Source organism: Astatotilapia calliptera, chromosome 14 (assembly GCF_964374335.1).
Source record: "Astatotilapia calliptera chromosome 14, fAstCal68.1, whole genome shotgun sequence".
Lineage (NCBI taxonomy): Eukaryota > Metazoa > Chordata > Actinopteri > Cichliformes > Cichlidae > Astatotilapia > Astatotilapia calliptera.
In genome coordinates this window covers 27,377,749-27,438,696 of record NC_137435.1, presented here as the reverse complement: position 1 = coordinate 27,438,696, position 60,948 = coordinate 27,377,749, and the positions used below count along the sequence as shown (strand labels likewise).

The window sequence follows — 60,948 nt, the reverse complement described above, 5'->3', positions numbered from 1 at the left end:
ACAGTAAACTTGTCGGCCAATATTCTAAAAGTTATTTTTCAATAACCCTGACGTGGCTAAAAAGGTGTTAAACAGTTGCAGCAGTGTTGAGATGAGCATTGACAGAGCTTCCCGCAGTTCTGGCCAGCGTGGAGGGGACCAAACAGAGACACACAGAAATGTTCCTGTATTATGGTGTAATATATAATCTTATACGAAGCTATATAAAATGTGCACATGCTCAAAATGCATTGGTTATTAGTCAGAAGCAGCATGATTAAGTTCATTCCTTTCAATAGGGAGCTGGGTCTGGGGATTGTCTTTGATGGTGGTTAGGGTTCTTCTTTTTTTTATGTAAGTTCTTCTCACCAGCCAAGGGAGCAGAAGCAGAACAGGCACCTGTGTTTATCTAAAGCAAAACAATAAAACCTGTGCAGAACTGGATCTTTTATTCACCTAAGGTAAGCCCATTTGTTAGTCCCTGCTAACCAGCATTTCACAGAAAATCTTTGGCCCAAACAAACCAGCAGTGTGTCTAATCTGAACCCAGAAGTCACATGAAAATTGGCATTTCAGAGGTTAATGTCAGAAAGATCCTTTGGAAACAGTTGGGATTTACTCGTTACCTTTCAAACACAGTTAATCAGTAAAACAGCGCCCAGTGTTTAAAATGGCAAAATACAAATTTTACAGTCAGTGTTTAAAATGTAAAACTTCCTATTTTATTTATAAACAATTTATGTGATTGGGACTAAAAAATTTTATCTTTTCTTTATAACCAAACTTCTAGTCAGTTACCACCTGGCTTATTTTCATCCAGGTGCGTTTATATCATTTGAGAGCTAAGGGAAAGAATTTGAGCAGTGTTGTGCTGTTCTTCGACTGACATCCTGGCAGTTTTTCATTATGGCAGTTCAACATGGCATCAAAGATATTTGTTCCCACTGGTTGAGTATATCTAAGTCCAAGTTTCACTTGGAGTTGTAGAGTTCCAGACTAAGAATCCAACATATTGTAGCTTCTCAGCTGATACTGTAAAGCATGTTTTGGACTGGAAACTGAATACTGACATTGGGTGTATAAAAAAGATTTCGGCCTTGTGATGCGTTTTTGCTTTAACGTAGTGTGAATGTTATTAGATAGTAAGAAAGTACATAGAAAAAAATAACACATCAACTGCATAAATTGGAGATTGCAATGTGAAGAAAGTGGAGCAGAAGCTGTACAGTGGAACAAATGGGCTACCATGGTAAGTGAGAGAGATCCAGGCCTATGCACACTTCACACTTCCCAAATCTCAAGCATGATTTAAAATAGACATTTTTACAAGTTGTTTTTGTTAGCCGCTAGTAAGATAATTGATTTTTCGCTGAGTGTGTACATTTGTCTAACATATATACAAACATGTAGGCATACTTAACATTTTGTTCAAGCCTTTGGTGTCCCTTTGTTTTCAGTTTTGGCTCCTGAAAGACCATTTTCTGTGTTGTCATTCCCTGAGGAGCTCACTAGGCACTCTTTACTGTAGAGATAAGAGAAACAAAGGTTATATTGAACACCTATAAAAGGAGACAAATACAAGCGATAAGGGCCATGTGCCATATAAATTGCAGGGGTTTTAAAAAAACTTAACCCAATGAGCTTCAAATAATAATTTTGTTTTGGAAACATAGAATATGGGTGACATTATTTCGTTATTATATAATATAACAGATTCATAATAATTGCCCACTTTGTTCTGAGACAATTTGACCTATATTGTCAGCATAAAACCATTACTGATTACATCAGATATTTTAATTAGAAAAATACAAAAAAATCTATTAACATGGCCAAATGAGTGCCTGGGTCAGCCACAGTCAAACAACAGGGTAAATCTTTGTGACACAAAATTATTTTTCAGTAAATAATGTAGTTTTATATGAACTGGTGTTGATGATATGACATTAGACCTAGTGATAAAGGTTACAATGATTTTAGTTGTATTCATCGAATATAAATTGTTCATTTGTTATATGAAAGCAAATACTCTTGAAATTATGATGTAACACATTTGAATTTCCTCTAATATCAGATTTTCACTGCTAGATGCACTTTTTATGTCAATAAAAAAGATAACAGAAAGCTAATAATTCTACTTCTTTTGCAAACTGGAGTATGACAAGCAATTTCTTTCATTTTTATTTCCAACATTCAAACTTTTTGTTATACTTTTTAGAAATCAAATAAGACTTGCACATTTTAAAAATATTTGTAGTACATAAAAATATTATTTACGACATGTATGTATAAAGATCACTTGACTTATTCTTCATGTCAGTATGTCTTGTCTGAAAAATTGTGTTGCCGTAACAGTGCATTACTTGTGTGATTAAACAGGAAATATAAACAGTACTTCACCACACTTAATTATTCATAACTTCTGTACATTTCGTTTTGAGCTGCGTGTTGCAGGCTATAGTATCTGCAAAAGTCAATGACATCATAGGACTTGTAACATATGTATATGAATAAAAATATATGAATAAAAACCATATCAGGAAAAAAAATTCAATGGTTCCTTAAAAGCTGGAATTTTTTTTCATTAATGGTGAAAACTTCACAAATGTTTACACCCTATTTCACAAGATGTTAAATTTGTAGAAACAGTTATAAAACTAGCATATAATAGACCAAATTTCTTTTTGCCAGCAATACACAGTTTTTGGCTGTTTGACTGTAGCTGACCCAAATATATATGATAAAAAGATTATCTATAATCAGTATTGTTGATTTGTTCTAAATGTCCTTATAAGATAGTCAATGATCTACTCACTTTTTCTCATCATCCTTCTGCAGGAAGTGAACAACAACAGCCTTTATCACCATGACAATGATAACTAAGCCTATGACTCCACCCAACGCTGAGACAATAATGATTGTCAAAGTGTTGTCAACTTCCTTCACTGAAAAGGTAGAGAGAGAAAGAGAGAGAGAGAGAGAGAGAGTGACTTTGTGAGGACAAACAAGTATACAGAGTATGTAAAAACTGACTTAGAGCTCTAACAAGATTGAAACTAGATGCTAGTAGCATATATGTACTTGTATATGTACTTTATAAACACTTTCAGTCAGCAAGTCAGATAAAGCTCTATTTTTGTATGCCAGGTGTTTGTGCAACTTTTACATACTTTGATCCACCACTATAAGAGTGAAGATAGCACTGTGGTTGCGGTTCTTCTCTTTTGGATTCCTGGCAAAACAGATGTACTCTCCTTCATCTTCAAAGGTGATATTCCATAGCAAGATCGAAATGTTGTTACTCTTTGAGGAGCCGACAAACTCAACACGCTCATGGGACACACGGACCTTCGGCTCCACACCCTCCATAGGGATCAACGCTTCACATAACTACACACAAGATATTTCCTTAGATACACAGTATTGGGTGTCAGCTACACAGCATTGGGATGATGACACACTGTGTTGTAATTTTGCCTTTGTACACCACCACATCACACTGAAAACCAAAGACTTTAATTCAAGGGGTTTAACAAAAGTGTTTTATTACCTGTTTGGGCATTTTTATATATAGTTCCCCATTTTTAGAGACTCAAAAATAATTGACAAGCAGTTTTATGGCCAGGTAAAGGGTCCCTTGACACTTTCTTAAATATTAAGGAAATTGTGATCTGGACTTGAACTTGTATTTGGTAGCTGTCTGAAAGAACATGTAGTTATGCCATAATCAAGCTAAAAAAAAAAAACGTGGCCAAATCAGCTATTTGGCACATTGATCAAAAGATGGAATGAACCGGGCAGCTCAGCAAGACTTAAAGGCCAGGGAAACCTGTGGAGACACCTGTGAAGTGAATGATCATAGAATTCTTTCTTTGGTCAAGAAAAAAGTTCCTTCACAACTTCTAACAAAGTCAGCAACACTGTGGAGGTAGCTACATCATTGTCAAAGTCTACAATCAACAGATGTCTTGATTAATGGAAATACAGAGCATTTACAACAAGATGCAAACCAATGGTTAAAGATAGAAAAAAAAAAAGAAAAAATAATGATCTGAAGCGTGGTGAAGCCAATATAATGGCATAGGTATGTATGGTTTGCAACAGAACTCATTCACTTGTGTTTACGGATCACGTGACTGCTGTCAGTGGCTGGATGAATTCTGAAATGTACAGGGCTACAATTGCTCCTCAGATCCTGACAAATGTTGAAAAATTTATTGGGCAGCACAAAGTGCAAATCGTTAATCACCCAATGTATGCTGCACAAGCAACCAAAGAGCCTCTCAAGACAAAGAAACAGGATTTAATTAAATGACCAAGTGAGTCACATGATATCAGAACATGCTTTCCACCAGAGCATTCTTTTCAGTAGAGTTTAGAAGTCCAGTGTTGGGGAGTAACGGAATACATGAACTGGTGTTACGTATTTAAAATACAAAATATGAGCAACTGTATTCCCTTGCAGTTACCGTTTAAAACGGTGATAATTAGAATATAGTTACTTTGTTGAAATAACTGGATTACACAACGGTCTTTTCTTAGACTATCACCTCTCCAATTTTGGTAACTCCACACATAGCCAGAAACCCAAACAAGACACGAAATAAGAGGCTCCAATGTAAGCGTCCCATTAACATTGGTGGTGTCAGTTACACAATGGACCCAGCGACAGCACAACAGAGCCAGCAGAGTACGAGCAGGAATGGATTTCTTACTTTGAAATTCCGACACCACTTCATATTTAAAGAAGAAAGGGATGGGTGAATTTGACCATGCCATGCAAACACTGTTTGCCAGCAACCAAGCTGCTCGCAGCGTCAAAAGACTCCAACCTAAACAAACATCTGGAAATAAGTTCTTTTTTAACAATGAATGTTAGCCTACTGCAGCTACCTTGTTTTAGTTGTGGTAGCTACCTGGGTTATGTGCCACTTCAGTATCTCTGATGTACTATTGCTGAGTGATTTGTTACTATTACTGGATGCTACTCGCCACCGAACTAACATTGTTAGCTGGCGTTAGCCTAAGTTAGTTCATAGACTGCAGATTGTTAGACCTGCTTAAACATTAACAACCTGCGAGCTGCAAATAATCATGTGCAATTCTGAAAGCAGTCTATGAACTAACCTCAGCTAACGCAAGCTAACAATGTGATTTTGGTGGCAGGAAGCCTTCAGTAATAGTAATAAATCACACAGCAATAGTACATTCACGTAGTTGTAAAAAAACACGACAATATATTAAGTAATCCAAAGTATTCAGAATATGTTACTCACACTGAGTAGCTTAACGGAATACGTTAAAAACTACATTTTGGGGCATGTATTCTGTAATTTGTAGTGGAATACATTTTAAAAGTAACCTTTCCAACACTGCGGAAGGCAGACCTCTAGGCAGAGAGACCCACAAACAAGCAGCAGCTGAAGGTGACTGCAGTAAAGGCCTGGCATCTCAAGGGAGGAAACACAGCATTTGGTGATGTTCGTGAATTTTAGACTTCAGGCCGTCATAACCTACAGAGGCTTTTCAAATAATACAAGCAGATCCTGTGTATTAAAAAATGGCTGCATTTCCTAAACAGTTAATACAGGCTGTACTAAAAAAAAAAAAAAACAATCACATGTGATAGTTAACAAAGGCAAAATTACAAGAACTATCTGTTCATCAAAATACTTATGAACAAAACTGTATCCCCATGCCTTCAGAAATACAACAGCATACACTCACTGACTGTTTATGCGATGAGACACGAAACATATGAAAATGTCAGGAATCACTATTTTTATGCTTTTTTGTATCCCTGTTGGTGTTGTGGTTGTGTGCACGTACCTTTATGAGAGTTCCATTGTCATTATATTGCCAGTTGAAGTAGAGATTTTCGATGCCAATACATGAAGAGTAAGTGCAGGGCAACAAAACCGTGGAGCCATTCATTGCTTCGATTGAAGACACTTTACCTGTGGAAACTTCCAGTCCACCAACAGTCCATACGCCTAAACCAAGGGAGAAAGGAAAAGTTAAAAAGTTTTTAGAAAAGGATAGAAAACGGTTTTTGAAAAGCAATAAAAACACAATTATATAAGGCAAAATGAAAATAAAAAAGTAAAAGATAGTACAGAGTTTTGTGTTTGTTTGATATTTGCAATATTTGTTGTGGCATCAGTTTATTGAGACTTAATTATGTATGAATTCATTATGATATAACTTAAGTAAAAGTAGAATGTGGCCAAGTAGGCAACACTATTCTGTCTCTCTTCTTTTAAAATTAAATTGTGAATAAAAATCTTAATATGGAGTCTAAACCTAATATATTTAAAATTGCTGTCACAGGGAAAAAAATGACCACATGCTCCCTGATTACTTTTTTTGTGTACTTTATGGACTTTATGGCGAACTTTAGGCTTTGAAAAATTAGGTTAGGTTCTAAATGCAACTTTGCAGAAGCAACTGACAATTTTACCAAATGACATTTATACTGTATGATGTCCTCTATGTAAAACCTCTCTCTTTTATTGGTCTTAATGTTAAAAAAAAAAATGTAAAAAAAAAAAAAAAGAAACATAGAATTTTGGTACCATTTCTAAAGAGAAAAGATTTGTTCTCTAGTTCATCAGGTCAAACTAATTAAGCAATCAAAACCTTTGATTTTTTCAAGACCCAACTAATCCAATTTATGAATAGAGTATAAGAGTCATGCGACTTAAATTCACATGGCCAGGCATGTTATGTGGGTTTTGCAATGACAGCTGGTGTAATTCTCAGATTGTTGCTCTGGTTTCTCTCTCACACACTTGGGGTCTATTTATAAATACTCTCTTCCCCATTGACCTGCTCAGGATCACATTTCACTTGGACAAGGTACAGACAAGGTTAGAGTACATGTATGCCTCTGCTGAGGACACATAGACATAGACATGTATGTATACTTGCTTAAAAGAATTTTGCATCACCTGCTCTGGAATGCTTTGAATAAATCTGCGTTAGCACAAGAATCTCAAACACTTGAGTCCTCATATTACTGGATATGGATGAAATCATTTTACTACTTGAAATCACGTGTTCTAGGCACACATTGTCATTTACCATTTTTCAATTCAAATGTTAAAGAAATCAGAAAATGTATTAATGTGATTTGGAGGAAAAAAATTCAACAGCAGAAATATTGATACAAAGTTGCTTTTCAGCTGTATTGTTACCATCACAACACTGGCACTGGGGCTGGTTAATGAAACAAAAAAATACAATTAATGTGAAATAACCTTTTCTTAATATACATAGAAAAAGTTACTTGGATAGAACTCATTCAACAGACAGCACAACTTATTTTGTATTATATTAACTCATTCACTGCCATTGACGTCTATAGCCGTCAATTGCAGTGTATGAGTCAATGGGTTTAACTCATTCACTGCCAATGGCTGGCAGTGAATGAGTTAAGTATATTAATGGTGATTTGCTGTGTATGGCTAGAACTAATAAAACATTTTCAGAAAAAAAGTAATAGTGTTGTAAGAAGATTGTTTCAAGTAAGACTTACTGGAGCTGAAACTTTTAATTCGTACTGGGAAAAACACTCAGTATTTGAATTGTCATTCTTTCTGTTTTTTTATCAGCTGCTTTTGTAAAATGATATAAATAAAAAGAAAGATATTGCTGAAGTAAGCGTTTAGGGTTAATGATACAAGCAAGGGATTGTAAGTGTGGGTGGAACTCCCACTGAAGAGTATTGGGTTCCAGTAGTGCAAATACATAGACAAAAATAAACCTCTGTCTGTGGTCAAAAGAGCTTGCAAAGAAAAGCGCCTGGACTTCTTTAAGTTGCTTGAAGACGTTTCACCTCTCATCCGAGAAGCTTCTTCAGTTCTAAGGTCAAATGGTGGAGAGTCCCAGATATAAACCTAGTGGGAGTAACCCCCCACAGAGGGACAAAAGGACCCCCTGATGATCCTCTAATCGCCTGAGCCAAGGTGTGAAACTGGGTGTGGGTCCCAATCAGCCAGAGTTTCGGGTGTGTTCATTGTGAAACCTGGCCCCACCTTATCATGCGAATTCCTGAGGTCAGATGGCCCAGGATGTGAGTGGGCGTTAAGGCGTCTGGGAAGGGATCTCAAAACTGGATTATAGATGGCAGAGAGTTGGTGTCGTAAACCCCCGCCTCTGTTCAAAGATGGTCGCTCACAGTGGACATAGATGGCTTCTTTCACTCCTCTTTCAAACCAAAGAGGAGTGAGTGAAAGAGGAGTGAAAGAAGCCATCTATGTCCACTGTGAGCGACCATCTTTGAACAGAGGCGGGGGTTTACGACACCAACTCTCTGCCATCTATAATCCAGTTTTGAGATCCCTTCCCAGACGCCTTAACGCCCACTCACATCCTGGGGCATCTGACCTCAGGAATTCGCATGATAAAGTGGGGCCAGGTTTCACAATGAACACACCTGAAACTCTGGCTGATTGGGACCCACACCCAGTTTCACACCTTGGCTCAGGCGATTAGAGGATCATCAGGGGGTCCTTTTGTCCCTCTGTGGGGGGATACTCCCACTAGGTTTATATCTGGGACTCTCCACCATTTGACCTTAGAACTGAAGAAGCTTCTCGGATGAGAGGTGAAACGTCTTCAAGCAACTTAAAGAAGTCCAGACGCTTTTCTTTGCAAGCTCCTTTGACTACGATGACCTGGATGACTGAGAACCTTCACAGACACAAACCTCTGTCTGTATTTTATTTATTTATTTATTTTTTCAGATGAAATTAACTAAAAGAGTTCCTTCTGCAAGTCACATATTGGTTATAATAAATATGTGCACTACCTTACAAATAAATATTTATACATCAAGGAAGCATCAGTTTGTTTGGCTTTGCTTTTTTGGTCATCTATATGCTTTTGTCCTACCCGCTCTTCTTGATTTTTTTTGTAACACCTGGTATTTAACTCTTCAGTTATGCTGACTCATCCACTTTCAGCTCAAGCATTTTTAGTTTTGAACTTGTTTGTTTTCTGATTCCACTTTTGCTCTGTTTTAATAGCCTGACTTACTTTTTTATAGCACTGGACAGTCTGGACAATTCTGCTTTCACTCCTTTTATCCCTCAATCTTTCTGTCTTAGTTGCTTTCAGAAGTTGCTCCTGGGGGAGACAATCCCTAAATAAGAACATGGAAACATATGTGTGTGTGTGTGTTCCTGTCTAGCTATCTTTGTGAGGACCGAAATCTGCATTCTATTATACTAGTGAGAACCAACAGTCACTTGTGAGGACACACAACCCGGTCCTCACAAATTTGAAGGCATTTAAAGGTAATTTTGAGGCTCAAAATGTGGTTTTAGTGTCAGTTTTACAATTAGGTTATGATTAGGTTTAGGGTAAGGGTTTGGGTTAGGCATTCATTTTTAATGGTTAGGGTTAGGGTAAGGGGCTAGGGAAAGCATTATGTCAATGAAGGTCCTCAGTAAAATAGCTGAACGGGGTTGTGTTTGTGTGTGTGTGTGTGTGTGTGTGTGTGTGTGTGTTTGTATTTTCTACTTTAAGAGGCTTAGAGGTTTTGAACATTGAACTATCTTTTAAACTCTTTGGTAATTGCAACAATGAAAACAAACATTTATCTCTATCAGTAATTAGTTGCACATTTTCAGTGAATAGTCTGTGAAACAAAATGCTCTAGTGGAGAAAAAAAAAGATGTTATCCATTTCCAAAAACGTTTCCAAATGGATTATATGGTGCCCCCTCCTCATGCTTAGAAATAAACTTGACACCTCCTTGGCTTTACTGCTCTCTACTATCATGGTTTTGTACATCACTTTTCTCTTCACTATCCTCTTTTTTTGTCTAAACAGTTTGTCCTGAAACCGCCCACAGATTCACATCCTGAAGTAGTGTACAATTCACTTATGTAATGTATGCAGTTATCTTTTTATGTGACGTGTGTGTCTGTGTATGTGTGTGCATGTGCATGTATGTGAACTGTATATATGCACTTACTTTAAGTGTTTGTGTACATATCAGTAATACTGAAGGTCTGAAAAGCAACTGAGTGTGTGCATGTATGTGCATATGTGTCTGTGTGCATGTATGTGTGTGTGTGTCCTTGCCTGACTGTCAAGGTGACTGTTTTTTTTCTTCTTCTTTTTTTAAGTAGGCCAGTAATTGAAAAGTTAATGTATTTCTAAGAGAACCCATAGAGAACTGACTGAGGACACTATTCTGCAATATATACAGGGAAGTGATGGGAAATGTGGGAGAGGGGGGTACTATGAACAAGGAAGCGTAGGTAATGCAGGAGTTACAATGTGTAGGAAGTGATGGAAAGGGGTCACAAGGAAAGAACAGGGGAATGGATATGAGAGAGGTGAGGCATGTGAGATGTCCTTTTCAAGGTGAATGGGCAAAGAATTACACCAGCAGCTGAGTTACTTAATAGGCAGAGCTGCTGGTATTGTGGGACAAGATAGTTTCAGTTTTTCACTTCAGGTAATATATGCAATGTGATATTCATACAAACAATGCTGCAGTAACTGCATTTTCAGGCACAGTACTGGAGAAATGTTAACATGATTACTATGTTACTCCATGATCACTCTATCATTTTGCTTTTTACTGTATCTTTTGTTTATTCGTCACAAAAAAGGATGATGAATAATTTTGCGTGAATGAAAATGGAAAAAATGAAAGTAGTTGGCATGACAGTTGTTCCAACCTTTTGCATCTTCCATGCTGAAAAGTTACAGATATCTGAAGATTGTCTTTATTCTGCAAAAAAGTCATTATTCCAAGTTTTGTCTGTGGTCCTGCTGCAATAACAGCTTCTGTCTGTTAATACTGAATGACACTTTCATATAGATCCGGAGATGTTAATGAGAACAACCTACTGTTAAACATTTTTCCTTAATTTCACACCTGACTTTTATTGGGACCTTTGCTTCACTGCCTTCATTCTCTTCATTCTCTGTTGCCAAAAGGTTTTGTTGTGACATATTGCTGTAATACTTTGCACATTACTTGATTTAGGTATTACTTGATTACATAAGAGAAACAGTTGAGCATTCCAATACAGACACAATTTAGATAAATAACCATATCCTGAATATATAAGATGTTAACAATGATAAAATGCATTTAAGGTGGACATTTTCATAACAGATGAACCGGATCTCTTAAATAGAGGTGAGAATATCCTCCAGAGAACCAGCCCATCCATTTATGTCCATTGTAATGGACATTTGTTTTTGGTCTCTATCTTGTGACTTATTTGAGCTATCATAATAAGTCCTAATGTACTAAATAGAGGACATCCTGGGCTTTCCATTGATATCTTGTGCATTTCGGTGCTCTCTTTTAGCTCCAAAGAGGAAGGAAATCCCAAAAATAGTTCAATGGGAAGATTCTTTCCTCAGTTCTCAGGAGGATATAGTCAAATGAAAGTATTTATTCATAAGTGTAGACCTTGAATTGAAATTTAAGTGTTCTTCTAACTTGGAATATGGACTGTCGGGCTGTTGTTGAGTCATGATGTTAAGTTAAAATTTAAGTTATAATCTATTCATTTGTGAAAATGAAGGTATTTTGGGGATATTGAGTTACATATTTTAATGTTTAAGAACCTACGGTGACACCTCTTATATAATCTATTTTGTTGATTGAACTTGATGTTGCTGTTTTACTGCTCCCATAATTTTCCTGAGTGTGGAAATGGGTCGGGCTCTTATGGGTTAAAAGATATTTGAACTTATTTTATTTAAATTTACAGGTACTTAATGTAAACCAATCTCGCACCACCACTTGAGTCAGACTGTTAATGCTCTATAATGCTGTGGCTATCCTTTAAGAATTTGCTGATAAAAAATATAATTTGTTATACAGTTTATGCTTCTTTCTTATTTGTGTTAGCCTTGCCTGTACTTATCTGTTGGTGTATCTAATGTCTGCTGGGACAGTGGGATTCAGTCTGAGAATATGTACTTATGAGAAAATGATTTCAGAGAAATTCCACTGAACTTAGCTGGTAATTTAGACAAAACAACCAGATCAATGCTGTTTTAGCAAGATTTTTGGGAAAATATTTTACTAAGAAAGTGTTATTTGGTGCAGTATGACTTTCCACAACACTCAACAATTTCATTTGGAAATATGTGTACTGACAATGAAATACAACAAGAAACAAATGAATATGAATAAGATGTATAAGATGAATAATTGTAAAATTGTGCTTTACAACTATTTTTTGTGTATGCGAACTATGATGTAAATGAAGTGTGTATATTGCCTGTATTTGTTCCTCTTTCTTAAATGAATATTTTGTTAAAAGTTTCTGGTACATATATTTATCATATCTATTCAAAAGAACTAAACTATTGTTTAATCCCTTTAAAGTGAACTAATGTTGCATTGTGTTAGCTAGTCAGAAGTGTGTTCGCATGTTTTCAGTATGGGACATGCTATGACCAAATTTGACCCTACTGGGACAAGTGATGATTTGGTCTTGGTGCTGCCGCTAACCTGGACTCATGGACTCTTGAATAATTTAGTCAATAACTTTACCAAAATGCAAAATTACATGTGTTATTGAACTAAAGTTATTTGTTTTAATATTTACCCCTGATGTTTGGTTGGAAAACATAAAAAGCCCAAATATTTGCCAAAAAATAAAACAAAACAAAATTGAAACAACAAAGTGCTGTTTGTTTTTTTAGTTTTTTTATCTAAAACACATTTTAAAAAGCGGAAAGATAAGATGCATTCTAATCTTACTTGTCGGTTATCTAAAGACGACACTAATATTGCGATACTGGACACATACTAGTTCCATTTTTCTTTCATAAAACTCAATGGTGCTCAACTTTCCAAACAACTGAGAGCCAGGGGGGGATTTTTGGATGTGGGGGCACTATTGGGCACTACAACAAAATCAGGGAGGGTACGAGCAAAAGCACAGATCATCACTGCACCACTACGTCATTACCAGTAATGCTATGTTCACACAGGCATGCATGTAGATAAACTATAGCTTGTTTTTCTTTACTTTGAAAACCAAAAGTTAATTATTTGTTTTAGTTTCTCCTATATGAAGGCTATGTTTAAAGTAGAATTTCAAAGTGCGAAGTGTCAGTTACTCAAACAGTCCAGCAGCAACCCTACAACATGAAACTGATCTAAGTCAAAGGTTTGTATTGTTGGCCTGATTGTTTAACAATTAAACATCACCTGTGACAGCACCATACATTGTAGTGTTTGGGTATGGAAAGATAATGATTAAACATGAGTGCTGAAGCAGATGCGACAGAGCAGCAGATGTAGATATAGCAGATATAGAATAACCAAAAAAAGGTATTGATTTACTGTAAGAGGGCTGTACCACCCACTCAGACATAATAAATAAGAAAAAGCGAGCAAAAGGAGCAAATGAAGAAGGTCTAAAGGGCACAGAAACAAGTTAAAATGTATAGGCAATTAAAGGGATAGCCCCATCCAGAGACATGTTTGAAAAGAGTGGAATGACATGGCACTTAAAGGTACAGAGATAAGTGTAACTCACCAAGCAGCAGTGCAACTGCCAGACCAGCGTGAAGTAGATCCCCTGATCTCAGTCGACCAGAGACACTTGAACCAGTGCTGTCCACTGACGCCATGACACCTACGCCACCTGTCTGTCTCTGTTCTTCTCTGCCTGTCTATATGTATACAATGTGTGTCTCTGTCAGTCTGTCTCCTTGTCTGCCAGTCACTGTGAGTGTTTGACTTATGTGCCTCTGGACCAAGGTGGGACACTGAGCTGTGCAGCTGAAGGCAGAGTCTTGCTCTCAGTCCCTCCCTCTTCTCTCCTCCTCTGCACTCTGTCCCAGTAATGAACAGAATGAGGAAGCGCAAAAGAGAGAAGGATAAAATTTCTTTAGGGAGCTTTCTCACATCAAGTTGTTCCTTGCACTGCTCTCCTGCAGCCCGGGGAAGCAGAGGAAAGGAAAGACTGAAGAATGCAGCAGTTGAACAAAGAGTGCAGCCTCTCTGTTTCTTTGCCTCCCTCCTCTCCTGTCCTCTGTCGCTGTCTCTGGCAGACACAGTGGTAATTATCCAGCAAAGCAGAGTGTGAGGCGAAAGGCATAGAGGAGTAGCGAGGCAGAGCGGCACCAGGGTAGCAGCGTTGTGTCAGACCGCTCCACTCCTTTAACAGCAGCAGGAATAGTCAGGTAACCAGGCTGGCCAACAAACCCCATGGGTGGGAGGGAGACATAGGCTGGAGGGGGAGGAGAACACACAAGAGGCACAGAAGGATGCTGGAGGAGAGCCAGCAGGCAGAAAAGCAGAAAGTATGCGTGTTTCCCGTGCCGGCACAGGGAGAAATGAGGTACTGCAGAGGTAGAGGTGAAGAGAGAGCGAGCGAGAGAAGGAGGGGATAGCGAGTGGGGGTGAGGGGTACTGGGTGATGTCTGCTGCCACATAGATGCACACACACACATGCGCCCAGCACAGAACGGCTGAGTCAGCCTTTGCTCAAGAAGGTCTCCGAGTCAGTCACGGGGTGGGTGTTTCACCCATACCACATACTTCACTACATCATTTGCTCATGTCTCCACTTTCATGCTTCTCTCATTTCATGGTTCAACTTTATATCTGTGTTGGCAATCGCATTTTGCTTCCAGTGGCTCTCTTCCCTATACTTGAGTTTCACAGCAGCAGTGTTGAGTTTGTCATCAAAATATCACTACAGTGGAATTTTTTGTAAAGAGTTTTCAGGTTTTTATCCCCCAATAAAATCAGTATGTGCGAGCATAGTGTCCACAGTTCACATGGTAGCAATTCACTTGAAGATAGCAACAACGACTGACAAGCTTTTGGTATTAGCACTTTTTTCGATTTTTAGATCATCTCAAGAATTTGATTCAAAGTTTTAGGTGATCTATTGGAATGGTTCCTAAGCAAGATCTTCAATTTGAACAAGACTTTTTCTCGTACAAATTTGGACAAAACCCATATTGCCTGTTTGTTGCCTGACAAAGACAAAACTCCACCAAGCTTACTGATGGTGGCTTTGGCTAGAAAAGTTCAGAAGGACCCCCCAGATACTTGCGTGCAAAATGCCAGAAAGAAGTGAGAACATGATCTTTGTGCAAAATGGACCCATTTAAAATGTCAAACAAAAATAGGTTTATGGGCATACAATAATTATGCAGCGCTTCCATATGTGTGTGACCTGTGTCTCCTTTAGATTTGCTTGACATATCACTTATAGCTGCAGGCCTCCTCATTAAAGTTCAACCAATACAGCTGTTTCCAAAAAAGAAGCCTTCATTTACTGCACTTTAGCTTTCATAGTTTTATTATTACGGAAGACAAAAATCTGTATCTGACATACATTTGTATAATGTTTATTAATTAATTAGCTTTTCTTTATGCAACAAGAAATATATATTTTTGGAGATTTAACAGTAAGTTAGTTAGTAAATCAAATAGTTTAAAACTTGCAATATTTTATATGTATATTTGATTTATCACAGTTGATTAATGAACATACTAGGCTATTTGATACTTGTTCATGTGCGACACATCATGTGTTCTGACTCAAACAGAGTGATGCAAAGTGGTGTCTCATCTGTAAAAAATAGGCGATCATAACATTGCAAAATAAAGTTTTAACCTTCGAGTTTGTGATTTTGTTTTCTTTTGTTTGCCATAAAAGTTTGGAACAAACTACCTATTGATATAAAAAAATATTCAGGTGAGCAAAGTGAGTAAATATGTGTGTTAAAATGTAAAAGAATTCTGTTAAATAAAGTGTTGCAGAAAATGACTTTGCATAATTTTGAGTGTGTATTGTGGTTAAATGTGTTAATGTCATGGTTTAATAAAAATATTTATTCTAATTCCCTCTAATTGAATTGTGGTGTTATTGGACTTTATTTGAGTGTAGCAATACTGACAGTCAACTACAGAAAGGGTGGAGCCTATCATAGGATTGTTTTTATGCCTGATTGTTTGCTTGCAATGTATAAAGGGTCTTCTTAACACCATGTTACAAAACATGGATGCACCAAGGCATTACCTGACCATAGCATACCTTTCAATAATCTAAGCCTGGCCTTCAACCCAACTCAGCGAAGGACCACTGCGACAAGTTGTAGTTGAAATGTACAGCCTGGCCTCATTCACAAGATTCATGTCTTCCCTACCAATCAACAAACACATTAATAATATTGTCACTAACGTCAGAGCCACACAGGGCCATTTCTCATAACAATTTCTACACCCAGTATAATTTCCCATTTCACTTAGTGATGTAAGTAAAACGTAAGCAAGCAACAAATTTTGCCTCTGCCTCATGTCAAGTCTACTGGCCTTTACCTGCCATCATAACATTAAGCTGAAAGAGCGAGACTACTTTTTTGCGGCACTGCAGCCTTGCAAATGGAACTGTTCGTCATCTGTAAATTGCTAGCACTCCTTGTGTACCCCACAATCACATCTAACATCCTGAAGAAAATTATAAATGAATCAGATTAGTCATACACAAAATAAGCTACAGTCATAACAGACTCATCCCGCCCACTGTACTCTTTGGCTGCAAGTGAATATCCACAGACAAAACACCACAACATGTTGACATGTTTAAGAACATCTTCAAATGTCTGTGTATTTGTTCTTCTTTACTTTGATTTTGATTATTTAAATTGTTGTTATTGCTCGGGAAAACTGATATAAGGTTGAGGAAGGCAACATTCTGCACATTTAAATGTAAGCAAAAACACTATAAAGTCTGCTGATACATGATTTTATCTTCACTACATTAAAGAATTCCATTTTCTAGAGTCTGACACATTTTCACAGATTAATATTTAATTATCACACAATGATAATGATCATTGGTGTTAATTACACCATTCAGTCTTATAAAAAACAAACAAACAAAAAATGCAAACACATTTGATGTTTGACCCAAGAAAAAAATAAAAGATGAATAAACATAAATAAAACACTGATGATGTGTATTATGCATGCTCCTTACCACTTTCGAGATTTTATTTCCTGTTTTTTCTCCTTTTTTTCAGAACTATCCAAACAGACGCGATGGATCCTTGACCTCCCCAGCTTGCACACACCCACATGTTGTCAGATGATACATCGTTTGGAATTTAATGTCATTTCCAAGTTCGAGTATGTGTGGGTTGCACTGATACATAGTGAGAGACATCCTCTGCCTTTACACAGCAAGGTATGTGTAGGCAAATATGTAGATGAATTCTTAGTAAATCCATGATATATGCACACGGCAAAAGAGGCAGAATGAGATGCATACACATATACAGTGATAAATCAACACATCCATCTTTGCATATGCACACTGCCACACAGTCACATGTGAGCACATGCTCACACACCTGCCACTGGACAGGGTGACCTTGGATGTGTGTAAAGAAGGAAGGCAAAGCAAGAGAGGATGTTGCACTAAAGAGAGAAGAAGAGAACATTTAGGATCAGGAGTGGAGGATGTGGGTCAGCGGAAGAGAAGTTAAAGGAAAGGAAAGACAGGATGGGTACAGGAGGAAAGAAGGGATGAGCGGTCAGGGGAGCAGGTGGGGGGATGACAGGAGCTAGGGGAGGAGAGATGACAGGAGGCAAAGGAGGGAGGTGAGATGAGAGGCGGAGAGAGGGAGGGAGTGGAGGATCTGTTTCTGGGACGGCCAAGCCAGTGAAATGCTGCAGTGGTGCCATACTGCTCTGAATACAGCTACAGAGAAACACTGAGCTCTTAGTCCCTTCCCTCTCCTTTTTTCTATTTCCATACCTCCATCCTCTCATAGCCATCCACCCAGCCACCCACCACTTTCACCTCTCTGGTTAACCTTCATCTCACCCCATACTTCGACCCCCCCCCCCCCCCCAACCCCGCCCCCCACCCCCCCCTCTCTCTCTCTGCACCAGCCGGTGAGTGAGCAGATTTCACAACGCATCTGAGTGGAGGAAGACAAGGTGTGGGCCTCTCTCCACCTCTCCTTTTCATCTGTCCTTCCTCCTTTTCTTTACCTGAGCAGGTCAATCTGTCTCTGCTTCTCCAGCACCCATTCTCTTTGTCGCCCTTTTCAGATGTTGCTGCATGCTTGACTTTTTGTCTTTCATTGTCTTTGCTTTCTTTTTCAAATTTGTGTTGTTCCTGCAGTTTGTGCTCCCGTTATTTATATGTCTATCCATCCATCTGTCTGTCGGTGCGGATCCGCATTCATCAAAAGGTGAGTCATGTCTAAAAGTTAAGAGCAAATGTGCTGTCCATTTTGATTCGCACACTCACACACCTACCAGTAAAGTTAGAGATGTTAAGTACCAGATGGCAAAGCCGATATTTTATGAACCTCAGCTGGCCTCTTGCTGAAAATTAGTTTTGGAGGTTTATTGTGCAGTATTATATTGTCTCATTGTTAAAAGTCAGATATCAAGTTGTGTATAATTGGCTCAGTACTCTTTAACAAGATGGTAGCTTGGTGTCTAAAAGGTTTAAGTATAAAAACTGTTTGCAGAAATAAGTTTTGTGCAGTAGCACTGTAGCCAGACCCTTTAAACTCATCATTTTGTTGTCTTTAAGTTTTTATTTTTGTTTGGGTTTATATGTCCCACATGTTGTGTGATTAACTTCACAAGAACATTTAAATCTCCTATTATACATGATAGGAATGTTTGTCAAACTACACACAGCTGTTATTAGCTGTTTCTCTGTAGACTTGTGCTTTTGGTTTCTCGACCATGGTTTTTAATCTGACATTTCTGTATCACCTTTGTAGTTTGAAGTGTCAGATTTGTTGCACTGTTGTCATTATGAAAGCTCTTCCAGAGCTGAAAACATTATTTCAAAATCGAAGTATTACTGAAACTGCCTTCTGGGTCTAAGATAGATCAAAACAATCTGTGCATGGTTTGATGTAGGTTTGCTTCTTGTCTGCGTTGTAGTAAAGACACTGAATGCATCCTTTAATCTTCATTAACAAAGTCACCTCTGATTCATTCTCAGTGGAGCAGCTCCAACTTTTCCTCTTGGATGAGATCAGAGTACAGCTTGGCTTTCTAGCTTTGAGACTAATTACTGCTCGTATAATGTGTACTTGAGCTATCATAGTGTAAAGAACAGATCCTTGGAACAGTTGAAAGATACTCACTTGGTGGCATAGCATAGTAGTAAAAGAAAATATGCTGCGCAATACTGTCAAAGACAGAGGTGAATGATGGGATGCTATAAGTCGCAACATGGTTACAGCTGTTAGCGGTGTTAATGGATGAAGGATTTGATAGCACAGGTTAGCTTTGACTCTGAAAAAGGGGTTCCTACTGTGGCAATTGCATGGAGGTCTGAATCCTTGCCAGTTTTCTTTGGTGACTTTGTTTTCCACTCAGTGCAAAGACATGAGGCGATGCCAGGACTCTAAATAGACTGCAGCATAAAGCGAGAGTTATGTTATCATGCTTGTGACAACTGGTGCTATATTGATTTTTACTTGTTCCTGTAATCACACAACATTTTTGATAATGCATAATGCGCTTCCCCATCTTGGTGTTGATCCTGCATTGTCATAATAATGTTCCAAGATCAACATTGCACCTGACCAATCACTTTGTTGTGATGTCCTAGCTTTGCAATGTGGGAAGAAAAGAAACAAATACCTTTGTTAGTATAACATTTCACAAAGTGTTTTCTTTATTAATACACAGAAAACAATAAATTGAAAAACAATAAATATATATAAAATTAGGTTAGCTATTAGCCAAATTTATGCTACTCATGTTATTGTGCTAGTGGTAGCCTTGAATAGAATTAGCCAATTTTTGCTAATGATAAAAGAATCCCACATACCACAACATACTAAGAGGAAGCTATCAAAGCAGATTTAATGTATGCCAACCTCAGCCCAGCAGTCAGAGCCTGATCTTTATCAGGTAACAAAAGCAGTGATGAGCAGCCAGGCTTGTAGCACATTGGCTTACATTTCTCCCTGTACATGGTTCTACAGTGTAGAATTGTAGTTGATTGCTTTAAAGTGTCTTCGCGCTGGTTTTCAGCTTTGCTTTGTATTTTCAGCTCTGTACAGAAGACGATTCGGGCTACTGGAATAAAAAAGTGGGGGCCTCTTTTTTCAGAATTCTGAGAAAAAAGTCAGAATTCTGACTTTCTTTCTGTGTGGTCAAACAAACACTAGAAGACAAATTGTTGGGATTTGTGCCAGAGAGTCAATAAGTAGCTCAAGCTTAACACTATCCGGTTGTTCAGTGATGACGCGACGAATCTTACTTCCAGGTCTAAAGTAGTCTGCGTTTAATATGGCTTTTGTGTTGTTAACATGTTTAATGTTATGTATTTTCTTCTATTTGATCTCAAAAAGCTCCTAAAACAGTCAGTGATCCCTGTTGAGCTCCCTCGGCTTTTATTACCACTAATCATTTATTTAAGCTCAGTTTTAAAACCTTAGGATGTAACTACAGCCCAGCCCATGCAGCAGTATATGAATGACTAACCTCGTATTGTGGATGGATTATCTCAGTTGTTCTCCTGGCTGAAATTTGGTCCTTTTACAGCATCCTGCCATGCGATTACATTTGTTCCTGACCACCGAGAACACTCACGTTAACTTTTATCGAGTGGAAAAAAAGTTAGCTTGTTTATATTATGCTAACATAGCTGTGTCGCTAGCGGTCACGTAGCACATCATTAGCTATAGCTAGCCCAACTTCAGTAACCCTACAAACGTCACTGCTGTTTAGTTTTCTGTCTTCATTTATACTGGAAGTGATAACAGAGCTGTACGTTTTAATTTGTTTCCTAAACCCCGCAGTCAGGACATGCTATATTTTATTTAGATAGAAGCTAGCGAGCTAACTCCCTGCTAACTTCTAACTCCGTTAAATGTCATAAATTCCGTTTTCATGGATGCCTGGATGTTAAACTCAATTGTTACACCTGGTAGAGCAGAACGCTGATCATTTTATTAAAGATGAAAGACTTTAGACAGTTTTTCAACTCTCAGTAATGCCATAGTGATCGTTTGATATATGGACCTGCAGCGGAATTTAGACCCAGACATGGCTAGTGACGTCAGACTGAACAATCGGCTTGACTGGTAATAATGTGACAGTGCATTTCATGTTATGGACTAACAGGAAAGTAACATATCAATCAGTGTAACAAATAATTTTCTCTGGTGTGTAAATAAGTAAGACAATGAAATATGAAATGAAGAAAAAAAAAACCCCAAAAGGTACCAAGTGATGTGTAACATATTGCATTTTTGCAATGATCAGAACAAACATGTATATCTAATGGATGGATGGTTAAAAAAGGACAAAAACCTGATATTTTCATATATATTTATTTGAAATACATTGCCACTTGTTTAGAGGCAGCGCAGTGCAAGCATAACTTGATGTCCACTAACATGTAAAGTGATATAACAGAAACTATTCAGGGCAAATTCATAGCTTGAGGTGGAAAACAGCAGTGCACAATATCTAGCACATTATATTTTTTTTTAACTGTAAACTGTTTTGAATAATAAGTATACTACACCACAATATATACTATATTGCTGATAAAACCTGTCTGGTGATAACTGCAGTAAATTTGCCCTAAATGTTAATCTGCCATCATCTTATGGGTCAACAAACCCTGTAACTTAAACATGCATGATTACACACAGACAGCAGTGTACCAGGAAATGTGTGTGTGAATGGGTGGATGACTGGATATGTAAAGCGCTTTGGGGTCCTTAGGGACTAGTAAAGCGCTATATAAATACAGGCCATTTACCATGTGAAAAAGCTAATGAAAAAACTCAAAATTTTGTAATCACTTTATTATTCTTTAGCACATGATTGTACGAAGTGACAATTCTAGCTTTTATTGACCAGCACAGAGCAATACAAGGTTGTGAACATATTACAGTGACTAGATGTGCCATTAATATTTGATGAAATTATGCAGTGCATCATCCATAATAATGGACAACAAATGATAAAATCATAGATCTTAACAGACCTAAATATAGACCTGTACACAACTTTTTTAAAAAAAAATTTTTTAACAGAGCCAAAACCCAGGTCAGGCCAAGCCACCAGATTTGGAACCCTCCCGTTTAACAGTTACTGAGACATCACCTTGTGACACTGCTGTCTCATTATCGTAGTAAACTGAAGTTGAATCATCATGGGACATTCTGACAATAACAAAGTGTACATGCTGGACTGATATTAAAGAGTGATCAAGTATTTTACTAGGAGAATATATATTTTAAAAACATTCAAGATTCTCTAGTCAACTTAATAGTGAAATACACAATCACACATTCCCTATAACAGTTTTAATATCATTACAATATCTGCACTATATATGTTTTTTTCCCCATTTCCATTATATTCACATGATCTCCACTACATTAACATTAGAATATGTATCACTGTTTTGAGGTGCAAACAGTTTTGCACACCGTTGTTGAGGTAAAGTCATTACTTTGGAGACTTAGCTAGAATAGAATATGTAAAGCTTTACAACTATTTAATAGACATTTTTTCTTAAGCTTTTATATACACTCTAAAAAGTGTATAAATTGGGAAGCAGTGATTCAGTTTGTCCATTTTTATGTTTCTATAAAACAGGATTTCTGTCAGTTAGGAATGTAAACATTCAAATATTTGCTTTCAGCTGTGACTTATACCAGCTCGTGATATAGGAGATGGAGATTAGTACAATATATTGCTGTTGTCTGTGTGTAGGTCACTGTTGTGACAACCTTTAATAGATTCTATCAATAAAAGTTGGCACATAAATTATAAGACTCAATATTCTTCAATGTTGTGGCCGTCATTTTAAACTTTCTTTCGTATGTTTTTGTTCTTTGACAAAGTGTTAGTTGTGTTTATATTGTGTGGATTTCTGAGAATCCTGAGTGGAATATGCAAATGACTGTATAATGCAGTGCAGTCACAGATATCATCAAGACTAAAACGTTTTAATTGTATGTAAAACAGAGAATGAATGAAATCTGTGCTTATCACTGCAACTTCTCTATTCAGGCACTCCAAGTCATTCCTATACAGTATCAGGCTTAATGGAAAGGTTCCTGTTATGGGGGTGGACGGTATGACATACAGTAGAATTATTTTAAAAAGAAATAGAAAAAAAGAATAAAGAATGCTATTTTGTTTGCATTAGTATAGAATCTAAACTACATAACATATTCTGAAAAGCAATTCATGTAATCAGGTTATTCATTTAAGTTATTCAATTTATTAATAACAAACTGCTAAGACATAGGACAGAGGCAGCTCAAAAATGTGTAGATACTAAAAAACATTTTGTTATTTTGAAATATTTGCAATAATGAAATGGTTTGAAGTATTTGCAGTATTCTAGTGTAAAGACAAATATTAATGGGGCACTTGTTTTTCTGGTTTCTGAGAGAAGTTGACTGAATAAAAAATCTGTAGAGTGCACAGACCAACTGCTTTGTCAAAATTCACCAGATATTAGGAATGTTTGAGAATGCTTTCTGACTCAGACACAAGTAGATTTCGAGCTCCGTGTAAACATAATTTGGCTTACTCACTGAAAACTGGTCATATTTATATAATAGCAAAATCCAGCTGTGCATCTAATGTATGTTAAGACATGGTGTCCATACAGGCAGTTAAAAGACTTTAAGGCAATGTTTAAAAATACCCCACTAGATTCACAGTATGTATGTTAAAAAACAACAAAAAACCCCATTCAAAACAAAACCCCAACATTGGACGTGTTAGACATTGGAGTTATCAGCAATTTACTGCCACAACAGATATACATGCTGCATATGATAGTTGAAATAGCTTCAGCTTTCATTATGTATGAAGCGTTATCTCCACAACCGCTGTTATATTTATCAATAGCTCATTGCAGGCAGTTAAAGGTTTTTCTCCCAAAGCATGGGATTGAATATAAAACATTACAGCTATACAAACAGTAACAGCAAAAATATTACACTGTCATTCAGTTTTTCAGTTAAAGTTCTATATTCAAAATATACCCTCATATAATTTTTTAAGTCATACCGCCCAGCCCCATAGCCCACCATATATTATGCTATGAAAATGGCATTCTGTGTCATAAGAAAAACCTCTAATGTTATTAACAGTGAGTTAAAGCTATGAATAAAACAATATGCATTTACTGGGTAAGTTACCAGATATTTTCGAGGAAATAGACACATTTGATTCAGACGTACAAAAATATCCTCAACACACACACACACACACACACACACACACACACACACACACACACACACACACACACACACACACACACACACACACACAAAGAAACAGATATATGTGCATTAGACATCCGCGCACACACAAACATGCAAACGGGATGGAAGCATAAAGAGGTGTGATTACTATAGATCCTCAAGAAGGGATGGATATGTCTGAAAGACAAGAGAAAGTAACATTTTTTACTTAAATGCAATAGGTATAGTGTCTTCTGTTCATTACAAGTCCCTTTAAATTTCTTGCTAATGACATTCTTAAGTAGCAAGTAAGATGGAAAGCTAATATTACTAAGGTTTAAGTTAACTGTATTTCCTTTTTTTTCTTCAGGTCAAGTTACACTCCATAGCAGACAATGGGCTTCCAGTGGATAAATAACTGTTTAGCTGAGGAGATATTTACCAGGGTTTTGGGAGCTCCACAGGCTTCTGGTTTAACCACATGATCCATTATGGTTGCCTGTAGCAAAAAGAGATGCAACATTATGACAGCAGGTTGGCTTTGAAGTAGAATGACACATAGATAAATAGCTACGTACTTTATTCACAACCAAGGGGAAATTCAAACATCCAGCATCTCAATTTAAAAGCACACATCCATACATTTATAACCATAAATAAATACATAAATAAAATATTTAACTCATTTCAAAAATGGGGATAAAAGAGGGTGTTAAAAAGACTTAGGAGCCGTCTGCCCAGCCAGTGTGGAGAGGGTGTCTGCTGTTGTCCATTATAGCTTTCAATGTTTTCAATGATGATAAAGTGAATAAGTCAAAGACATAGTTCTGTCAGGGCTATTTTATTTCTTTTGTGCCAGCAAAACTCTTTCCATTCCTGGCCATTGTTAACAATTAAACCTGCACTATAACCAACACCTGGCACAAACTCACTGGTGTTTTTGGGTCAAAACAGCTTCTGTACTATTTATATTATAATAAAGTTAAACTTGGATATTGCATAGTTCACTACTCCAGCACTTCTTTCTTTCTTTTTTCTTTTAAATAAAAGCACTTGCTACATTTCTGCCCAAGAAGAGCCAAGCATGGGGCGTTTTGTTTTTTTCCTTTATAAGTTGAACTTAACTGGGAAAAAATGGCAGTAACAATAATAATAACAACAGAAAAAAAGTACCAGACATTTTTCCTAAGTGTGCTATGTGATATTTGCCATGGCAGAATACTCTTTTTATACGTAGCCTATGTTGTAGGAAAACAGCTGCTGTAAGAGAAGTGGCATCCAACTTCTTTACTTTTCTGTGTTTGTGCTGCTCGTAGTTTTCAAGTGATGGTTAATGCTTTTATGCCAAGATCTCTTACTTGGTTCCTTCTTCCGCAACACCTTCAGCCTCCAGTTTCCCCTCCTCCTCCATTTTCTCCTCTGAAATGAGTTCCTGTTTCCTGTGTCGACGGAGACATTTCACAACTACCATGGAAAGGATCAGCAGTGCTAATGCTCCTCCCACAGAAGCCCCAATGGCAACCGCAATGGTTGAATCCCTTGGAGGTGGGACTGAGGAAAGGAGAGGAAAGGAGAGGAAAGGGTTAAGCATTTTGTAGACAAGTGAAGTGCTGACTAAAAGCTCTGTAGGGTTGATTAAACAGAGTGGAAAGTAAGAAAGTGCTGCTGAGTTGGTCCATGTGAGTGTATATGTGTGTGTGAGAGATGCTGATGGACTAAGTTCAACCTCTTGTTGGTCATTAATAAGTAAAAAAGCTGAATCATCATCATCAGGAGATCGTCATGCTCGAGAAACAAACATATACAAATTTTGGCGATAACGATAACAAAATAACGCTGAAAACCAATAAAAACCCTGAAAACTATACATTTAACACCTGAGCCTCAACTCTCGCGGCCCGGTACCAAACGACTCACGGACCGGTACCGGTCCGAGGCCCGGGGGTTGGGGACCGCTGGTGTATTATACGTGGGTTAACGAGAAGCGATTAACACCTCACGACCAGCTCCCGATCATCAATCGCTTGGTCGTGAGGATTTCAAACAAGTTTGACTGAGGGTGTCACCGCAGCTTGTCACACTGCGTACGCGCAAATACAAATGTCAGCGAAAAAGACAGCGTAGCACGGCAGTGCAGCGTGTGATCTGGACACAAGCGATGGAGGCACAACTTGTAGAACTATTTCAAGCTCACCCGAGCCTTTTCGATGTGGCCTCACAAAATTATCATGACCACAACAACCGTGAAAATAGTTGGATCTACACTGCTACTCAATCACAGCTGCCTGATCAATGTTTTTCATTAGCAATTTAGCAAAGTTGATGGTGGTGGTGTGCGTGTCTGTGTGAGTGAAAGACAGAGAGAGAGAGCGAGCGACAGAATTTCTGTTATAACCTTCATTTTATGGAGGCACAGTGTGAGCACTCAGGTCGCATCAGAGCATCGGGCGGTATAGTGTGAGACCCAGCATCGTGACCTACGAACTTCTAACCCCTGCGAGTCAATAGTACAGTTTGAGCAGGAGCTGAATCGCGCGACTGAAAAAATCGCAGTGTCTGCCCAGCATAAGAGAGGAGCAAAGCTGCAGATCATCCTACACAGGATAATCAAAGCAGTCAAAGCAGTGCAAACAGCCCCAGTATGATCAATGTTATGATAAAGTTAAACTCGCATGTGGTATAGTTCACTATCTGCTACTACTAGTAGTGAGATACTATTTTTTGTCTTACTGACAAGTGGAATTTTTTAGGAATCTGGTGTAGTTGAATATTTGTTTTATTTTCCAAACTGACAACATTTTGTGCTGTGGTTATTGTAACTTGTTGTTCTGAGATGATTTCATATTGCATGACGTTAAATGGCACCAAATGATGCTTAGTGAAATGGGAATGTAATTCTGACGCACATGCATTTGTTTCACAAGTTGATCAGTGGGATAAGGTTACCCACTTTGTGTGTGCAGAAGTTAAAATAAGAATCTTACGTTCTGTGACAACATTAAGCTGTATGATACCATGTCCCTGGATGCGGTCTGGGGGGTTTCTCACATAGCAGTTGTAAATACCCTCATCCTCCAGTTGAACATTTGATAGAGTGATTGACAGGTCATTCTTATCCAGGTTCCCAGCAAACGTGACCCTTTCTCCGAACCGTTCTGATCGAAGAGGCACCATTCCCCTTTTCTTATAGTATGTCATAAACTATGAAAAGAGAGCAAGCTTTTGTAACAGGCTCAGAGATTTAAAATGTAAGTACTTTGCTAAAAATTAATGAAGTATCCATTTTACCAGTTCCTGTGTATCGTTGAGTGTTTCTTGGTAGGTCCAATTCATGGCAAACTTGGTAACATCCATCTTATAGCAGGAAGTGAAGACACAAGAGATTTTTACCGTTGTTCCATTTAGTGCATTAATGCTACTGGCCACAATTACGTCCATGCTTGAACAACCTGTGAATACAAATAAACAGCATTAGTGATGATAGTACTAAGATTAATACATTACATTTAAACCATTAAGGAGGCCCCAGGGCAGACCCAGGACACGCTGGAGAGATTACATCTCTCACTTGGCCTGGAAATGTCTTGGTGCTCCCAGGCCAAGCGAGAGACATCATCTCTCGCTTGGTCTGGGAATTTGAGGTGTGGGTTTCTCTGCTTAGGCTGCTGCCCCCGCGACCTGGCCCCAGATAAGCGGAAGAAAATGGATGGATGGACATTTAAACCAATTTATATCCATTTAAAGTTTGAAAAAAATACAAAAATTTATGAGAATGATCAACATAATTTAACATAAAATGTCTATCAACTGGTTTAGCGTTATTAAAAGCTGAGAACTATGTTTGTATATGTACAGGGTTGGCCATTTATATGGATACTGTCACAGGATACTGTCCTCATGTCTGTATTTAAGCCTTTTGTTTTCTTCATGCCATTGTCGGTTCGTCTGTTTATCTCACCAGGGTCACAGTTTTAGTCATGGTCTTAGCCTGTTTACCTCACCTCAGTCATAGTTCTAGTTTTCATCTGTTATGTATTATTAGTCTTAGTCATGGTCTTTGTTTATTATTTTTCCACCACAGTCATAGTTTAGGTTTTGGTCTCAGTACCATTTAGTATTTTGTTTCTTAGTGTTTTGCCTGTTTGTTTTTGGTCTCTTGGTTCATTTCCCTGCCGTCATCGCATTAAAGGTTCACCTTTCTGTTAATCATTACAATTCCTCGTCATCATCTGCTTTTGGGTCCTGTTTCCACACACATCGGCGCACCCCGCCGTGACAGATACACCGTAATAACATGGGAAGGGTTGGTGATATCAAAGTCCTGTTTGTGGCACAGTAGTATATGTGAGGGGGCAAACTCCTCAAGATGGGTGGTGACCATGGTGGCCATTTAGAAGTCGGCCATCTTGGATACAACTTTTGTTTTTTCAATAGGAAGAGGGCCATGTGACACATCAAACTTATTGGTAATGTCCAAGCACGGGGCGATCCGTGGTAACTTGTTAACGGAGATTTGCCGCGTTATGGCGTTAATGTCATTTTAATGAGATTAACGCTGACAGCACTAGTGGGAACAAAATGAATATGACTGAACATTTACGCCAACATCATCCTAGTGCAAAGACAAGTGGAAGCAGACAAAAACAACAAGCACACATGCTACAAACTTTACGAGAGTCATTTAGACAGCCGTTAACACATGATTCTCCTTATGGAGACCTGATATGCTGAGAATATAGCCCAGAAGAAGCGTATAGTATAGCTTTTATTTTCTCTGTAATAAACTCTCTTTTCCAAAGATGAGTGATTTCTCGATCAGAGATGTATATGCATACATATATATATATATATATATATATATATATATATATATATATATATATATATTAGGGGTGCAACGATACACAAAATTCACGGTTCGGTTCGGTTCGATACTTTGGTGTCACGGTTCGATATTTTTTCGATACAAAAAAAATGTTCATGCCTTTTTAATTTGTCATTTATTAAAATTATAAATATATATTTTAACTCAAAAGTACAGTTTTTAAATTTAACCCTAACCCTTGTGCGCGTTTTTTATTTTGACAGCGAATACGCACCTGCGGACCACTTATGTGCAGCCCTGGTTATTTAGCTCATCATATTGCAGCCACAGAAATTATTTTGTCCATGAAACCATAAAGCTGCACTTTCTTTTTGCCTTATAGTCTGATTTGTCATAACTTCTCCGTTTTGTGGTAAGCTTTTCTTTGGCTGTCACTTCTTCACCCTGACCTGTCTTATTTGGCTCAGCAGAACTGAAATGCTTTTACACGCACTCACATAAGCTCAGCGATTCTCTGCGCGATCAACCTCTCACATGTTTAAGCTTGCTGCGGGAGATTTCACTTGTCATGTTTGCATAGTAAGCTAACGATTAATAAGACGATGTCAGAGGAATTGGTGCACAAATTATCATCACTCACAGATCAGTGCTGTCGCTCTCTATACACAGTTCGCACGATTGCAAAGTGAAAGCAAAAAAACAAGCGCAAATTCAAACGCGACTTCAATATGTCACATATTGACAGTGGCTCACCGATGCCAATGACATAATTACCCAGCTACATTTCTGAAAGAATGCAAAAGCATTGACATATATTTTTCCTACAATAGCCCGATGGGCAGGGAAGAGATAGATTTTGGTAGCTCGACTGAAAAAATCGCTAGCTCCGGGACGTCGGGCTAGCGATATTGCAAGCCCTGTATCTGATTGAGGAATCACTCATCTTTGGAAAAGAGAGTTTATTACAGAGAAATGGCTCTTTCCAAAATAAAAGCTATACTATCCGCTTCTTCTGGGCTATATTCTCAGCAGCATAAGGAGAATCATGTGCTAACAGCTGTCTAAATGACTCGGCTAAAGTTAGTAGCATGCTTGCTTTTTTTTGTCTGCTTCCACTTGTCTTTGCACTAGGATGATGTCGGCGTAAATGTGCAGTCATATTCATTGTGTTCCCACTAGTGCTTTCAGGTTAATCTCGTTGAAATGACCTTAACGCCACAACACGGCAAATCTCCATTAACGAGCTACCGCCGATCGCTCCGTGCATGGGGCTAGACGGCCAACACGTTAACGAGCTAACTGCGCTAACACACTAGTTCCCACCCATGTAATTGAGCATTGCATGGCACATTCAACATACTGTTTTACTTTAGTCCATGACTCGCTTACCTTCAGGGTCATACGTCACATGAAAACCAAAATAATTCCAAACGCCAGATCTGAATGAGAGTGGGGGAGGTCCATGTTAAAAGGACAGCTTAACTTCTGTCTCGCTAGCTTGCCCTGCGCTCTTCCTTCTGACTATGCTGTCTGTGTTGAGCGCTCAGTGGATCTGCGCTGGACAGTGCAGCCTAGGCGGAGTAGTCGAACGCAGATTCACGGAGCGCTCAACACAGACAGCATCGTCAGAAGGAAAATTGATAAAATAAATTACAAATGTTGTATTGTTCGATACATATGCGTAGCGAACCGAAAGCACTGTATCGAACGGTTCAATATCGATACGAATATCGTTGCACCCCTAATATATATATATATGCCATTTAAGCAACTATTCTTTTATGTTTATGTTCCCCCCTCTGCTAACCCCACAGCTGCATGTGACACTATCCACTCTGCCATAGCTCGGCTACAGACTCAGCACCCGAGTGCCTTTATTGTGATCTCGGGTGACTTCAACCATGTATCACTGGACAATACACTACCAACATTCAAACAATATGTGGACTGTCCCACCAGGGGAGAGAAAACTTTAGACTTACTGTATGCTAACGTCAAGGATGCATACAGCTCCTCCTCCCTCCCCCCACTTGGTAGGTCAGATCATAACCTGATTCACCTCACCCCCCGCTATGTGCCAATTGTGAGGAGGGAACCTGTGACCACCAGGACTGTTAGGAGGTGGTCAGAGGAGGCAATAGCGGAACTACAGGGCTGTTTCGAGGTGACCGACTGGGAAACACTCTGTGAGCCTCACGCCGAGGACATCAATGGGCTTACTGAGTATATCACAGACTACATAACTTTCTGCACCGACTCCATTGTTCCAGCTCAGACTGTTCATTGTTACCCAAATAACAAGCCGTGGGTGACTAAGGACATCAAAGCCCTCCTCAACAACAAGAAGAGGGCTTTCAGAGGGGGCAACAAAGAGGAGGTGAGGAAGGTCCAGGTGTTACTAAAGGACAAGATCAGAGAGGCTAAGGACAATTACAGGAGGAAGCTGGAGTGGAAACTCCAGCAGAACAGCATGAGAGAGGTGTGGAGGGGCATGAAGACCATCACTGGATTCAGGCCAACCAACAGCAGGGGAGCTGAGGGAGGTGAGAATAGAGCCGATGAGTTGAATCTGTTTTTCAATAGATTCGACACCACAGTGTCTGCTCCCACCCCCACAACCTCACCTGCAGTCAGCCTGGAATCCAGAGCCACACCACTGTGCCAGCCTCTCTCTTCACATGTTGCCTCCTGTGAGATTCCTGACACCCCTCCCCCACCCATCACCTTCACTCAATACCAGGTTGAGATGCAAATGAGGAGACTTCAGTCAGGCAAGTTTGCTGGACCAGACGGAGTGAGTCCCCTTGTCCTCAAGGCCTGTGCCCCCCAGCTGTGTGGAGTCTTTCATAAACTGTTTATGCTGAGTCTGAGTCTGCAGAGGGTCCCGGTGATGTGGAAGACATCATGCCTCGTCCCTGTACCAAAGACGCCTCGTCCCAGTGGCCCCCAGGATTACAGGCCCGTGGCACTGACCTCCCACATCATGAAGACCCTGGAAAGGCTCATCCTGGACCAGCTGCGACCCATAGTAAGACCACATCTGGATCCCCTTCAGTTCGCTTATCAGCCTCGTCTCGGAACAGAGGACGCCATCATCTACCTGCTCAATCGTGTCTACACCCATCTGGACCAGCCGGCGAGCACTGTGAGGGTCATGTTTTTTGACTTTTCCAGTGCTTTCAACACCATCAGACCGACCCTCCTGGGTGATAAGTTAGCAGCGATGCAGGTGGATGCTTCTCTGGTGTCCTGGATTGTTGATTACCTGACAGGAAGACCACAATATGTACGTCTCCCACAGTGTGTGTCTGACAAGGTGATTAGCAACACAGGGGCACCACAGGGGACTGTCCTCTCCCCCTTCCTCTTCACCCTCTACACCACAGACTTCAGCCACTGCACAGAGACCTGCCATCTTCAGAAGTTTTCTGATGACTCTGCGGTGGTTGGATGCATCAGCAGGGATGATGAGACAGAGTACCGGGCTGTGGTCGACTCCTTTGTCACGTGGTGTGAGCAGAATCATCTGCAGCTCAACGTGGCAAAGACCAAGGAACTGATCGTGGACTTCAGGAAGACCAGGAAACACTTGACCCCTGTTTCAATCCAGGGGGTCAGTGTTGACATTGTGGAGGACTATAAATACCTTGGAGTACACATTGACAATAAACTGGACTGGGCTAAAAACACCACAGCACTTTACAGGAAGGGCCAGAGTCGTCTCTATTTTTTGAGGCGACTGAGGTCCTTCAACATCTGCCAGAAAATGCTGAGGATTTTCTATGAGTCTGTGGTGGCCAGTGCGATCCTCTATGCTGTTGCATGCTGGGGGAGCAGGCTGAGGGTCGCAGATGCCAACAGACTTAATAAACTGATCCGTAAGGCCAGCAATGTTGTGGGGATGGAGCTGGACTCCCTCAAGGTGGTGTCGGAGAGGCGGATGCTGTCCAAGATAAAGACAATGTTGGATAACACCTCCCACCCACTCCATGACATGTTGGTCAGTCACAGGAGCTCGTTCAGTGAGAGACTGAGATTACCGAAAAGCACCACTGAACGACACAGGAAATCATTCCTGCCTGTGGCCATCTCCCTGTACAACGCATCCACTTAACACACTGTTTGCTGCTACAACTACACATGTTTCTTTTCCAAATATTTATTTATAAGTGACTTATGTATGTATGTATGTATGTATATGTATATATTGTACTATTCTTAGTTAGCGTATTGTCTGTCTTGTCTTAATGTTGGTTTAAAATGGAGCACTGTAACAAAAAATAATTTCCCCCAGGGATCAATAAAGTATTCTGATTCTGATTCTGATATTCTCAAATGAAAGCCAAATGCTTTTAAATGTACATAATATAAAATGAAATGAAACAGAAGTATCGTTTAGGTTCCTCAAGTTTCCTCCTCCCCTCTAACATCCTGTCTCAGCATGGGCTCACACTCCCCAGACAGAATCTGTGCCTCTCTCTCAGTAAGTATGTGTGTGTTTGTGCGTGCGTGTGTGATGGGACTCTGCACCATTCTCTCCTCTGCAGTCGAGTGTTTCTGGCTCCCTTCCCACTGCTGCTGCACCACTCCACCGGCCTGCCTCTCTGCACCACACGCGCACACACACACACACACACACACACACACACACACACACACACACACACACACACACACACACACACACACACACACACACACAATTTTCTATGTGCACAGTCCACCATAGTCAGGTGTGCTGTGAAGCAGCACTGCACCTGCTTTAACCCCTATCTCCCTAATAAGCACACACATGCATGCATACACATCCTCCAAGAAAGTGTTAGCAGTGAGCCCACCCCACTAGCAGTGCTGTTTCAATGTCATCCCTTCGTAGTGACCTATCTTTACACTGCTAACAGCAATGCACTCAAACAGCCTTTGCTGTCCTTGCCGCACATACACACGCATACAAGGACTACCGTCATACATGTGTCTTTGGTAGTGGAAGCTGTAAACATTCAGATATAAAACAAGGGAAACTGTTTGACATAGGCTCCTGCTGACTCAGCAGTCCTGTGGAGAGTCGGAAAAAAAGAGGCAGATGCAGAGACTTGCTAACAGATGAAATACTGCAGTGAAGAACCCTCATGTGACTCCTCCCTCTCACTGCCCCTCCCAATTTCCCTCTCCCCCATCTTTGTCCACCTCTCTTCCCTCCTTCCTTGTACCGCTTTCCAACCCCTAACACAGCCCCCCACCCCCTTTTTTTCTCTTTTTGTCTCAATTGCTTCTTTGTAATGCAAGGTCAGTGCAGAAGAAAGTAAAGTGAGGTAGATCTCTTACCTCCTCCGTATTGTTCCCTCTCCATACCTTTATTTCTTTAGGTTTGAATTGTGCAAATGAAATCAATTTCACAATAAATGTGTAAGTTGGTAAAAAAGTATCCATTTTCATTTAATAGAACAAAAATATTATGAAGGGGTAAAGCCAGCAGTCTAATCCAACACTAAAATGATTCGCAGACAACATAGTGTTCCAAATAACTACAGCCCTTTGGTTATCCAGTAAATATAAAATCCAGTAAAGGTTTGTAAAAACATATATATCTAGATAGTATGCATATAGCATGATTTTCTTTTAGAACTACTCTGGACTAATCTCCTCTGCTTCCAAGTCTCAATCCAATTAGGCCTCTGCAGGATAGCATGGACAAAACTTTCAGATAAAGAATCCGCTGAAGAGCAACTTTACAGAATACACAATATCTGAAAGTCTCTTGTACACATAGCAGCAAAACAGCTTTGAGTGCACAAATGCTTCAGTTAGGTATTGAGAGGTTGTTCCAAATAAAATGACATCCCCCCAGCTTATTTTAATTTAATTGATTTAAAAAAGACCAAATAGTGCAGTTCCTAAAAGTACTAGGGTATTAGCCTACTGAGGAGTGGCTTAATATGAACTTCATGTTTGACTCTGACCTCTGACTTCCTCATCCCTCAGAGCCTGACATCCATGTTTACCACAAAGTGCCCATAACCCACTCTAATTGGGTTTTACATTTTACCTACACTGTCTGTCTAAAGACCTCTGTTGTTCTCACAAAATCTAATATTTTAACACCAAATCTGCCTTCAGCATTCAGTCAGACAGTGTCTGCTGGTTCAGAAGTGCTTATTGGTTTCTCTAAGCCATGGGCACTATATTATGTGCACAGGAGATTTGTGAGATTAAGTTGGGACAAGACAGTATTTGTTATTCACTTAGCTTCCACTTGGACAATGATCGTGTCACCGCATGTACTGTTTTTGCGTGTGAAAAATGTTCCAACAAACAAATGATTTTTCGGTGTTTTGGGAGACTTGGTGCAAGCTTGATTGCATGCGGGAAAGGGAGAGAGTAAACACTGGGAACTGTATATATTGCTCCAGCAGCAGAGATCAGTTTTGTTGTCAAGAGTTACACTTGTTTTTAAACAAACCAGACACATTTCTGTGGATAATATTTCAGCACCGGCATGCTGCTTTTAAATTTCTGACTCACTTGAACTGTCTCTAGTGCCCTCTGCCTTGGAGACAGCCTTACTACATTCTGCATACTGCAGCAGCCAGAAGCAACCCCCCGCCCAATCAGATTTTCTCTGATTACGGCACAACTCATTTAAAGATAACACAAAAAGACAATGGAGACTACTTGGGTGATATGTTACACAAATGTTAGTTTTGCGCATGGGAGACAAATAACCACAGATGTAGCCAGGCCTTTATTGATCTTCTTTCATTTTAGTGTTTTAGCCTTAGACTTCTCCTTTAGACTGAAAACAAGACACGAAAATGGAGCAAGTTTAAGGAGGAAGCTTTAAAAAGTACGCCATGTTCTCTGACTTCCTTCACCCTTTATGCATTATTGACAACCAAGTGTACTTATAGTAGAGTCTGGATGTTTTATGGTACACTTTACAGATATTAAAACGCTCAGCAGCCTCACAATCTTTCAGCAAAACCACAAAAGTTTGCACATGTTCACTCAAGTTTTTATGTGGAAGATTTTTTATAACAAACTAAGTATCACTTATTGGTATTGGTACTACAAAGTAGGGCTGCACGATTTTGCATAAAATGAGAATCACGATTTTTTGGCTTAGAATTGAGATCACGATTCTCTCACGATTTTCTTTTCCAGTATAAATATTTATTGCGCTTATTAACTGCACATCAACTTCGTAACAGTTGAGACTGAACATAAAAACAATAAATAAACATAAAAACAACAAATGTCTCACGTTTTGTTGTTGCCACAAAATGTTGTACTGCTTGAAATTCCGTCTCCACCGTTGCTCGGCGCTGCGTGTATAGAGCAGGTAGTGCAACAATAGAAAAATAGTTGCGGACGGCACTGTGTAGCGTTTGTCTAGGGTGTTGATCATTTTCCTAAATCCCTCGTTTTGCACAGTGTTGATGGGAGCCATATCTTTGGTCAGGTGATAAGTAATAGCCCCCGTAATTTCTTTGTGCCTGCGGGAGTTCGACGTGTATAGGGAAGCGCTGTATAAGGTTCCCGTTATTGATGTTTGGGTGGTTGACCGGGACGGATTTTCTCCTGTCACTTTCTCGTCATCCCTGACGTGCTCTCCGTTGTTTTTTCCCTGCTAATTTTAGGATCACACGGCACAGCTTCTGTATCACGTGGTATAAGGCTCCGCCCTTGTCATTTGTTGAGCAGGAACAGTGAGCGCTTGTTTTCATGCAGATTACGTCCCGGATCAAAATGCGGTACAATCGTCGTCGTCTTTTTTTTTTTTTTTAATCGTTGTCATTTGGAAATGAGATCGCACATAAGTATGAATCGAGATCGCGATTTTCTAACGATTAATCGTGCAGCCCTACTACAAAGTACCAATTATTACTGGTTATTAACCAACCAAGCAAGGTATTAGCAACCTTTGTAATAGATCATGTCCACCAGGACAATGACTTTGAAATTGTTCATTACTACCTCTAAATAACAGCTGTACTATTCCAAAATATACTAAGGTAAAAATAATTTGTTTAACAGTTCCAGTTTGCTCGTGTGCTAGGAATCATAACTGTGTCCCCAGTTTTTTCTTGCCAAAGTATACACCATACATAAAGACACTTGGACACCCTTCCTCTGCAAAACAGCAAAGTGGAGCTGCGCATGGCTTTCCAAAGTACTTGTCAAATATCTTCCAACAGTCCAACTTTCTGCTACAGTTACCAAACTCCCATCTGCCACAGAACTTCTTCATTTTTCTTCTTCTTGACTACTATTACATTTGACTCAGATATCATGACTGGTGGTAAGCTACATACACACTGGAAGCAAATCACAGGAATATCATCTCTGAGACTACACAAAGCGTGAAGTGACTACTGCCCATTTCCCATCATTCCCATAACTGCGGATGATAGGAAATGGGCAGGATGCGAAATAAACTTTTCTCAACTGAAGACTGAAGTGACTACCAATGAGAGTGAAAAGCACTGTGGTGTTAAGCTGCCCAGTTTGGAACTAAGCCACAGTGCCTATGACAATAATGATGTTAACATCTCACATAATACAGTCGTGTTTCAAACATTTGTCATTTATATAAACAAATTAAATTTCCACCACTCTGAATTACTGTAAGGATTCAGCTGTGATAACCTGAAACTTCTGTACTTAAGCTTGCCATGTTTTAAGGCAGTGCACTGTTATTACATGCTTCCTCGTGTCATTGTGCTGCTGCCCTCTAGTGCCTCTCTGTGAGAACTGAAATGGTGCAGGTGATGAGTAAAGTGACACTGATGGACAGAAGGAATTGTGTTAGAAAGAAAAACTGCAGAAATAAAGTCTGTAGGATGCTACACTCACATGTTTACAGAATTATTTGTCTAGACAACTAAAATTCACAATCCATAACAACATGTAACACAAAATATGTATATGTTTATGGGAACAGGGTTTTAATCACCTACTGTGTCTGAAATGTGGATCAGCATTGCTAAATGACACTGCAGCTAGCTGCTTAGTTCAGATTTTTAATAATGTGAGGTTAGGTTATTTTTGATATATTAAGAGGTATCTCAAACTGATGAGCCTATGTAAGATGCATTTGTCCCAACACAAATGCGCACTCACACACAAAGAGGGTGTGTGAGTGTTTCAGCGTTTCTTTCCTTTAGTACTGGATTTACGTTGCCAAAAAACAAACAAACACTAACACACAAAGAGGGTGTGTCAGGCAACAGGTTTGCTGGCAAAAGTTAACTTTTGTGCATCTATTTTCAGCTATAAAAAAGGGTGAAACAACAAAGGGTGCTTTCATTGAAAACTATGCTGCTATGAGTTTACCTATATTTCTAAAATGGTTAATATAACTTACACTATTGAAATATGATCCTTCATGACATCTCCTTTCTGTGCTGTCCCTAAGACCGACCTTCCTAACACAGTGCTGGGATTTTGGATTTCACATTTGAGACTAACATAAGTAGCAGTGGGGGAATATTGGGGCTTCTATTATGGTATAATAAAGAGAGCACCGTTCCGATCTCTGGTAAAGATGTGCTTAAAATTTGGGCCTCTTTACTTATTAATACATTGTTGATGGTAAGGATCTTGTAGGGTGTGCTCACAACGTTACCGTGAATTATCATGTCTATCTGTTGTTGAACAGCCAGGAGTGTCTCCTGGTAATATTACCACAGCGTTAACACGCCATTAAAGGCCTATTTCTATCCATCACTCACTGCACTCACAACATTGAGCCATACTTGAGCGACCTGCTGGGTACTACTATTACTTGCGCAAACAAAGCCAATATTTATTTTTGTGTGCTGCATCATAATCCTCTTTAAGGGCTGTGATGTATTGGGTCAGTATTTTAGCTGTCAACAAAGGCTAAATTAAGATACAGAGGGGCAAACGGGTCGTTTCCCAGTCAGCACAACGGATCAAAAAAGCAGCGCTTTGCTTAAACTGGTCGCATAAAACCACAGTATTATGTTTTTTTGTCATGGCCTTGTCAAACTAGTAAATTCAGGGATGTCAGTCCCGCGACATTATCTCATATTATAGGAATGCCCCCCTCCACCCCTCCCATCTACCCCCTCTGTTGCCATACAACCCACACGCGCAAATACGAGTGATAAGGAAATATAATGTCATCGCACCTTTGATCGTGTACCTATGTATCAGAGCATCGGTTCGGGTGTTTTGTTTCTTACCGGAGAGCGAGAGCATTAGCAGCAGCGCGCTCACCAGCTGAACGCCAGACCTTCTCTCCTGCGCGGAGTAAGACATTTTCTGTCCTTCTTGTTAAAAAAATGAAGCCTATATCTTTATAAAAAATATAGTAAAATATAAAAGCACAAAGCCTGCTCGTGTTTGCCTTAAAATGCTAAAAAGAGTGTTTCTTTTAGAGGCAGGAAATGGCTGGCAGTGTCTGTAGCCTTATGACGGTTGATTTCGTGGTTGTCGAGTTCTTGGGGGGTAACGCTATAGGAGGGAGGGCAGGAAGGAAAGCGTGAAAAAGGGAGGATATCTCCATACAGATGCGACCTCAACAGACCATTTGTCAGAAATGGTAAATATAGCCTAAAACAAGGCAGTAAGCTCAAGGATAAATAGATGGACGACGATTCTTCTTCTTCTTACTGGATACATGTACTGACTTTGGTGGGGAAAATATGTAATTTTCACTTTAGCAAAATTAACTCTGGCGTTTTATACTTCAATTTCTTATACATCAAAATGACAGGGACATTTAAATGATTGTAGGCTCAGTAGGAAAAAAATGTTACGTATTTTTATGATCATTTATTATCATGAATAACAAAGCTTAAATTGAAGCCTATCATTAGAAAAATAAATAAATACACATAAAATAAATACATTTTTTAGTCTGTATTTATTTTATGCGTTTTATTGTGTTTTGCCCTCACAAAAAAAAGAAGCGGTCACGTAGAGAAACAAAAAATAAATGAATTAATAAAACAAAAATCGACCATCCTTTAATCCATTTCTCCATCCAGCCTTACCTTTGTGGTAGGCTGGAGACGATGCTGGGAAATAAAAGAGGCAAACACCCCCTGGCCACATTCACTCATCTTTTCACCTGCTATGTCATCTGCTGCTATGGATACAAACTGGAGAGGCCAGCATCAAGTGCGGCATATGTTTGATAAAACGAGGGAGATGGGCTGGAGGAAGACATGGCTGTGAGATGGATGCAAATAGGAGCCAGTTTATTCCTCACAGCAGAGATAATATCAACTTTCCGAAGAAATCGATAATGTCAGCATTTAGGAAAGAGAAGAAAATTTGGGGAAACAAAGACTGAGATGGAGGGTAGCGGGTGCCTAGACAAGAAGCGCGTAAGAACCCTGGGGGTAATAATGGGGGAGTGGGTTATGGACATTGTTCCATTAGGAGTGGAAAAAGGTTGGAAGGAAGAGAGCAGATTGGTTGCCACTCTGTGTTTATAATAACAACCCTGCTGACTACAACAGAAAAGCACTTAAAAACATCTTTATCAAAGCAATAGGGAGTTATATATAGAGTATAAGCACAGTCAACTAAAAGTTATGTCCATGGGTAGGAGTCTGCTGCTATCCAATCCATTTATGAAACTGTCATACTGTAACCAAACACCACACAGACATGTTATCTTTTTTTGCCAGATTACTCAATTCATCAGTTACTTTTTCATCAGTTACTCCCCCAGTTACTTGTGTGTGTGTGTGTGTGTGTGTGTGTGTGTGTGTGTGTGTGTGTGTGTGTGTGTGTGTGTGTGTGTGTGTGTGTGTGTGTGAATGTTAGAATGTACTTAGGCATAGATATGTACTTACGGGCCATTTCCAGACTTTATTGTTTACAGGATGTTGGATGTTGCTTCAGAAGATAATCTGAAGAGCAGCTTGTGTACATACTCCAGCACCATCTGACAGTAAATCAATCACTTACATTAATTCAACAGAATTAATGTAAGTTAATGGTTTACGCTGCGGTGGTGCTGCTGGTGCTAAAGAGATGCATTAGGCTGAAGAAAAAGTCTGGAATGTTGGGGGTAAAACACATTAAAACACATAGAAATGTCTGTTTGTCTGACGACCCATCATGGCAGAACCAAAGAGCCTGGACATTGGTGGTGGGACCATTGGGGCTTAAATGGAGCTCTGAGTGACTTGGATGAGGTTTCACTAATGAGAGTCTAAGCACAGATTTAAACCACGCAGAGTGATGGCTGATTGACTCAAAGAAGGTGGGCAATAAGATGATTATTCAGTCCAAACATAAAAAAGTATGAAAGCTATGCTTCATGCAGAATTGTCTCTATGTTTTTGTCCTTGACAGTTTAAACCACAATAAATAGCAACAGCATATATTTTGCTATGGTTATCTGCCTCTTATAACCCCAGTGATTTTCCTGTGATTTGAAATCTCGTGTGATCTTGTGAATTTCGTGAGTGCAGGCAACTAACCGCTCTTCCTAGATTGTATCATGTCATCAGAACAAGAACAAATTAAGTTTTTGAATTTCATGCAGATCCAACATTATTTAATTGCATTCACCATAGAAACATGAAATTATTTTGTTCAAATGACAAGTTAGACTTTTGTAAATGTAACAACCACCCAATTTTCTTTTTTTGAGTGTAAGGCTACGTCCACACTAATGCATTTTCGTTTGAAAACGCATCTTTTTCTCTGTGTGGCCTTTCATACACACTGAGACGGTGTTTTCGCTCAAGGAAAACGCAGCATTTTGAAAACACTCGAAAACGCATACATTTGAAAACGCTGCTTTCGTGTCACAGTGTGGACAGCGAAAACTGAGACTTTTTGAAAACGATGACACATTTTAGTCATGTGATGCAGTGAAGTGACCAATTAAACTAAGATAGCAGAGGGCATTATACAGCAGTTGTTTTGTTTGCTCCCAATTTTGACAGCCCTATTAAAGATTAATATCAGTTTGTACATGCTTCAGATAGCTTTTCTTCAAGTTCTTTAACTCTCACTCGCTTTGCCAACTTTGTACTTTTGTGTTAATCGCAGCAACAACTCCACCTCATTGTTAATCCATTTAAAAAACTCAGTGCTTTTCCTCAACATTTTGCCGCAATGTTTTCAGCTGTTTCAGCTTCACTCTTAGAGATGCTGATTCTCATTGTTGCTGCTTCACACTTGCTTGCAAAGTGATCCAGTGAAGACTGTAGGCCACCCTGATGAAGTCGATCACTACCCTATCCACATGGCACAGAACCCCCCTGCAGTTGGTGGGGCCAAAGGAGAGAAGGGTTGAGGTTCTTTTGGGCTGAGTTATATGCTAAGGCACAGCCACCAGGCACTGTCCTTTGAGGACTCTTCCTGGGCCTAGCTCCGAGCTGGTACACTGATAACATAATCTTGGGAAATATATATTGGAATTTTACAGAGGTTTTCTTGTTTAAGACTGGCCCTTAACCCATTTGCCTTGAAAAAACCTACCAGGGTCAAACTGCCTACGGAAACATATCTCCAGGGTCAATGCAGTCTTTCAAAGCACAATAAAGTGGCGATGCATAGAAAGGTGTAGTATAAAACTCACACAGATCTTCTTCAAAGTCCTTGTTAAACTATATTAGGAGATGTTAAGATGTTATGTTAAGAGATCCTTTGCATTTTGCAGCCTAAGCACTGAGTATTATCCACTGTATTAACTCTTAATCAGAAGTATAGATATTTTGCTACTGTACTTAAGGACAATTTTTTTTTTTTGGGGGGGGGGGGGGGGGGTAGATTATTTGAATACATTGTGCCTTCTGGATATCAAAACAGTTCAAACATGGAGGAAACAGTGACACATTCATAATAATCCTGTTGATGTATCCACCACTGGTGCTCATTGCACATAAAATGTGTATCATTTATGTATCATTTTTTCAGTATACTGTGGTGCAAATGTTCACAAGTTGTACTCATGGTGTAGGTAGCACTAAGAGGAACAAACATGAAGTGAGATTTTCTTTATGTGAGAAGCAGCGAGAAATGTTAGTATCAATCTGCTATATAATAAGAGAGGAAGTAAATGCTGCAACTGACAAAACTACAGCCCCAGCTTAATTCTATGAAGGAGGATTTGAGTGAATGCAAGAAGAAACTTATAAGTAGAACAAACTCTCTCAAACATGAAGGATCGCGAACATACGTTGGAGAAATCAAAACAGTTACTCATGAAAGAGAATAAAGAGTTGAGAGAAAAGGCTGAAAGTTTGAAAAGCCACAGCAGCAAATTCAATTTATGTGTGTTTAGACTACCAACGACTTCATGGTGTCTCTCTTTAATGAGTTGTTTAGGGACAAAACGTAGAATTTCGTGGAATTTGCCCACAGAATTGGATCAGAAAACAAAATTTGGATGTAGAGTAATGATAGTGAGGATCCAAAGATATGTAGTGAAAAAATCTGTCTTGAAAATTGCTAAAGAAAATATGATGGTCAGAAGTTTTATCCGAAATACACCCTGAAAATCCGTTGGCAAAGTTTGAAGTGTTATATTATTTATGCAGGTGGTGGAAAAGCATGCACCGATAAGAAAATGTACTGGTTTGACAGAGAAGGAGCATATGGTAGAAAATTAACAGCCAGCAAATCTGGTTATGAATCAGATTGGCAGGTATATATTAAATTAAGGATTTTTTTTACTGGGTTAAATAGAAAGAAAAGGAAATTATTTTATGAAAATAAGATTAAAGATGAAAAATATGATTAAAAGAATATGGAATATATATTAAAGGATTTAATTGTCAAAAACATAAAAGATATGCCTTTCTATATAGAGACAGGAGGTCAGTTTTTATCTAAGCCAAATGATATTGCAAATCATTTCAATGAATATTTTCTAATTAAGTTAAATAATCTAAAAAAATTTAATATGCCTAGAACAGACACGCGGGTATTATATCTAATTAAAAAGAAAATCCTAAAAGGAAAGAGAAACTTTAACCTAGTAAATATAAGTACAACAGACAATATGTTAAAAAGATGTAAAACAAACCTCTGTGTATTGACTGGATTGACATGACACTGCTTAAAGTACTGCTAATCCGACTGCTCTGGCCATTTGTCATATCATAAATGTATGATAAGTTTTACTGAAAGAATGCCAAGCATGGAAAATTGCAGTAAGAAGTATTTTTTTTGACATTTTTGTGGGTCTAATAGTCATCCAATAAGTTTATTACCCATTTTATTAAGGATTACTGAAAGAATTATGAGCAGATAAATGTTTTTTTCAGTGTGAATATTTAATTAGTGAATATCAGGATGCTTATAGAAAAGGGTATTCTTTAGCTACTGCCTTAACTCAAATGAGTAATGATTGGTTAAGGTGTACAGAAGAGAAGAACACAGTTGGAGCGGTAGTGCTGGCTTTTACAGCTGCTTTTGATATAATCAATCATGAAATACTATTGAAGAAATTAGAATGTTATGGATTTGTTACGGTGTTGTCCTTAATGGGCAGCACGGTGGTTAGCATACGGTGGTTAGCACTGTTGCATCACAGCAAGAAGATCCTGAGTTCTATTCCACCATCAGGCCGGGGTCTTTCTGTGTGGAGTTTGCATGTACTCCAGGTGTTTGTGTGGGTTCTCTCCAGGACTCTAGTTTCCTCCCACAGTCCAAAGCCATGGAGCCACGGAGCCATGGATAGGTTAATTGGTAACTCTAAATTGTCCATAGGTGCGAATGGTTGTCTCTCCCTATGTGTATGGAAACATGGACCATATTCAGACATTAGTGTTGTAGCTTGTGGAGTACCCCAAGAAAGTTATCTTGGACCACTCTTTTGTACTATTTTTTTCAAATGACATGCCATTTGTCCTCAATAAGGCAACTATGTCTATGTATGCAGGTGATTTAACCATATATATATATATATATATATATATATATATATATATATATATATATATATATATATATATATATATATATTAGGGGTGCAACGATATTCGTATCGATATTGAACCGTTCGATACAGTGCTTTCGGTTCGGTACGCATATGTATCGAACAATACAACATTTGTAATTTATTTTATCAATTTTCCTTCTGACGATGCTGTCTGTGTTGAGCGCTCAGTGAATCTGTGTTCGACTACTCCGCCTAGGCTGCACTGTCCAGCGCAGATCCACTGAGCGCTCAACACAGACAGCATAGTCAGAAGGAAGAGCGCAGGGCAAGCTAGCGAGACAGAAGTTAAGCTCTCCTTGCAACAGGCAAATTGAACGTCATTCAGATCTGGCGTTTGGAATTATTTTGGTTTTCATGTGACGTATGACCCTGAAGGTAAGCGAGTCATGGACTAAAGTAAAACAGTATGTTGAATGTGCCATGCAATGCTCAATTACATTGGTGTGAACTAGTGTGTTAGCGCAGTTAGCTCGTTAACGTGTTGGCCGTCTAGCCCCATGCACGGAGTGATCGGCGGTAGCTCGTCAACGGAGATTTGCCGTGTTGTGGCGTTAAGGTAATTTCAACGAGATTAACCTGAAAGCACTAGCGGGAACACAACGAATATGACTGCACATTTACGCCGACATCATCGTAGTGCAAAGACAAGTGGAAGCAGACAAAAAAAAGCAAGCATGCTACTAACTTTAGCCGAGTCATTTAGACAGCTGTTAGCACATGATTCTCCTTATGCTGCTGAGAATATAGCCCAGAAGAAGCGGATAGTATAGCTTTTATTTTGGAAAGAGACATTTCTCTGTAATAAACTCTCTTTTCCAAAGATGAGTGATTCCTCAATCAGATACAGGGCTTGCAAAATCGCTAGCCCGACGTCCCGGAGCTAGCGATTTTTTCAGTCGGGCTACCAAAATCTATCTCTTCCCTGCCCGTCGGGCTATTATAGGAAAAATATATGTCAATGCTTTTGCATTCTTTCGGAAATGTAGCTGGGTAATTATGTCATTGGCATCGGTGAGCCACTGTCAATATGTGACATATTGAAGTCGCGTTTGAATTTGCGCTTGTTTTTTTGCTTTCACTTTGCAATCGTGCGAACTGTGTATAGAGAGCGACAGCACTGATCTGTGAGTGATGATAATTTGTGCACCAATTCCTCTGACATCGTCTTATTAATCGTTAGCTTACTATGCAAACATGACAAGTGAAATCTCCCGCAGCAAGCTTAAACATGTGAGAGGTTGATCGTGCAGAGAATCGCTGAGCTTATGTGAGTGAGCGTGTAAAAGCATTTGAGTTCTGCTGAGCCAAATAAGACAGGTCAGGGTGAAGAAGTGACAGCCAAAGAAAAGCTTACCACAAAACGGAGAAGTTATGACAAATCAGACTGTGAGGCAAAAAGAAAGTGCAGCTTTATGGTTTCATGGACAAAATAATTTCTGTGGCTGCAATATGATGAGCTAAATAACCAGGGCTGCACATAAGTGGTCCGCAGGTGCGCATTCGCTGTCAAAATAAAAAACACGCACAAGGGTTAGGGTTAAATTTAAAAACTGTACTTTTGAGTTAAAATATATATTTATAATTTTAATAAATGACAAATTAAAAATGCATGAACATTTTTTTGTATCGAAAAAATATCGAACCGTGACACCAAAGTATCGAACCGAACCGAACCGTGAATTTTGTGTATCGTTGCACCCCTAATATATATATATATATATATGGCATTTAAAAAATAGTTAAAGATAGATCCAATTAATAGTTAAATTGATAGTGGATAATAAATAGATTTTGAATGTATCTAAGACTAGTAGCATGGAAATTGGCTCTAACCATTCTATTAGTAAGAATCCAGTTTTGCAGGTTTCTATTAATGGTGCACCTGCTAACCAAGTCCGTGAGACCAGGATCCTGGGTGTAACTTTAGACAGTAAAGTGTTCTGGACAGAGCACATTAATAATTTTGTTGCTAAAATAAGAGTATTTCAGTAGTTAAATGCCATGTAAGGTCTTTGATTGTCTAATGTTGATTATTAGTATGGTCTGATAGTACAATGGAGCAGATTATGAAATTGCAAATGGCACAAAATAAAGCAGTACAAATGATCCTTTGTTGTGGATATAACACAAATATTGTGCATAAATATCTTAATTGGTTAATTGTTAAATATAGATTGCTTATTTTTTAAATTGTATTTATTAGAAATATTATTGTTACAAAGGCACCATCACGTTGTATAAAATATTGAATTGAAGTATCAACAGAAAGGAATACTGTACTAGACAGACTACAGGAAAAATATTTTTATTACCCAAAGCAAGAACCAGTTCAATCAAAAGAACAGTTTTGTACAGGGCTATGGAAGAATGGACTTTACCAATACAGATAATACAAGAAACTTCTAAAACAATATTTATTTGGTCTGACTTTTGACCGGTGTTAAAAATGGTAATATGAATTTGAAAAATGGGCGTGTGTGCTGTAGTAATGACAGTACATTAGTCTTATGTTTTTTAAATGTTGTATTATCAGTGCTTATCCTGATAAGAGGCCTAATTTGTGTTATATGGAGCAGTTTTGTGTTGTGTATATGTTTAGTTGCACTGTATATGTGTGTCTGTCTTATAATGCATTGTTAAAATGTAAAGAGTTGCAACGCCAGGAAGAAGGAAGAATAGCTGCTGCATTGCTGCAGTTATTGGGGATCTTAGTAAACATAAACAGTTACATTAACACTGGCTTTATACTGTCTAGTTTTGGGAAATCGGCCATGATAGGCAGATGTTATTGAGCTGTTATGGCTAAATAAACAAACAAGTCTACTGGACCTCACAACAGAAATGATTATGATTTATTCTGAGTGATTGTTTTCCCCATGCTGCACTACCTCAGCCAGTCTTAGGATTTCACCACATCTCAAATTCAAGAAGTTGGCCTCATGGTGTAAGTTAGCATTACTGGTTGAAGCCCTGACTGCTGTATATTGTTCCGTTTGGATGTGCAGTCACATTTACAATGCAGGAAAAATCAAATAAAGCTAGTTTTGTTTCTTATTTATTTATTTATTTTCATGCTTGCGTTGAAGCTGAAGAAATACATTAGAATTTATGTTGAATTAAAGTTTGTATTCCCTTGTATTAATATTTTATTATCATATTAATATGGCACAAGGTTCAGTTGGCTTTGCACAAAATAGCTGGAAGGAATGTCCCCCAAATAACCATTTTTATTTTTAAACAATAAGTACATTTTGGAACATTTATTTGTTCACTTTTTCTTGTGTAAGGAAGTTGAATCGGTATTTCAGGTTTTACGAGAATACACGTACATGAGTATCTGTTCATATACTTGAGAGAAGAATGAAAAATGTTGCATACAATATTGATTGGTAGCAAACATTTGTTTACAGAGCTACAAAAAATAAAGAGCCTTTGAAACTAAAGCTATTAAAGCAACAAACAGAATTGTAAAAGAAATTATTGTTTTTTCTTTTCTGTTTCTCTCTCTTTCTGTCTGCAGTGAGAAGAAATGCTGCTATAAAGAGAGGCCTTTTGTTGCTAGGCAGCAGCGGTATTGTACAAGAGTGCATCCCCACTGTCCTGGCTGTTGCTGGTGTTATGTACATCAAAGGTAGGGATCTGTGGAGGTACTAGACTAAACAGTCTCAGATGTTGGTAAAGTATGCAGAGTAAATATTTTTAGGTCTTAAGAATGAAATTCATCCACTTTTTTTCACAGGACTGAAATAAATAATACAAGTAAACAAGCACTATAATCGATGCATGTTAATGTTCTGGCACAAAAGCAGGCAAGTAAAGTATATTGTACACTTACAATGAATTTGTTTTTGACAAAAGCTATACTTGCAGCTGCACTCAGCACACTTTCCCCAAGAACAAAACTGCATCTACCATAGTTTTTTCTCCAAGGTTTTGTTAGTACCACACGACCATATGACACACACACACACACACACACACACACACACACACACACGCACGCACGCACACACACACACACAGGCTCCTTTACTCTCACTTTCACCTTTGAAACCAGTTAAAAATTGCTAAACAGATAAGGTAGCTGTAAGTTCAAAAGTTATTTCTTTCCCTTGTGACAAAAGAACACACTGAAACTTTTCACCCTTGCAGGCAAACTGACAATCAGAATCTGGAAAAAGAAAAACATAACCCATAGATATTTAGCCTTGGGTGTTTATTTGTCAATAATAAATGTATTTCTTGAGCTGCTCCAGTGAAATTCCTCCCTAGATATGTGTAAATAACATTACAGAGGCATAAACTCCAATTTTTAATTCTCCTACCAGTGATTTTGCACATGGGTAGCTCACTAATGGATAACTGGGATTAATGTAGTGTTAACGTTTTCAAATTACCCTATAATGCAATGAAATGTATGAACCTGCTCAAAAAGAGAGAGAAAGAGAGAAGACACTTACATGTATATTTATTATTAGTTTTGAATCACACAATTCTGGATGGATGAGCAAACCCAGCCTGCGTTTCATCTCCACTAAAAGTCTGACCTTTCTTCAGGTAACCCAACACCTGATCCCCAGGACAGGTGTAAGTATGCAATGTAAATTAAACCATGATACAATCTATATGTTTTAGTTTGTGTCACATTTATTTGCAAAGGTGAAAATTTGTAGAGTGTTTTTCCCACTGAAAACACTACGTCCAGATGAACAGAATCAATTTTTTGGAACATAACTGGTAAATCTCTTTTAAACCATTCATTTTAAAACTATAATAAACAGATAAAACCCAACCCTAAACACCCAAGCTATTTTACCTTAAATGCTATTTTTAATAAACTCAGTTAGGGATGGGTATCGAAAACCGGTTCTTGTTGAGAACCGGTTCCCACTGTTTCAATTCCTTGGAATCGTTTGCCATTTTTGCAAACGATTCCCTTATCGATTCCAGTCGCCCCGAATGACGTCACCACGTTGCGGAGCGTCATTTACCTGGCAGGAAACATGGCGCCTAAGCGGCTCAAACGCTCAAAAGTTTGATTATACTTTATGAGAACCGATGACAACAGGGCAACTTGCAAAGTAGATATTTCATTTAAGGGAGGAAACACTACGAATATGCAAAAGCATTTGCTCACAAAACACGCGATGACACGCGTTTTTAATTCCGCTCCGGACTCGTGACTCTCAACCCAGCAGCAGCGCTAACGTTTGCACGTCCTCTCCCGTTAATACGGCAGGTAAATAATCAACTAACAGTGCATATTATGTTAGCGCAATCTGCCTTATTACAAGACCTGCCATTACTGTACATGTAGGTGACCATGATGAGAGAGACAGACAGAGTCTGGCTGGCGCTCGCTGGCAGTTCTCGCTGCAGTCTACCGGTAGCGTCTCCTTTCAGGCCAGGATAGACTAATGTCACCGAGCAGTGTCTAAGTTTGTGGTCAAAGGCTTGCACCCATTTGCCACAGCAGATTCCCCCGATTTTTGATAAGTGAATGTGTTTAATTGTAGGCAGGGACATTACTGGATATTCTTGTGTAATTGCCACAGAACAATTTATGTTATACTTTGTTATTGCTACAGAAGAATGTTGCAGCTTTAAGGCAGGGATGACTCCTGGAGTTGCTTTCTCACTGCATATGCTTTATTTCACAATCAGATCGATTCGATAACAAAAACATACAGCAGCTCCTCTCCTACTCCTAGCCCTTGGCTGCGGTGGAAAAAAGAACGACTTCAATCCCCTTCAAGGAACATACGTACAAAATAGTTTTCCTGATACACCAATGGGGCGTTCAATGCCATCTTGTAAATATGAGTACTCTGGCAGAGTAACAGTTCAAATGAAAAATACACCAGAACAAACAAGCAAACAAAAAAAGAAGTGTGGGGTACCTTTGAACCAATGAACAAAGTATAACAATTTATACTTTTTAACATAACCCGACCCCGTCAATATGTGATATGTCTCACAAGAATATTTATTTTATTATTTTACATTTACAATTTTTTTTTTCCTGGGGACCCTGTGACACCCCATTGAAGAGCCGTAGGCTGGATCTCTCAAGATCTCACTGTTGGGTTTGTAAGGCCATGTTACTCCTAAATTTCTATCTTGTTCAAAGAGAAGATATAAAACAAAGCTCTGAGCTAATCGACCTTAGTGTTCTCCTTTTTAAAAAAAAAAAAAAGAATCGATAAGAGAGTCGATAAAGAATCGAATCGTTAAACAGAATCGAAAATGGAATCGGAATCGTTAAAATCTTATCAATACCCATCCCTAAACTCAGTGCATACTACAGAGACACTGGGATTTTATCAGTCTACTTATTCCCACTGAATTGACAGAGCCTTCCTGTCTGCAGCCTAAAAAGATGGGGGAGACAGAGAAAAAAGGACCAGGGTTATTAATTGAAATACAGTTAGTTGTGTAAAACAATAGGGATAAAAATACATTTTTGTATTAATTTAACATTTTATTTTTATTAGAATTATTTTTGTGTCTTAAATGTTGCAAAAAAACCCTACATTTTTATCAGACTTATTGTAATTATCTCCAATTATTAAAGGCTGATCAAAATAAAATTGTCTTTGGTTAAAAATAAGTATGACTCTTCCAGATCTTTGCATTGCCTGTAGTTGAGTATACACAAATGCAGTGAACGTCTCAACCGTGTCCATCTATTTTCAGCTGGATCCAGAAGAGGGCGCTGTGACTCCACGGTTCACACAGCAACCATCGGGACTAAAACTATTGCCGTATTATTATTATTTTTTCCCCTAAGCAAACCTGCACGTACACATTTTCTTGAGGTTATTAATCTCCAGTAGCAGCATTTAAGCTATATTTAAAAATAGGGGAAAAAAAGACACTTTTTACTGAGGGTATAAAGTTGTAGTCATCCTAAAGACATGCTTGTTAGATTAAATGGTGATTCTAAATTGGCCGTAGCTGTGGGTGTGAGCATGTGATGTTATCTGCCCTTCTATGTCAGCCCTGGGAGCTACTGGTAACCTGTCCAGGGTGTACCCCATCCTTCACACTGAAACAGTTGAGATAACCTCCAGTCTCCTTGTGACTCCAAGTTAGAAAAGCAGATAAGAAAATGGATGAATGGATACTTTTCATTTGACTTCACGAAAGGTTGGGCTTGAAGGTAAACACAACTAGATTCACATACTAACAGTAGATTATCTTCGCACAAATAGACCTGTGCTTCAGTGACACAGGGAAAAGTGGCTTCATTCCCTTTACCATGGTAATAAGGTTAATTAATTAATTATCTCAAGATTTTTTTTTAATTCAATTACAAACAAAGAACAAAGCATGGACCTTGAAACAAAGCAAAGGTAACAACTGTAGCAACTTTAATACACTGATGGTCATGCAGGTAAGCTCAGAAGTCCGCAGGTGTGCCACTGGGATAGAAACTCCACGGAGTTTGACTGAATGTCTGATTGACAGCTGTGTTCCCCCAACTTCTTTTCTTATCTTGTCTTCTACACACGTCCATTTTGTCCCTCGATTCTGACACCCCCAGACTCTTTGATCACTCTGCATGTTTGTACTGCACTGCAGAGAACGACTGAAGACTGTAGCCAGAGTAGGAGAGAAAGAGATGGAAAGGGGAGGATAGAGAAAACATTCCATCTCTTTGTTTTTCTCTCTGTGGCCTTGTGGGAGTGAGACTCTTTGAGGGGAATTTGAGAGCTTAACACTGGTGTGTGATTGAATTTGTGTGAATTTGCTTGTGTGTGTGCGCGCACACAGGAACCCAGGGGACCGCCGTAGACTCTCTCTTGCTGACTTCTAAAAGTCCTCCAGTGGCCTGAGACACGACGCTGTACCACGTCCTCAACTAACCAAACAGATGTGACGACAAAAACACAAAGAAGATATCAAGAGGAATAAAAAGAGGGCAGCTGGGAATAAAAAAAAATTAAATGTACCAGGAAGAATTCATTAGAGTTAGATGTAGAATACGAGTGAGACTCGGTGCAAGAGACGGAAATAAAGACAATTGACAACAGAGGTACAGGGGATAAGATAGAGGTACGAAGCTGATAAAAGTAAAAGACGTTCAGAGGGATAACAAGGAGACGTGTCATTCATCTGTCAAGGTGACAAAAAGTACAGCTGCCAGTTTCCTTCACTGAACATGTCTTTGCAGATTTATTGACTTGTTGTCTTCAAGAGTTCAAATTGCGGTTAACTGCTGAGTTTGAAGTGGCTTTGGCTGACACTGTAGACGCCTTTTAAGTGAAGTAAAACATCACAATAAATTCTTATGATCGTGTCATTGGGATCAGTTTGTGGCACTTACTGTCTTGCAGTTGGAGAAAGGTGAATCTGTCCTTCATAAAGGTAAAGTGGTGAATTTTCATGCCATCATGATCAGAGATGGGCAGTAACGCGTTACTGTAATCCGATTACTTTTTTCAAGTAACGAGTAAAGTTAGGGATTACTATTGCAAAAACGGTAATTAGATTGCCGCTACTTTCCCGTAGGAACACTGCGATACTGCGTTACTAAAACCGTGATTTTTTTTGCGAGAATATCTCATGACAGTGACGTAAGCGAGTGCGACGTTCGTGACAACAGCTGTGTGCAGATCAACCATGGATCATATATGGAGTGCGGGAGAGAGTATGAGCGTGCAGCGTTTAAAGCGTGGAAGTACTGACCTTACTTTGAGTTTGATTCCATAAAAAGTGACAAAAACATTAGTGTCCGCTGTGCGTGGGAAGAAAACTTCTTTTTACAGCAAAAAACCCCTAAACTTCCAAACAAGCACCGAGTGCGCTACGACCTAATGGGAAATTCACAGAGAAACTCGTGGATTTTTCAACTGACCGCTGCGGCACACCTGCACCAGGGCAAACCTCCACCTACCCCGCTCCTGCTTTACAGGTGAAAATAGAGCAACAGTACTGCTAGTCTTTGATTTTATTTATTTTCTGCTGTGTTTTACTTGCATCTATTTGAAAGAGTGAGTGTAAACACAAAAATTTTTTTTATTTTATGTGCTGGAATCATTCCTGGAATCATTTGTTTAACATTTAAACCTATTTTCTGCACATTCCACTGGAATGTGCAGAAAATAGGTTTAAATGTTAAACAAATTTCTTCCAGTCAGAGAATGTTGCATATAATTACATTTTTTAAAAGATTAAAACTAATAAAACAAGTTTTAAAAAGAGACTTTTCCATTTGATTACACTTTGTATGATGGATTATGCAGAACAAGTAGAATTGGGCTGAAAGATCTATTGCTTTATCACCAGGTTGTAAATCGTGTTTTTAAAAAGTAAATAAGTAACTAAGTAATTAATTACTATTGAAAATAAGTAATCAGTAATGTAACGGCATTACTTTTTTGGGGAAGTAATCAGTAATTAGTTACCGATTACTTTTTTCAAGTAACTTGACCAACACTGATCATGATTACTGTGATGTCCTTATTCTATCCTCAGTGACTAAGTAGATAAATCATAGAAACTAGTAACATTTGGGTCATTTGATTGTTTTCTCCAGAATACTGTAGGGTCTTTACCTGAATGTTCATTGAAATGAACTTGAATTGAAATTAATTGAGTTTACTGAGACTCCAGTAATTATTACATTTATTCACATAGTTAACAATTCAGAAAGTTATGTCCAATATGCTGGTGGTCCTTGCCACTGCTGAATGCAAACACTTTCAAACCTTGACATTTTAGTGATGCCCTTCTCATATTTATAATGATCTCTCCTACTTCCAGTATGTTTACATGGACACTATGACTGACATTGTCACAAGATAATCAATGTATCTCAATTAGCTTCTGATACAAATCTCGGAACCCTCCTAATTCAATCCAGCAGTTGTGCTGTAATACACCTAAAGAGGTTTTGTAAATGCTAGGACTACGTCCAGTCATTTACTGTAGATATCTAGGCAAGTGTGGGATTTAGTGCCCAAAATTACAATTTAGTTGTAGCGCTATAATAGTTCCAGAACCAATTTAAAAATGCTGTTTCATCCAACCAAATGGAGGTGGATTTTTTTTTACTTTAAATCTTTTTCAATTTTAAACCATTCTTTAATTTTAGTTTTTAAATTATAGTCATTAGATACTTAAATTGCATGGAGTTAAAAGCAGATCATTAAAACTGAACCTTCAAAAGGTAAGAATAGCAGTTGTAATACTGTTTTCACATTGACATTTTTAAAGAAAGTTAGGCTTTTATTTGAATTCCTTAAATTTCACATTACAATAAGTTAACACTCCTCTAAACAAGTGCAATGGCTTGGGGGAGTATAAGGTTGCACAGCAGGTCTGACGGACTGCAGGGGGTAAATACAGGAAAAAATCAAAGATTTAGACTCACACCTGCAATCTAATTGAGTTATTTAACACGTTCATGTGGTCATCTACTTCAAAAGAAACAATTGTAAATTATTTCACATGTTTTTTTGTAGATGGCTAAAAAATGACTGTTTTCAAGCCGTCATGTTGCTTTGTACTTCAAAGATTTTAGTTTATTAAAGGGGTTAGCAAAATTCCAGTTTGTCAGGGGGTCAGAAACAGATGTATTATAATTTGTTGGTGTCACCTAGAGGCGAAAACCATGTCACTTTGAAGTTTGATTAAAGCATCCAAGTTATCTATCTATACATAGCACAATCATCACTACTGCACATATTGGCTTTGAATTTAAGCATTAACATAAAAATAGGGAAAAAAATCCTACTGAAGTGAATAACTTAAAAAAAATCTTTAAAAAATAAAATGTTGACTTGGTGTGTGACCGCTCAATATGGCTGACTGAGTTGTAAAAAATAAATGAGTTTACTGTGAAAGAACTTGACTGGCCTACAATAGTAACCTGAACACCTTTAGGATGAATAAAAGCGTTGACTCTCTCTCTCTACATATATATGTATATATACACACATATATGTACAGATAGATAGATAGATAGATAGATAGATAGATAGATAGATAGATAGATAGATAGATAGATAGACAGAGAGGTAGATATATAGATATGGTGTTCACAATGTGAATGTGCACACAGGCTTTATCTTGTGTGCAGAGGAAAGTACTTTAACTGTTATACATATTTCATTTGATAAATGAGAGGCTATTAAGCTTTCTTTTATTTATGGCGGTGGGATGGCATGGTTGCACACAAGATTTCCCTCTATGTTCACAAAATTCCCATGGCAAAGGCCTCCACCAATCATAATGTTTGAACTTTCTTACGGTGAGGCAGCGCTAACTTCTACACTTCCTTGCGCGTCTGAACTCATGGTACAAAAGAAAGAAACCCCCCCATCCCCAAAAAGGGCTAGGAGATGGGGGGAGCAACAACAGTAAGAACTAGGAAAAGAAAAAAAAGCTGAGAATTTTGTAACAATGATAATAATAGGCTTTTATTACAAATGACCAAGCATAAAGAGACTGCAATGCAACTGTAACAGCAAACAAAGATATCCTGAAAGGGAAGAGGTTAAATAAAATAAAAATATTTCTGCTGTCATCAAACCCAAACTGCTCACTAGCAGCACCACTAGTCTGAAGCACGGAAACTCAAAGCACATCACCACAGTTCTCCACTCTCAGGGCTTGTTCACACACAAACCGACCAAGTAGCCTTTGTTTGCTGATTGCAGAGTGGGGCCAGGTGCACACTGGCTCCTCATGGAAAACAGTGTCTGAGTTCAACAGAGACACAGAACACACCCACACAACATGCAGGCCTGCTTGGGCTGTAGCACTCCCTCCCATAAGTACAAACTCAAGTTTGTTAATGTGGGTCCTGCAGTTGAAAAAAAAAGATAACAAAAACAAAGGGTTCAATGACTGAACTATCACAGTCGCAGCCAAGGGTACACTCTAAAATTCTCTCACCATACACCGTAGCTCCAGTTCACTGGCCAGGCTCTGTAACCTATGAGTGTCAAGTAAGTGATCCATGTGAGTCCTGTCAACTCTAGGAGCAGATGTCTGTGACACCAAGGAACATTAGCAGGCCTAGCTAAACCACTTGTTGCACTTGTCCCCATTGGCTTCATTATACTGGCACGCTGTTGTGCATGGTGATTGTGACTGCAGAGTGTAGGCTATGTCATGGAATGATGCAATATTAGGTGACAGCACTGGGCTGGCACATCCAGCATGGATTTTGTCAGCCTGCAAGAGCGCTGACCATCAGTCTGACACCCATGACTGACTGACAACCTTTAAAGCTGGTTTATAGCAAACGGCTGCCACTTGTGTTTTATTTATTTATTATTTTTTTAAACCTGCTGTGCCTGGCAGCGTTAGTGAGCAGAATCATGATCTGAATGCACTGTTGTGCCAAACACATTTGCTTTGCCAAGAGGAACTCTATAAACTCTCTATAAGCTTCTCTTGTTAGTCCTTTCTTTTCTTTATTTATGTATTGATTTTATTATTCACATTAGTATACGTGCAGTTTAACAATGCCAGAGTTGACAGGTGGGGAGGGGCAGATTAGTGAAAAAGAAAACAGAGAGCAGAGAGATAAGGAAAAGAAGTGAAAAGGGAGGGAAAAAGAAAAGAAAGTGGAGGACATAGGAGAAAAGATAGAAATAAAGGGCAAAGCACAAAGCCAGTAAGTGTAGCATGTGTAACAGAACACATTCAGAAAATAAACAGCACCTGAACAGTTTCCTCAGTGGATTGGTATTCATCAGCCTACAGAATGCATGTGAATCAATAAGGCCAGTGTCTTTATAAAGACTGGTTTCAGGAACAGCTGAGTCAAACCAATATACAGCTTTACAGTGTGTACAGTTTCTATGAGTGTGTAAACCAGCCTATTCCTGTTCTTAAAGAAAGCCAAGACAGCCACACAGAGTTCCCGTGCTTATGCTGGCCGATAAAACCTCATCAGAACCAAATCTGTGAAGACAATTATCCTACAGAAAAAAATGTCTGTAAAACTCAAGCAGGTATGGAAATAAAGTTCAGCCCACGTCTTTCACAATGTGACACACATACTTAATTAGGCTGAAGATGACAGAAACAGAATCTGAACTTTCATGCAAAACCTCAGAAGCTCCTTGTATATTTTCTGTTTCCAAGCTCAATGTCACTTCTTGTCACCTCATACATATGTCCTACTTTCACTAATTACAACTCTTCTCTTCTCTTCTCTTCTTTTGTAGAAGCAAGAGGTAGAACCTGTAAACAAATATAAAGTTCATCCTTTTGGAGTTCAGTTCTTTTACATGTGGACCCAAAGCACAGGGGTCTAATTATTTATTTGCCATGCTGAGGGCTTGAAACCAGGACTCCCTTGCTTTGTCGGGAGCTGTACAATCTGACACTATGTACACTTTTAAACAGTGAAAAAGCAAGCTTAATCGTATTAGTCCCGGGATTCCAGTAATCCCAATTTACTGTATTGTAAAACATCAAGGTAATCTAATAGCTCTTTAAAGGATACAAGAAAGATTACACAATAAGAACTCCAACATCCAGATAATGAGGACTACCCAAACACACACACGCACACAAAACACAGTGGAGCCATTATCTTGTTCAAACACAACAATAATGTGCACATGTACAATATGCATGTAGTATGCACCACAGAGCAAAGATAGAGTCACATACAAATAGAAACAGAAAATACCCAAAGTCTTTTGGGGAGATATTTTCAAATGAACCAAACCCTCTTCGAACAAACTGAATCTATCAAAAGGGTCTCAGTAGGAGTTGGCCAGCGCTCGTCTCTTCATCTCTTTCTTTGCCTGCATCGTCCTTCTTAGCTCTTCTCCAGGGATTTTTTTCAACCAAATTCAAAGTGAAAGGATTTTAGAGGCTAACATTCACAGCTTTGTTTGGAGATTAGTCAAGTAGAATAAAGACGATGAGGGTGTGTATGTGTGTGTGAGCAAATGCGTACTGTGGCCCTTTGTTGACAGCTGATGCATAGTCAATGTGATAATGACAAGCAGAGATGCAATTTGTTTCCCAGGGAGCTGCGTCATTGAGCTGTTGTGGGGGGTTAAAAGGTCCAAAGCAAAGCAGCACCAGGAAACTGTACCATCAGGATGTTATATTTATAGCCAATCACACTGACATCAACAGGGATTATATTATTTATCGGCATCAACAAAAGTGACATTATTTATCTGACTTTGTAAATCAGTCTTTCCCTTTACTCATCCACTTTAAGCCGTCTGTCGTTTATACTGTTATTCACTGTTGTAATACAGTATGCCTGGACTTTGCCAAACATCTGTTGTTTAAGTATCAGTTTTTCACTGGCAGTAGGGTCTGAAAGAAGGCTCTGAAAGTAAATTGCTTTTTTTGTCATAGATGGCAGCTAAATTCAGCTTGGATTCACAGCAGGTATGTTGGAACAACATACTGCATGTGCTGATGAAAAAACGACATTGAAGAAAACAAGTGTCCTTTCCAGCAGCATGCACAACATCTCTTTCATGTTGGAAACATTAATGGCTTCCTAAAGCAATGGCTACATGCGGTGCTTCAAAACTACCAGAAGGCAATGGTGTGACAAAACCTTATATAATTGGCTATAACTGTGGTTCTTAACTTGGTAGCCACAAGCTAATGGAATATGAATATTTTCATCTTCAAAAAGTGGTGCTATCATTATAAAACCCAGTTTGTGGTTGCTGTATAAAATCCAAATAAAAACACAATGCTAATTGCAAGATTTGCTAATCTCATAAACCCATAGGGCAAAACAACACAGAAAATACTTCAAACGCCTTAAATTTACTATTTTCTGAAAGAATATGATCCCATTTTAAATTTGAAGGGAGCAACACATTTCAGCAATGTCTGACGGAGCAAAAAAGGCTGGATAGGTAAGTGGCACTAAAAAGAAAGAGCTGAAGCTTCTTTGGTGTAAAATTGCAAACACTGAATATTTCATCTGTTGTGGTAACACAAATCACAATTTGAAATTCTTTTTTGAAAACATGGACACAATATTCTCTGGACTAAAGAGCAAAGGAACCATTCAACTTGATATCACCATATAGTTATAAAAAACGAGTCTCTGATGATGTGAGGGTACATTGGGGCTTTTGAACACCAACACATCTTTTTGCCATCAAATTCCTAAAATGGTACATTTTGTATGTTTAAACACTTGCTATATTTTCTAAGTTCTATCATGAATAAAACATGGATTTATGAGATTTTTAAACTCACTGCATTTTGTTGTTATTTAACTTTTTTGGAAATTGAGTTCTGACTGTACAGTATACTTGGAAAATGAGGGAGACATATCACATTATGTAAGCAAATTGTTCTGTGCATTTAGCTTTCCAAAACATACTGAGTACAGCGCTCTCACAACTTGAACAGTTAGAACAATGTGCGCTTTTTGCAGCATGTTCTCTCCCTGATGTAATGTTATTGCTTCCTTCTCCCACATGAAAGCGAAGATTAAATCAAGGCACATTTACAAATTTTAATGACATATTTCTAAGCTCCAAAACAGAGTCACTGGGTTCCAGTTGTCTTCTTCTGTGAAACATATTTAAGCTGACTTCTAAGCCTACTCATGATTCCACTGTTGTTTGACAGTAAAATGTAAGTTTTAACTTGTTTCTTTTCAAAAAGCTAAACAAGACAGAAGCTTGTAAAACAAGGTTCTACTTCATGCTGCTTGTTTATGAATTTTCCTAGCTAAAGTGTAAATAGTTTTTCAACCTAAGCAACCAGGCTTATATGCAGTCCTCCAAAAACCCAACACATGGACAATGATATGTTTAGGTCGAATTTAAAAAGTTTGATTAAAAGTGGGCCAGAACATGGCATTGACTACAATAGCCAGTATAAAAATACACGTATTTTGACTTTTGTTGCCATGATGCCAGGGTCTCTCTTAGAAATTAGATTTTTAATCTCAATTAGATTTTTTACCTGGATAAATAAAGGACTAATAAAAAAATAAATAAAAATAAAAAAG

General features: G+C 38.6%; 2 protein-coding genes across 2 annotated transcripts; both read right to left on the bottom strand.

The window, feature by feature from the left end:
- Positions 1–290: 290 nt before the first annotated feature.
- Positions 291–14,154, bottom strand: scn4ba (sodium channel, voltage-gated, type IV, beta a). The gene is made up of 5 exons (XM_026192888.2): positions 13,512–14,154; positions 5,809–5,972; positions 3,150–3,369; positions 2,795–2,924; positions 291–1,501 (listed from the first exon to the last, which is right to left on the bottom strand). Exons 1-5 carry the CDS (start codon positions 13,603–13,605, stop codon positions 1,408–1,410), a joined length of 702 nt encoding a protein of 233 aa, XP_026048673.1. The 5' UTR covers positions 13,606–14,154; the 3' UTR covers positions 291–1,407.
- Positions 14,155–23,743: 9,589 nt separating this feature from the next.
- On the bottom strand, positions 23,744–39,505 carry scn2b (sodium channel, voltage-gated, type II, beta). Its single transcript, XM_026192528.2, has 6 exons — positions 39,241–39,505; positions 27,496–27,656; positions 27,192–27,408; positions 25,566–25,758; positions 24,650–24,706; positions 23,744–24,405 (listed from the first exon to the last, which is right to left on the bottom strand). Exons 1-5 carry the CDS (start codon positions 39,314–39,316, stop codon positions 24,697–24,699), a joined length of 657 nt encoding a protein of 218 aa, XP_026048313.1. The 5' UTR covers positions 39,317–39,505; the 3' UTR covers positions 23,744–24,405; positions 24,650–24,696.
- Between the last annotated feature and the right edge of the window lie 21,443 nt (positions 39,506–60,948).

Bases quoted from the DNA above. Each gene is read 5' to 3' on its own strand.
- scn2b (XM_026192528.2), bottom strand. From the start codon at position 39,316: ATGTCTTACTCCGCGCAGGAGAGAAGGTCTGGCGTTCAGCTGGTGAGC. The intron at 27,409-27,495 runs GTAAAATGGATA...CTCTTTTCATAG, and splicing joins TCAACGATACACAGGAACTG to TTTATGACATACTATAAGAA. The intron at 25,759-27,191 runs GTAAGATTCTTA...TCCTTTCCTCAG, and splicing joins GCTTAATGTTGTCACAGAAC to TCCCACCTCCAAGGGATTCA.
- scn4ba (XM_026192888.2), bottom strand. From the start codon at position 13,605: ATGGCGTCAGTGGACAGCACTGGTTCAAGTGTCTCTGGTCGACTGAGA. The intron at 5,973-13,511 runs GTGAGTTACACT...CCCTTGGTTTAG, and splicing joins GGCAGTTGCACTGCTGCTTG to GCGTATGGACTGTTGGTGGA. The intron at 3,370-5,808 runs GTACGTGCACAC...TCTTGTGTGTAG, and splicing joins ACAATGGAACTCTCATAAAG to TTATGTGAAGCGTTGATCCC.